The sequence below is a fragment of the Heliconius melpomene genome, chromosome 12 (genome assembly GCF_056956725.1).
Source record: "Heliconius melpomene rosina isolate 202511_hmr_F chromosome 12, ASM5695672v1, whole genome shotgun sequence".
Classification (NCBI taxonomy): domain Eukaryota; kingdom Metazoa; phylum Arthropoda; class Insecta; order Lepidoptera; family Nymphalidae; genus Heliconius; species Heliconius melpomene.
In genome coordinates this window covers 1,480,211-1,544,207 of record NC_140400.1, presented here as the reverse complement: position 1 = coordinate 1,544,207, position 63,997 = coordinate 1,480,211, and the positions used below count along the sequence as shown (strand labels likewise).

General features: G+C 32.4%; 2 protein-coding genes and 1 long non-coding RNA gene across 3 annotated transcripts; all 3 read left to right on the top strand.

The window, feature by feature from the left end:
- Positions 1-10,386: 10,386 nt before the first annotated feature.
- LOC146533357 (orexin/Hypocretin receptor type 1-like) lies at positions 10,387-49,500 on the top strand. The gene is made up of 8 exons (XM_085194958.1): positions 10,387-10,597; positions 34,859-35,431; positions 40,891-41,038; positions 42,393-42,534; positions 43,412-43,524; positions 45,599-45,698; positions 47,157-47,269; positions 48,140-49,500. Exons 2-8 carry the CDS (start codon positions 34,889-34,891, stop codon positions 48,556-48,558), a joined length of 1,578 nt encoding a protein of 525 aa, XP_085051084.1. The 5' UTR covers positions 10,387-10,597; positions 34,859-34,888; the 3' UTR covers positions 48,559-49,500.
- On the top strand, positions 21,373-22,527 carry LOC146533358 (uncharacterized). Its single transcript, XR_014878583.1, has 2 exons — positions 21,373-21,519; positions 21,666-22,527. It is a non-coding gene; the product is annotated as an uncharacterized LOC146533358 (long non-coding RNA).
- A 3,720-nt stretch (positions 49,501-53,220) lies between the features above and the next one.
- Positions 53,221-55,738, top strand: LOC146533356 (chymotrypsin-1-like). Its single transcript, XM_085195305.1, has 5 exons — positions 53,221-53,242; positions 53,712-53,940; positions 54,256-54,511; positions 54,905-55,072; positions 55,577-55,738. The coding sequence occupies exons 1-5, from the start codon at positions 53,221-53,223 to the stop codon at positions 55,736-55,738; spliced, it is 837 nt and encodes a 278-aa protein (XP_085051431.1).
- Positions 55,739-63,997: the final 8,259 nt, after the last annotated feature.

The window sequence follows — 63,997 nt, the reverse complement described above, 5'->3', positions numbered from 1 at the left end:
AACAATTGAAAAAAAAAGTAGATTCGCATCTACAACCATTACATGTAGCTACACTCTGCCACTGAGTCAGAATAGAGTCATTTATACATTTTTACTAGTATACAATCGGTTAAAATTGTTAAATTGAATAAGACTTGTAATCGAACATACACCTGCTGCCCAAATTATGTGCATAATTTGAAACTTTTGTATGTAGACCCTAATGTAACAAGCATTAGGTATTCGTATTGAAAATGTTCTACACGGAGAGAAGGCGGTTGTTAATATTTATAATATTTATTTTACTTTCCCGCTGTTTCCCGTATATAGCAGGTAGGCAGAGGGAATCGAGTTTTAAAAAACAATCCGGTCCCCGTTTTCCGTCCAATATTTTTGATACATTGCGTGATGCGTGACTAAACTCAAGACCGCGCTGCTCTTGTTACCAGAGGTAGAAAATAAAAAAAATCCTTTTCCCGATTACTATAATTGTCGTGCTTACAGTTAGATGCTGTCAGGAGAGAGTTTTCCACGCGGCAAGCAACTGTGATCAATGGCCTTCCTTCCAATACGATTTGAGTACCTACGAAAAGCGCGTCTATCTCCACCCTAAAAGTTGACAACTCACCTGTAGCTCCACTGGTGTTACACGGGTTCGTGGGCGGCGGTGATAACTTTCCATCAGGTCACCCTTACGCTCATTTGGCCCGACTTTTCCATTAATGAATTGACACTATAAAGGCAAGGTACCTAAAATTTACTTAACTGTCAAAGGAAATCTATAATGAAAAGTTATTTAACCGCGTAGTTCCGTCGCTTTGTGGTCAACTTTGTGCCCAGTTATAGATGAATTTATATCGATATAAATATCTTTGATTAAGGTTAAGAGAGTTTTATATAGTATATATCTAACTCTACCTCCCCTATTCCTTAATAGATCCAGTTTACAATATTATACTGATAGTAAAATCGATGGTTGTAGTTCCAATCAGCACTCGAGGTAATCGAATTATTTTTATACCGCGACCTATTAGCAATGCGAGGAAAGTAAAATAATTAATTATCCCCAAAGGGAATCGAATCTACAACTTTCACGTAAAATGCCCTGTACCGCGCCATAACGGCCTTTAAAACATTAATTTTCTCATTAAATTACACTGAGATGACTAATGAATTATATTTTAATAAAGCGTCGTCTTGCGTCGTCTCATCTTGGTTAAATTTTATTTCTTATATTTTCAAGAAGAGCGTAGAGTTCGGTGTCCCATACACCGGACACGACCAACGGAGTGTATTGACACTGAATGTAGACAAGAAGCTATATCTATGTCGAGTCATTAAAAAATAATAAAATATTTTTTATTTGTAACGCCTGTATATATTTAAGAGCAATTAACATGAAATGTAGTAAAGATAGTACCTGACTTAATTTTTTTTCATTTTACGTGAAGTGTTGATATGTAAAAATTTTGTTATTTTTATTGAAAATATTGTAAAAAAATGTAATCAATTTTAAATGTGCAGTTTTATTTTGTCTTAGAAACGCTTTTACTAGCAATAAGTAATCAATTTATTTTTTAAATTCACGATGTATCCTGCCCATAGCAGGAACCTGGAAACTTAGTGGTTAAACAATGCGTTCCTAATAACACTTTCGTTTTCCACTGTTCACAGAATACTAGAGGCATTTCGTTTCCTCGAGTGGAAATCGAACCAACAACCTATCGTGTTAACAGTCTTGTTGCCCTAATTATAATTGTATGTATAAATAACAAGCCAGTAGAGAATTAGTATTCCACAAATTACCCCCGACCTACATATATCAGAAGTTGAGATATCAAAATAAATGACTTCGTAATACGAGCTGACGTCAAGTACTGAAGGGTTATTAATCATCAAGAACATACATGTTAAAGTGTTTTGTTTGGGGGTGACGGTCTTGTGCCTACTGTTGGATTTAAAATTACTAAAATAATTAGAAAAAATGGAGAAATCATACTAATCTACAACAAAAAATTATGTAAATAACCCCAGCATTTTATTAGGACCAGCAGTAGGATCCATTCAAGGTAAAGCTATAAATAAAATATTCAAGATAACCCCGATCGACAACGGCTCATCGTCTGACTGTAACACGACGATTGTGGGTTCGATTCTCACTCTCACTCTTTTTTCTTTTTAATTTCTCTGGCATCAAGACAACATATGTAATATTTTAGCTGTAAGTATACCCGATCCTATATATTTGTCAACCTTGAATTTATATGGATCAATTATTCGAATAAATATTTGTTTTTATATAACTGACATAATCTGGGTATGTGATTATAATAAAAAAAATCCGATTTCCATTTTCCGCCGCATTCTGAAGGCATTGCGTGTTGAGTGGCGGACAGAGTGAAGAAATGAAAATATAAATTAAAATAAATATTTCCTTTTCTCGAGTGGGGATCGTTCCCACAACCAGTCGATTATGCAGCACACTATGGACATACACCGGAAATTGTCAAGACATCCATCCTTGTGAAAAGGAAATAGTATAGATATTATTTCCCAGTACATGTAGGACCCATAAAATATGGTTCACTGGAATCCAACTTTGGTTAAGTCACGTCAGTCTGAGTTCGAACAGCTTTGACCGACGATGCATTCAGTTCGGACTAAAACTCAGTTATAGTTATAGTACTCGTATAAAGGCAAATGTTGAGAATGTAGCGGTAAATTAAAGGAATAGTTGGTTTCAAGTGGGAAGTTACTTAATTTCGTTCTTAAGATTTCTCTCGGTCTCGTTTTATAAGATTTTTTGAATTTTTTGTAGGCCAGTCGTTGGGGGGACTGTAGACGAGACAAGTTGCGGGTAGCCTCCATATTTCAGCGGAAATCCGGGTACGGAAGGGGATTTAATGGAACGAGTGTTTGGGAACGGAGTGTCTTAACGGGTTCCTAGGTTCCCTCGACCTACTAGCTAGTGAATGTATCACATATTTTCACTTGATGCATTGAATTATTATTTACTAATATTTTCATTTCTTCGCTCTAGTTACAAGAGAAACCCCGGCGCTGAGACGCCAAGGAAAAAGTGGAACGGAGTGTCTTAACACTGGGTTCCCTCTGACTACCCCATATAGGTATGCAGGATACAGCGAGAACCTAAAAATAAAAACAATGTATTGCTTAATTTAATATTTCTCAAATCTACCCTTAACGTAATAAAACTATAGTTATTAGTTTAGCCAAGTTTGAAAATTCCTGTTAAAGTTATAATATTGTCAACATTGTTGGAGCACCTGCTAAGCCAATCTTAGCTTGGAGGCAATCAAAATATGTAAATATATTTTGTTTATTAATAGAAATAGTAAAATATTCTTTTAATAATATAGTAGGTGCCATTATCAATTACGAAGGTTCAATAAAATAAACAAAATATCATGTGAAAATGTTAATTTAATAAACGTTAAAATTTTCCTTCTTACAACTACGAATTAGCAATTGTCCGCCTAATTTTCGAATCATTGCGCGTTGAGTGGCGGAACTCAACGCCGCGCCCCGGAATTTACTTGTATCATGTAGTCTAATTCCAACGGTATCACTCAACCACTAAACCTATTGTACACTTAATAAATTAATTATTCCATTAATTGGAATGAAATATTTAATTTAACAAAAGACTTTTGAGTGAGGCATCTTCAATTAAATTACGATTTTGCTATCTCTTATTAGACGCAGAGCTTTTGGTTTAATTAAGTTATATTAACACATCAAGTGATTGTAAAATATTGTGAGGTGCTACACTTGTACTGCTTAAATATCTATATATTAAAATATCTAAAAAATATCTATATATAAAAGTCTATACTTTTAGGGTTTTTAGGGTTCTGTAGCAGAATGGCAAAAAACATAATTCATATATGTGACAGTCTCCTTAATTTTTGTAACGTATATAGGACTGTAGTGGATATATGGTGGAGTTAAGATATCATTAATAGTTGTAGAATCTAATCTGTATAAAGATATTAAGGGTGCAGGTTTGAATTTTTACATATCCTATCCTATATCTTATAAAACAAAGTCGCTTTTCGTGTCTGTCTGAACTTTCTAACTCTTCTTCTTCTAAACCACCCAACGGATATTTATGCGGTTTTCACCAATAGGTCGAGTATTTCTCAGGGAAGGTTTATATATAGTTTATTATTTGTACATTCTTATGTAAATTAACATAAATACGATAAATGTGTATAAAGTCCTACCAGTTGAGACACTTTCGCGCATGCGCTGCTCTAATGGTAAGTACTACATGAAAATAATGTACTGGAGTATTATTCCTCTTAAAAAGATCTACAAAAAAGTCAGCGACAGCATATTTTTATCTTTTAAGGATAACGTGTAGTGATCATATTTCTGTCTAAAAATAGTAATTTCAATATATTTTTTATTGTGAGGGATATTTTTCCATAATGGTATTAATCCTTATCCTTTAAAATACGTTATTAATTTTCTACGTTAAACGAAGATAAAATTTGCTTTTTACACTATTTCGAAATTGCGAATAGTTTTAGAGAAAAACGCATTTAATTGTTGACGCATCAACTGTATCGAGTCAAGTTTCACTTATCCCTTACTCTCAGCATATAAATAAGTATATTAGTTACGTTGGCCATTTAATGTAGATCAAAACTGTCTTTTACTATTTTTTCATTTTAATAAGTACTTTAGAAGTTGTTACAATATCAAAACATCCTTGCTGCGAAACGCGCCCCGCGACGTTTTGCTTATACAAGCGCGTCATGAGCAGTCGGTGGTTCAGTGGTAGAATGCTCGCCTGCCACGCGGGCGTCCCGGGTTCGATTCCCGGCCAATGCATTCTATTTAATTTTCCTCACAGGCAGCCACGTAGTGCTTGCTTTTCATCAGGGACAGAATACCCTCTTCAGCATTAACCACAAGCTCAAAAAAAAACACCCCCCCTATAGAGGCATAGCAACGAAGATTTAGATGCGTTTGCACGTATTGGATAATTGGAGTTGAATGTATTATTTCAGCGCGATATATTTGGTTTCATATTTTTTGCAGTAGTTATTAGTAGGTAGGTTTTTGTTTATAATTTCTTCCGTTTAAAAATAGTCACTTAAATATATTTTAATAAGTACTTGAAAAGATTAGTAGCACGGATTTAAAATTACGGTACCTACTAAAAAATCCTTGCCGTGTAAAACAATTGGAAAATCCTTATTGAAACTACGAAAATGCGGGTTGCATTAGGGTTTAATTAATTTTCACATTATCTTAAGTGCTTTGCAAACATACATTATATGAATAATCCAGTAGTAAAAGCGGGCGAAGCCGCAAGGGGGTCGCTAGTTTTAAATAAAACTCTTTAATCGCCTATATTTGGAATTATAACTAATTATGATTATATATAATTTATTATATACAAAGAGGCTAACTCAAAATTCCTATTTTCGAGCGATTAATATTTTTTTTTTGATCTCTACAGAGAAATTGAACAAAAAATATTAAACTATTTACAACTTGATAAATGATACAAAAAGCAATCGCAACGATAGTTATAAGTCGACAGAGCGGAGGCATACATAGAAAAAAAATACACTTAGAAGTTTCGACGGGAACGGAAAGGAATTTTTAATTTTATTATCTAGGTTAACGCTGTCTATCCTGCTGTACGCGGGATACAGCGTGAAGGTAAAAGAAAAGAATATATAAAATTAAGTAAAATGTAAAGTCCTTATAAACTGTTGCAAACTTTAGCTAAAGTTTGCAGGTAAAATCTTACAACTTCTGAATACTTTAGAACTTTATACATTTCTGAACTTGTTAAGTAGTTATATTTAGATATTTTAACAAACTTTAAATTTTACTGTTATATATTTTCCTGAACTAGCCCACAATCATCCTATCTAAATAAAATTATAAAAATTGAAATTTTGTCTATTTTCACGCTAAAACTAAAATAAAAATATATTACTTTACAATTATATAGCTTATACTCGTACATTATAATAACACGTAGGCTACGATTCAAGAAAAGATTTTTCAAAACTTGGCTATAATAGGTACATTATAACAATAACTAGAAGCGATTTCGCGGGCAGCTATTACTACTATGTTTACAACTAGAAATTTTCCATGAGTTTCATAGAAGTCACTATGTAATATTATGTTCTGTAAATTAGTTTAGTTATAAGCCTTGTATTGCATTAAAATTTTTTAAAATTACAATAACTGTAATATAACTCGTAATAATATAAGTTATGGACGCCTCAGTGGCGCAACGGCACTGCGTTGGGCGTTAAAGGCGACGGTATTGAGTTCGATTCACAGTCAGGGATTCCCCTGAGTTATTTTAATTAATAAATACAAAAGCTCTGTTAATAAGGCGAAGCGCGGCAATGTCTTAAATTCAGTTATATTGTGTATAGATGTGTAGATTATCATTATCATTAATTTCTTCGCTCTGGTGTCAAGGAAAAGCACCGGTCGAGTTCCGCCATTCGTCATGCAATGCCTTCAGAATTCGGCGGAAAATCGGGAACGTAGTGTCTTAACACTAGGTTTATTCCACCTGCTGCGTAGAGGATATAGCGTGAAGTTAAAAAAATATGAGTCCAAAATAACCAACTAGTTTTACATAGTTCAGGCGCGCAAAGCCACCGGGGAGCTACTAGTACAAAATGAGTAACAAGTGGAAAATCTATAAACCTTCATTATGTAAAGGTCAAAGGGCAATCTAATCTGATATTATATTGATAACAATGGAATTATAAATTAGTTTAGTTCGAAAGGTACTTTGCAAGTAATAATTTACACATACAATTTTTAATGACACAAGTAGCCAATTTCGTTTTCCAACCCCAACTCGATTTGCTCGCTGTAATGATAAGCAGCTTTACGTTTTTTTCCCTTAAGGATATATAAGCCTTGGAAACGTAATATTATGACATTCTATTTCCCACTTACTCTCTATTTCCAATTTGTGCTTCTACATAAGCTATATCTCTATTTTTATTATTATATATTATATATTTATTATCTATATATATAAAATCGAAAGGTCACTCACTCATCACGAAATCTCAGAAACTACAAGTGCTAGGAATCTCAAATTTTGCTTAGGAGTTACTTATAGGACGTAGGTGCTCGCTAAGACAGGAATTTGCAATATTCGACTTCTAAGGGATTGTTTTTGGGGTTGAAAGTTTGTATGAGACTCCGTTACTACAAATGCTAGGAGTCTCAAATTTTGCATGGACGTCACTTGTATGACGTAGGTACTCATGGAGACAGAAATTAATAATAACGTATGAAACTGAAAATTTTGATAATCCATTTATCGTGGAAGGGTACATCTCGTTTATAGATTCGACGTAGCCTAGAGTACCATAGGTAACAGACTTACCTCAGGCGCCTAGTGTGTGTCAGGTGTCATTAACACGACTCTTTGTTATTTCCCTTTGACCACGGGGACGAAGCCGCAAAAGCTATTTAATTAATAGGTTAGTTATATATTCTAAAAGAGAAAAACCGGTCAAGCGCTGGTCGACGCTCAGATGGTTCCGTAGCAATTTCAAGAAATATAAAAATTGACCATGTTTTCTATGTACAGACGGCGATGAGTTACAGTCTTATTATATGTTTAGATATAACATAAAGTATAGTCGATGTCAATAACATCTCATAGTTTGTCGTACCTGTGAACTAAATTTCAACACCGTATATTGTAACACGATCCTCCTTCCTCTCCCCATATAAAATTGTATGGAAAAATTTCGGTCAATGTACGATATCCCTTTATAATATACTTATTTGTATTCTTATTGTTATATCTAGTTGAGTGAGCGTGTAATATATTTATCTCACGTTTCTTAATATTTTGTAAGTAAAAGATCAGTGACTTTTCTTTCTCCACGTGGTTTGTTGGTTGGTTGGATTAGATTTTCTTTATGGAATTCGAATCTATCACCTTATTGTAATAGTATCGGGAAATTAATATTTTCATTTAATAGTTAAAAATTAAATTCTTCGATGGATCGAACTCACAAATGTCGCGTTATAGCCACACCCTTTGTGCCGCTGCGCCACGACTGTCTTTTATTGTTGAAATACCTATACTGTAAACGATCAAATATACGAATATAATATATATTTTATATAATTATCATATATATATATATATATATATATATATATATAATATATAGGATTTAGGATTTTTATTTACAAGGTTAATTACAAAATTATTATATATGTAAATAAATAAAAATCCTAAATCCTTTCGTTCTCAATTAAGTAGTACTCGGGGGTATGAGTTATTTTATTTTCCTTACTCCAGTAATAAAAGAAAGCGCGGCGTTTAGTTTCGTCACTCAACAGGTAATGTAAACGTAAGGTTTTCTCTGCCTATCCCGCTCTGTGCAGGATACAGCGTGAAACTGAAAAATAAAATAAACTTAAGACTTATGTATACAATTAAATATATTTTAATATCAATGCTACCATAGAAGGCTACCTCATAATAATCTAATACTAATGTCGTATGTTTGTTTGTTTGCAATTTGTATTAAAGTGTAATTTATCATTTCATGCATATCACGAATTATTTTTTTTGTAATTTTACGTTGTATTCCACACATTGCAGGGTGGGCAGAGGAAAACTTGTGTTAAGACACTCCGTTCCCATTAAAAGATTTTGTCCGCTATATTCCGCCAAATTTTCGAGGCATTGCATGTTAAGGAACGGAACTCAACGCCGCGCTTTACCTTGTTAGAAGTGCGAGGACATAAAAATATAAAACATTTCATTGCCGCGAGTGGGAATCCAACCCACAACCATTGCGTTATAGTCACACGCTTGTGCCAGAGTGGCGGCGCAACACGACGGCTATAATAGTCCCTATCAAAATATCTTTTTCAAAACATTTTTTACTTGTACTTTATTATTTGAAATTGTAGCTTTAAAATAAGAAAATGAAGGTAGGGATTAAAAGTGAATAAAGGAACAACCAGGTAAAACCTCCAAGCCCGAAGGGTCCTGATTCGACTTAGAAAAACACCAGCTTTTATGGGAAAAAAAGGGGAAGTAAAACAATGGAATAAAATTTACATATTGTATATAGTCCTTTAACTTGAAGTGTTTTTATAAAGTATAATAAAATCGTTGGAAAAGTTAATAATTATAAAGATTTCTATCGAGGCCGTCGTGCTATTTTTAATTGCATATGTTTGTGGATTCGATTGCGAGTCGAGTTTACATAACACATAATATCTCGAAAATTACGCGAAATTAGGCTGGATACAGCGTGAAGCTATTGTCATATTTTTTATATTTTTGTGAAATTCTATACGTCCATTTCAGTATTAGTGAAAAGACCGTTAAAGGTTCGGTCAATATAAGGAAGCGCACCTTAAAAGATAAAAGATAGATATAAAAGAATATAGTATTTCATATTTTGCTTGCTTCAGTCCACTAGCAAAAAGGTGCGTAGCTTTTAATCTTTAACTTTATTTTTGGTGGTTTTTATATACAGGCGATTCTTCATATTTATAATGTTACTTAAGGGTTTACGTAATTAAACCGTCCTGGCGCAGCACAAGGGCGTGACTGTAACGCGATGGTTGTGTGTTCGATCCCCACTCGAGAGAAATTAAATATTAATTTACATTTATATTCCCATTTCTTCGCTCTGGTGTCGAGGCAAAGCTCGGCTTTGAGCACTCAACACGCAATGCCTACAAAATTTGGCAGAAAGTGGGGGGTGGAGCGTTTTAACACTAGGTTCCCTCTGGAAATAAAATGGAAAGTTAAAAAAAGTTAAAAGTTAAGAGCTAAATTCTTTTTAAAAAGCTTTTAACAACTTAAAGTCTACGCAAAGAAAGTTGCGGTACGGCAAGTCTAATATAAATAAAAATATAACCATCCCTTGTCACACGGGAGATTGAATGGACACATTGACAATCAGGCAAAAGCTTAACTATAGAAATCTTTTTAACATTATTTTTTTGTTTACGGAATATCAAAAAAGGGACGGAGGTTGACACTATTTTTTTATTCCGCCATAGTTTTTTAATATATAGAAAAATGGAATCAATATATTAATTATCTGTTTTAGACAAATTATGTGTAAATATCCGTTTATTTGTAACCAGCCTACAAATAAACGGATCGAATCTAAATATTTAAATATAATTTTAATTTTATGTTTTCTCCAGATTCATAGCCATCGCGCATTATTATTAATATTTCTCACTCCTCTAATAAATAAGGAAGTATAGTATAAAAATAAATCAAATAATCATTCAGGTTAATTAACTCTTGTGATATTTAATTTTATCTGTACCTTATAGTAGGTACTGTTAGATGTAAGTGAGGCAAACGGTAGTAGGTGTTGGAGCAACGCGCGGTACGCTCGTGCTTGACGTTACTGTAGACAGAATATATACGGACTTTTGCCTTGAATTAAAAAAACTTATTTAAAAAAATAAATGTCACATTCGGCGGGAGGTTATTTAAGTGTCATTTTAGTGTGCTTTCATATGTTTGTTTAATTAGTTTTGTCGATTTTTTTAAAAGTTATTGCAAATTTTTCTCTTATTTTGGATCTTGGTAAGTATTTTTTTTATTGTTAATTATTATAGCTCATTTTTTTAGTAACAGTTATATGATTTTCAAAAAACCTGTTTTTTTTTTAAATGAGACAAATAATAAGTAATAATAGATAAGCAGAAAGAATAAGATGTATCTTAAGGTCAATTATTTATATTGTTCATTTTTTAATTAGAAATCAAATTTTATTAACAGCACAATTAGTATTTTTATTTAATTTTTATTGAGATATATTCTTTATATACAAAATTCTTGCGTAAGTCGCAGTCAACGGACAAACGAAACCCGCAAACTTAGAAAATTTAAATATATCGTATAGGTGCTTCGTGATTAGATCTATGGGAGTACTTCCTTAGGGAAACGGGAAAACTTCTTACGGAAACGGAGAAACCTGTAACGGAATTTTACATTACATTTACAAAAAGTCCACGCAGATTAAAATGTGGGCGACTATACATATTATAAATATACGGCCTTATAGCAATATGAAAATTGTCACAAAAATATAAAAAAAAAGTTACTTGAAAATATTTTTAACAAATTAATCCATCCATGTTCATTCGAGCGTAAGCCATAATTTATAAAGTTTCTAGTTTTTCTAGCTTAGACTCTCTTTTTAATTGTTAAAAAAATATTTTACACATAAAGGAATAAGAAAATGATATATTTTTTTATATTTTATTATTATTGTATATTTTTTAAAATTTTCGCTTAATCTGTACACTTTGTATATACACGAGGATGTATATTAGTGTAATATATAGAATCGAATACAAAACACATAAGCAGAAAAACGCAAACAAAATATATTAAGAAAAAAAAAATAGTTTTTAAAAAACATATAAATTTACATGCTTCTTCGTCCAGTCCTTCGAATGTAAATAAGTATAAGTTGTGCATCTTGTACGTAGAAGCTCTCAAGTTCTCCCGTTTCTAGTACATTTTCCATTGCTACTGCGCTTCTATTGATCGTTGCGTAATGTAATATTGCTTGTAGCTTTCCCTAATAAGTGGACATTATTTTAGCTTTATGCTGTACTCCACACATTAAATTGAAGACAGAGGGAACATGGGAACCTAGTGTTTTAACAGTCCGTTCCCATTAAGACACTGAAATGAAAATAATAAATATTTCATTTCTTCGAGTTGAAATCCTCTCTAAGGTATTTGTAAAAAAATGTATTTAACGGATACGCTTACGCTTAAAAACCAGAGTAAATCAAAGTATCTTAACACTAAATTCGCTCTGCATGAAGAGAGATAGGTTGTAAATAAAATGCAAAATCCCATTACTAAAATAAGAAAGTCTGATGATAAAATTATTATAATTACGGCATTTTGGCTTCTAGATGAGGTTATAATAGTCATTTTGTTGAGCAAGCTATTACATTTAATAACTACAGTACATTGACTGTCTATATTGCTTTTTAAATTGTTAAATTATAGCTGGTGCACTACTGATATATGCTGGTGTACACACAGACATACTCAATAGACATCCTCATTCAACGCCAAATTCTGAAGGCATTACGTGTTGAGTGGCGGAACCCAACGCCGCGCTTTGCCTCAACATTTGAGCGAAGATTCGAACCCACAACCTATTGTGTTTACAGACTCACGCTTGTATCCCTGCCCATGACTGGTCTCATATTATTTATATCTGCATTAAGATAATGTAAGTTCCATAATAAATGAAAACACTTTATAATGCTGAGAATGTGATTGAATTTGATATGAAAATTTGTTTTTATTTGGCTATTAAAATAAACGTTTCAATTTATAAACTTTTAGTCTGAAATCATTACAAAGTGTAAATATTTCGGCGATAGATTACGTATAACGGCTTATTTTATACAACTATGCCACTATAATAAAGCTGAAGAGTTTGTTTGTTTGAACGCGCTAATCTCAGGAACCACTAGACTGAATTGAAAAATATTTCAGTGTTACATATTATATCACACTAAACATTTCGATGTAACTATAGGTTACCTGCAGTCATTTTACCTTAGGTGTCATGTGTCATAGACTTTTATTAGGCACTTTCTATTTAGCCACGCGAGATTTATGCGGTTTTTTTAGCTTTACATTGCATCCCGCACATTGCAGGGTAGGCAAGGGGAACCTGGGAACCTTGTCTTAAAATTAGACATTTCGTTTCCATCAAGTCATTTCCGTACCCTATCAGGTTAAAATTGCTTACTAATATGAGAATTCAATTATTATTTTCATGCTAAAGCCATATTAAGAGTTGATTATAGCCGTTATTAATAAAGTTTCATATGTGGAAAAGCTAAAGTTGCTTCAATTAAGCTTATTATAAAACTTTAAACACACTTAGTAAATCGAGTTTGTTAAAATAAAAGTGTAGAATAAATTGAAAGAGTTTTCTAATTGAATTTTTTAGCTTCACGCTGTATCCCGCACAAAGCAGACCTACCCTGCAGAGGGAACCTCGGAACCTAATATCAAGATAATTCTTTCCATTAAGACACATCCATTCCCCACTTTCCATTAAATTCTGCAGGCATTGTATGCAATGTGTCGATTCCAAAGCTGCGCTTTTCCATGTATCCAGAGTGAGAAAAAGTGGGTTCGAACCTATAACTTGTCGTGCTTATAGTAACGCACGTGTTGTTCTGGGCCACGACGCGACGGGGCCCTAAATGGGTTAAATGTTAAATATTTAAATTTCCTCTCGATCTCTTAAGCTCTCTTAATCTTTGTAATCACTGGTCTAGTTGCCCTTGATTATCCTGTTATATGCGGGATACAGCGTGAAGCTATTATAAAAGTAATCAACGGTCACTTTGTCGCTTGCGGGTAGTGGATTCCACTTCTTAAGTTCCGTCATTTAACACGCAGTATCTCAAATTTCCGAGGACGGTACAGGACTCTTACTTGCTATTGAAGCTGAAAAAATGTTTTTTTTGGAGAAACCTTGTAAAGTTGTATTGTATCCGATCTTTAACCTTAGAGTATCGTGTATATTTAAAATATTTTATTAATATAAGATTTCTGATTTCTTTTCATATTTATTATATTTTCCAAGTAAAAGGAATGTGTTTAGTTTGATTCCTTTGTATCGAGAATAAGTTCAAAACCTACATAATTTTCATTATCATTTTTTTAGCTTCACACACGGGGTAGGCAGAGGGAACCTAGAAGTTAATTGTTAAGATACTCCGTTCCCATTAAGGCATCTCCGTTCCCCATTTGCCGCTGATTTTTGAACGTATTGCGTGTTGAGTGGCGGAATCTAACACTGTACTTTTTAACGCCCGTTACCAGAACGAGACACCTGAAAATTTTTAAATGTTTAATTTCAACGAGTGGGAATCGAACCCACAACTTGCCTCAATGATTTTAATATATTAATAGAGAATAGATCGTTTCATCTACACAGGCCGCCTCTCCCAGTAATTTTATTTGATCAAAATTTCGTTTCTTCAAATCCGTTTGTCGTCAAAATGAAAGGAAATCCTTCTGCTACATGCGGGAAATGCGTGGTTTAAAGAAAAAAGAATAAATGTATATATAATGTAAATTACGAGGGCTGCAGTTATAGAGTTCAAAAAATATGAATATAAATTGTTATTTTAATTTAATTTAAAAGAAAATTTAAAAAAAAGGTAAGAAATGCTTTCCTATCATCACGTTTGTTTGTTACGCTTTCACGGCAAAACTTCTCCACCGCTTATTACAAAAACTTTTTACACATATTCTTAGAGGTATAAGAAAGGATGTAGAGTTATTTTTATAAAGAATATATATAATAATAATATAATAATAAAGCTATAATTTAAAAACAAGTTTAATCTCTAGTAATAAAATATTTTTTCCGCTTGTGACACTGAGAGCTATATAACACGCATACCGGCTGTATGCTATAATTATTTATCTTTACGTAACACTCGCACTCGCATTCTTGCTGGTAGACAGACAGAGTCCAGTGATAAGATTAGATAAACGCCGCACGTTGTCTTCTTAAAAAGAAAGTAACAACAAACAGGTTACTTTTGTTTTTCTGCCTTCACGCTATTTCCCACACATAGCAGGGGAGGTAAAGGGAACCTGGGAACTTAGAGTTAAGTCACTTCTATTCCCCACTTACCAACGATTCAAATCTAATAAGGTATGTTTATATGAAACATTTAGTATACGAGTCTATTTTACACTTGGAAAATTTTATATTTTTTTAATTATTTGTAAACAAAACGTAAATGTTAGGATTTAAATTGTCAGTCAATATCTATCTGTTAAGCTATCTCTTTGTTTTTGATACATCCAATTTTAGAAACGGTTGAATGGATTCCGATAACATTTTTACGTAACAAATTTAAAATCTTTTTGAATATTTTTTATAGATTCTCATTGTTTTCCGCATATGGAAAGATAGACAGAGGGAACCTGGGAAGCAAGTTCTAAAACACTCCGTTCTAATCATGTAATTTCCGTTCCCCACTCACCGTGCTTTTTGTCTCGGTCAAAGAAATTAAAATAATAAATATTTAATTTGCTCGAGTGGGAATCGAACCAACAACCTGTCGCGTCTACAGTCACAGACTTGTGCCCCTGCACTACGATTGAAACGAACTATTTATAATGGACCGTTTATTTTGAAAGTGGTGTAAGTCCATTTTTGAGAAAAATGAGCTATCACGTAATTCATGCTTAATTTAATGTAATTTTTTTAATATATAACTAGTCCGTGTTTAATTTCTCAAAAAAAACCCATGTTTTGAACAACTTAAAATCGGTCGGTAAATGAAATTGCATAATCATCGACATACTAATCTTTAATTTTCTCGAAACAAAAGAAAATGGACTTACACCACTCTCAAAATAAACGGTCCTATTGATTATTTTTACTTGAGTCCTGGTATAAAGTTCATACAATTTATTGTTTGCCCGAGCTGCTTGGGCACTCAAGCAGTGGGATAGACAGTTTTTGTTATTCTCAGCACACATCGTTATTAAAATTGCTTGTTGAAAATGGACAAATGCGTCAATTTATGTATATTATTTGACAAATGGAGGAGAAATTATGGATGAATGAATGGAAATTCCATGTAAAGGGAATTAAAATTCATAGGGTACTTCCGGTTGACCTTTACTTAAGGCCAGTCGTGGTGCAGAGGAACAAAGTGGGATTGCAAAATTGACTGGTTGTGGGTTTGATCCCCACTCGAGGAAATATTTTATATATAGTAATATTAAAAATATATTTCCAAATTTCCCCTCTTTGCATATATTTATTTTACCAATATTAATTTCATAAGCTTATCATTACCTGTAGAATAACCGACAAGGTTATCTTATTAACATGTTCCCTAATTTATATAGATAAGTTTTATATCTGTGACGAAATGAAAGCTGTTTCTATGTACGTCACGTAGTTTAATTTCTTTTTTAGCGTTGTGTCCTGCACGTAGCAAGGTAGGCACAGGAATCCCGGGAACCTAGTGTTAAGACACTCCATTCCTCATTAAGACCTTTCCGTTTTCAACTTTAACTTTACAGCCTACTATGTGCGGGATACAACGTGAAGGTAAAGGTAAAGAAAAGGCAGACAGAAGAAAAAGCATTGTTGGATTCTGGCAAACAAGTAGAGAGCGCCATACGGAAAAAAACGTAAAGCAATAAATATAATTAGATACTAAACTTTAATGAAATTAGTTATTCATTATATTTTAAACCTAAGCTTATTTCAAAAGCTCTCAAAGTTTTAACAAATTAACAACTATTCCAGCAATTTCGCATACATGTTGAAATTGGTTTAACAGAAACTACTTTGTGAAGAATGATAAAGTAGTGTTGGAAAACAAAGTACGTAGGTACAGTGCGGTTGACAAGTCATGGCAGCACTGAAGTTAAGTTTTCTGAAGTTTTGCATATTAATCACTCGGGAGGAATAAAAATCAGCTTCATACAACAGGCTAGGCAGAGGAACCTAGTGTTAAGGCATTTCCATTCCCCACTTTCTGCCGAATTCTGAAATCATTCGGGAAAAAATAAGCAAAAGTAAGAAAAATCCTAAATTTTAAATATGCACAGGCTCTATAGCTATCTTCAGTGCGGCCACGACTCGCCGAGTGTACTGTACCTCGTATATTTTTACCGTGTTGTTTACAAAGGTGTTTTTACTCTTTTCATTTCATTAATCTTGTCCCGCTTGAAAGAGCTTTATCTACTGATTTATATGTCAATTGTACCTTAAGAAAGATTACTTTTAAAAGAAAGATTCATTTATTCCCCCGAGTGGGAATTGAATCTACTACCGTTACGTTCACAGTCATATGCTGCGGTGCCCTCAAGTTAATTTTAATATAATGTATTATACCTATACTATTTATATTTTTAGAGTATGCCTTATCTAATTTTCTGACTGAGTTAGTAATATTTTGTATTCAAAGTTTTATTAGCCTTTTAAGACTATTATTGAGATTCTGGACCCAACCATAAACTTGTCTTGAAATAAATTAGATTCTCAGTAAACTGGTATCAGGATCCTGTCGAATAATAACAAACGTGATCTACTAGGATAAAAGTGATTATTAAAAGCAAACTGGATTTTGGCTGTTCCGGTACGCAAATTTTTTTTTCTTGATACACATAAATAAATTATATATTTTCATCTATTCGCTCTCGTAAGAAAAACGCAGCGTTGAGTCCCGCAATTTCATCTAAAAATGCCATAGAACTGAAAATACTTCACCCGTATACAATAAATGAGTATCATCATATATTATTCGTAATTTCCGTGTGTTTACATAACAAATACATTTCAATACAGAGTTAAATCGGTATTCTGTTTATTTGAATGAAGCCCACGATTTTTACTATTTCAGCATTCCTTACACGTGACTGGAGTGAGAAATGAAGTTTCAATAATCTCCTTTCAAATAAAGTCGTTCGTACTTTTTATTTATTTGGAAAAACATTAACCTGTTGAGTTTTATGTTATTATATTTTTAAGTGTTTCCGGGGTTATAAATATGTTTTCTTTGAGGCCGTCGAGGCGTAATGGTATAGATATTAAGATTATTATTGTTGTTATTTAGATATTGACGACTAATTTCCTTCTGCTTTCACTCAATCTCTTAATATTAACGAAATTGAGAGATGCGTGGGGAACGGAGTGTCTAATGGAAAAAGGAACCAAGCGTTGGTTCCTTTTGCCAGGATATAGCGTGTAGCGAATCCAAAACATACCTTTTTGATTGATAATATTTAGATTTTTTTGCAATTCCATTTTATTTAGTTACGATAACTGTTTTATGTAAACAAAATAGTATTTTAAAAAATATTTATAAATGCACATATGTATGTATGTACATGTCACTTCCAGTAACGTGTATATCTATATCTCAAAAACTACTGAACTGAAATCGGTTCAGTAGTTAGTAGTTTCATTGAAATGAAACTTGGGCTGTTCACTAAGTTGCAATGTATATCAATTAATAGTAAAGGAGCATCTCGATATGACATCTTGTTTCCGAAAAAAATGAGCACAAAACTTAATAACAAGTGGTGGAACTCGAGGAAATGAAAATATTTAATTTCTTCGAGTGGAAATCGAACCCACGACTTGTCATGTTAATAGTCACACACTTGTGGCCCTGCACTATGACTGGCCTCAATGTTAATATATATATTTTTTTTTTTCATCAGCCTATCGCCGTCCACTGCTGAACGTAGGCCTCCCTCATCAAGCGCCAACCATCCCGGTCTTGGGCTTCTCGCATCCATCTGGTGCCAGCCACCATCTTTAAATATAAATGTTTAATGTTTATATTATTATAATTTAATATAAAAAAATCTCTTATATAATGTAAAAAATTGTATAAAATTTTTTGCGAAGTTTGAAAGTATATCGGTGGCAAGTAATATAAAGAAAATTAATATTAAAGTACAAGCAAACGCTCAGTAAAAACAATGAAACTTTCGCTCCTTTTAACTAAAATTTGTCGTGTAGTTGCAAAACTTGTTGTACAATCAATTTGTAATAAACAAAAGTTTAATAATTTATTCGATAGAAAAAATTATAACCAAATTTGATAACTAGTATTAAATGTTCACACTCTCCGTTCGCTACTTTCCTCCTAATTCTGGAGTGTTGAGTGCCTCGACACCGAAGCAATGGAAATATAAATTTAAGTAAATATTTCATTTCGTTGTTCCTTGTGTAAGAATCGAACCCACAACCAGTAGTGTACAGTCACTCTTTATGAGCCTGCGCCACGACTGGCCTCAAGTATAACATATGTCCACTAATCTCTTCATAAAATATATACTTTTTTCATATCACAGTTTTAATCTATGGGCTAATGAGCCTTGTTCACGAGATTTATTACGCAGTTGTATGTTATATTAATATATTATACGAAACGTCCATTATCTCAAAATTTGCGTGGGAAGAAATAACAAAAAGGTGGAACATAACATATTGGATATGAGAAAAATAATGGCTAACATAATACTAATTATACATTTTTTTAAGGTTCACTCATATTCCGCTTATAGCAGGATATGCAAAGAGAACAAAGAGAACAATGTGATTTTTTTTTTATTTTTGGAAAATATTTATTTGCGCTAAATAAAACAAAGCTCTGCGTTTAGTTCCGCCACGAGAAACGCAACGTCTTTCAATCCCGTTGCTTGCGGGACACAGCGTGAAGATAGATAAAAGACACAACCGTCGTGTATTAATTAATATTTTAAATGCATTTTCTTCACATGAATAGCCTAAATTTAGAAAATTATTTATATTTACTAATGTAATATAAAAAATCTTATATTTGAGAGTATTCAACAATACTTTCGTTTCTTGCTCAAGGGATTCAGTAAATATCTTTCAAGAGTATTTCAAGATTTTCAAAGGAATCTAACTTTAGCTTTTCTATATACTGACGTGATAACGTCTTATAGACCAAGGAACACCGACTGCACGCATGAGTCATTGTCACGTGGAAAAAGCAGAATGGCTTAAAAGTTCGGCTTGTGACCTATCTATCCATTTATTGCTACTTACTCGTATAATTGAATAGTATATTATTAAATGTAATTAATCTGTATAATTTAAGTTAAAAATATTTGAATTTACAGCAAATAACACAGACACATATTTATACAAATTTTCTTATTATTGCCCGTAGACCGATTTTACAGACCACTAGTTTTTTATGCAAATTAGTAGGACAATGTTTTAACTCTAGGTTCCCAGGTTTACAGTTTGCATTAGCGTACAGCGTAGCCTCACCTTGTTGCAATTGCGAAAACTACTAGTAAGCATTTGTAAAATGGACGTATATGTATACAAAAGTGCAAAACAATAACAAAAAAAAATATAAATGAAATTTAATGTAGAAAAAAAGCGTAGATATGAAGATATGCGTAGAAAAAAATTTAAAAGATATCTCAATAAATCAAACAGAATAATTAATTTTCAAACGTGTTTTGTATCTGTCAATAATAATATTATGATTAGTGACGTAACTACGTATGTGTATGACGTATGGCGCTTTTTCACGGGATCGGTTAAACAAAATTTAATGTTTGCTAAAAGCTCGAAGGCTATTTACGCGTGTTTGTTTTTTAATTTAGTCATTTTCTGTTTTTGTAAAGGTAATTAGTGTACAGACGCTATTCCGTCGTAGTTCAGTGGAACAGCATTTAAATGACAGCGCCAAGGTTGTGGGTACGATTTCTATTTCAGGGAATGATGATTATGATAAAATTATTTTCGTTTAATCGTTATGTCATACATACGGAGAGTGACTCTCGTACGAGATGGAAATCTTTTAATTATATCTATAAAAGAGGTAAATCTTCATCTTTATCTTTTTTGAACCTGCTGTTTACACACTCTGTTATTAAAAAACTTCTATTTCTAAAGCCGGGACTAAACTGACCTAGGCATAAATAAGTGTAAGCTAAAAATTATTACATTCTTTCGAACGTCTTCTAATAAAGCTATTTATTCTATACAAAAATAACAAGTTGCGCTATTAATCATATTTGTTGGATTTTCGGCGATAAACTACACAAACATCTATTACGAAGTAAACACTAAAGAAAAAGTATCGCAACCCATAATTATGTCAAAATACGACTGATTTAAAACGCCCTGAGTCAGAACAGTATTGTAAATAGATCGAGGGTATTTTTAAATACAACGTGTTGCAACGGTTTTTTTTTCATTGTATATACAATTTCTTCTTGAGGCCAGTCAGGGCGCAGGGTCATAAAGTGTTACTGTACCCGATTGGCTGTGGGTTCGATCCCCATTTGAGGAAATAAAATATTTATTTAAATTTATATTCATTATATTCATTTCATCCCTATGATAACAAGTAAAGCCTGGTTGTGAGTTCTGCACCCAAAACGCAGTGTCCCGAAAATTCAGCGCAAAGTAGGAAACAGAGAGTTTTAACACTTCTCCCTCTGCCTATGTTGTGCTGGATATAGCGTGAAGCTACAAACAAACAAAAGAATATATCTTTCGTCCTGTTTTAGAAGTAGGCAGGGTAGGCAGGGAGAATCTAAGTAATTAATTATATATTTTATTTATTTACAGTAGACAAGTCTATATATAAATAAAATAAGAGACCATTATACTACTTATAAAATGGCGGCTAAGCCAAAGAAACAATTCATTCCAATTAAACTTATTCAGGCTCAATTTCAAGTGTAGGTTTAATCTAAATACCTAAACCTGTAAATTAAGATAACAAACTAATAAATTTAGTTTACCTAAGTAACCGACAATGTATTAACCCTAGATAGATAACCTACGTCGAATCGACGTAATCGATTTTGAAAAATTGATATAACTCGTCTGTTTTTCGCGTCACTAAACTGGCCGTTCCTGTCAACTCATTTGGCCGTCGGAGCTTGCAGGACACACCCTTATCCCTCCGGTAAGTGCAATACTTTCATCAATATTTACCTACCTTACGTCGAAATGACGTATGGTTATCTTTAGTGTTAGTTTTTAGATTTTTAGGAAAATGTGTTATTGCGACTTTTTTCAGAATAAATGTACTTTTTTGATTACTTGTTACAGCTCACGACAAAAAAACATCATATCGTCACATAATCGTATAAACGATGCAAAAATCAGTCGGTTGTTGCATGAAACGAGCGATGCAGAGATTCAGGGGTCGGACAGTGGAACTGAAGACAATTTATTAAAAAATGAAGTACAGAGTGATGCTGTAGACTATGAGGTGAGTGGTCCACCAGTAGTAAACACATTGCATACTGAAGATGTGTCTGAAAATAACCCTGAAACTCCTGAAAGTGCTTCGGCAAGTATGCCGATTGTCATGCCACAGCGTCAAACTCTTCGAGGCAAAACGATCATCGTTGGACAGCCACTAAAGGCAGAACAAGTGGAAGAATATCATCTGCTAATATTATACGGACATCAAAGGGTCCCACTCGGACGAATAAATGCCCTTATGAGCCTTTAGAATGTTTCAGTACATTTATTATTGATGACATTGTGGAGGAGATAAAAAAATGGACCAACGCAGAAATCCAGCTGAAGATTGAAAACCCTGATGTAAAAGCCACCTCCCACAGAACTCGAAGGTGTAACTGAGCTAAAGAAAAGAAAATATTGTGCCTTTTGTCCATCAAAAATTAGACGGATGACAGATACTATGTGCGGCAACTGTAAAAATCCCATTTGTGGAGAGCACAAGTCCAGCGCCTGTCCTAAGTGTCTTTGAGACAAAAATTAATAAAAATATATATTTATGTAGGTTTTTAATATTATATAGTTTATAAAAAAATGATTTTAAAAAGTTTATATCTCAAATTATAAAACTGACGGGGAGATTCCTAAATGTTTAAGTTTTATAAAGTAAAAAGTACCTCCTTTTGTTCTTTTTTTATTTTTTCTAATAAAAATATAAATAAACTCTAATGTTTTTTATTTATTCACAACACAATTACATACGTTAAGATATAATATCATATTCATAAACCTAGGATTTACATAATCCAAAATATGCTCACTCAAACATTCGCACGTTGAATCGACGTATGGTTATCTTTAGTGTAAAATGCAATATGGTTATCTCTCTAGGGTTAAGCAAGATTTTATTATAAACATTTGCCTATCCAGCAATGTTGAGACACTCATGGCGCAGTGGTTTAGTGTTTAACGGTAAAACGCGACGGTTGTGGGTTCAATTTCTATTTGGGGAAATGAATTATTTAATTTCGTCAGTCTGTTAAGAAAACAAAGCGTGGCGTTGAGGTCCACTACTTAACTCACAATGCCTTCAAAACTGACGAGCGCTTGGACGGTTTCCAAAAGGCGCGAGTACAATACATTTTTATGCGTTTTCTAAATAAATAATATTAAATATTCTTTCCCCCAAATGTGAATCAAACCCAAAATCGTTACGTTTACAGTTACGAGCTGTGCCATGACGGCCTCTGTAATACAGAATTGAATTCGCTACAACTGTACGTCTGAATGCACCTGATGAGTCTAAATTGTCGTATTTACTTTACTTGAGTCACGTAGACGGATGCCTGGAGGAGACAAATTAAATAATAGGGGGTAAATACGAATAAATGAGATCTTTAATTGTTATCTAATGTACGGTTTCTATAGAAAATTGTATGTTATTTTGTAGCGGTGAGCCTTATTTTTACTCAAGCTTCTTGAGATGTCTTTAAAAACAGCGTAATAAATATTATTTATATTTTGGGACCGTCGTGTTGGAAGAGGACAGCGTCTGACTGTTAACGCTATGATCGCAGCGTTGGGTTCCACCATTGTACATGAACCTCAAATTCGATTGATCGGAGACGAGAGTATAAAATAATATACGAAATGAGGTCATAATTATTTATAAGCAACACATATCCTAAAAGCCCATTAAGTTGTAAAGCTCAGTCAATAATATTAGTATAAAATTCTACCTTGACACTATAACGTTCTGTTAGGTTTTATGTATTACTTTCATATTGTTTTGTAAGGCTTTGGTTACAGTGAAAGTCAGTGTTCTCTTTTATAGCTTCACGCTGTTTCCTGCAAAAAATAGGATAGGTAAAGATACGATCGAGTGACAAAACACTCCATTTAGCTATCTGTGACAAAATACTTTTTCCCCACTATAAACCTAAAATATCAAATTATTTAATTGCAAATTTTCAAAGGTTCTTTTCAAAGGAAATATCCTTTCTTGAGAGTGAAAGTTGCCTAAAAGGTTTTATGTTCTAAAGACTTACAAAACTTTGAGAAAACTTAATTAAAATAGTTCCATGGATAACGGAGTGTCTTAACATCACGTTTCCTCTGCCTAGCCATCTGTGAGCAGCTGATTTTTTTATTTTATTTTAATTAAAGTTATGTATTTTATAGGACACCTAAAGGGTGTAACAGGAACCTGTTCAAAGGCTCTGCTGTCCGTCCGTGTGTCCGCTTGTAACCAGGCTGTATCTGTAGATAAAAGTTTATTTTCGTTGTAATTTAACTCAGAATTCAATAACTCTAGTTTTCATACGCTAAAACTAATTTTTTTACTGGCACTTGAAAGGAAGAACAAAAATTCGATCTCAATATTCCATTAACGTCATTTAGAAGTCCTTTCGTTGGCCATTGTTCGTTCAAAGTGCGTTGTAAGTCCCACCCTCGTCACTAGTGTCGCCTGAGTGAACGAAATTACTTCCTTTTTACAATTTATATTAGGTTTTAGGAAAATTATTTCCTTATTAAACATGTGAAATTGGGAAATTTAACTAATTCAAATCAAAAATGATAATTCCTATATAAGTTTTAGTTTTCAAGGAAAAACAACCAATATACTAGGTGTATATATATTTGTTGAAAAATTTTGCATACACTTATGAACTTACGAAGCAAATTGATCATCATACTTTATTTTAGCCAAGTCAAACCAGATATGGTAAACTGTTAACCTTCTTATTTATAAGACAGTTAAAAGTGCAGGCAATATAATAAGACTATAGAATTGAGTTAAGCTTTATTTAATTCCATAGCCTTATTGTAAAGTATAAACATGTACAGTATATAATTTAAAAACACGTGTAAAAATGTATAATCTAACATAAACTTTTATAATTACTTTATTTTTATTTGCAAAAGCTGTTCCTAGTTCGTGAGCCCGATATATATATTTCTAACGTAAAGTTCCTCAATGTCGGGGCCAATAGGATTATATGATGTAATCAATTCAATTGATTGAAATCTCAACTCACAATGGCCAAGTTTGTCACGTATCCGAAAAAAAAGTGCGAAAGAAATTTCTTTTAAGATAAAAGGGGATTTGAAGAAATGTCGCGCACAATTTATTACCCAATCTCAGTTCCTTTGCGGCTTCGCCCGCTTACGATTATTTATTTATTAAGCTGTATATATGAAAAATTGACTGATTATTTTAACATGGTTATGTAGGCTGTCATCCACTTAATCTTTCGAAATTTTATTTGATTTTGCGCGCTGAAAAAATGTCATATTCACTAGAAACATGTTTATTTATTTCATAGGTAGGAGGTCGGCATGCGCGCACGGAAAATGTGGTTTTCCTCGTTAATCCGCTAATCCAAATCTCGCGTGATAATCGAGATAACAGCAGCCTGTTGCTCCATAATTTCTTCTATCTTTCACTTAAACTCTCATAAAAATTTCATTGTTTCCCGTGGACATCGAACCCATAACCTGTCAAGCTTACAGTTGCACGTGTTAGAATCATGATAGTAGATAATATAAATAGAGATAAAATACAATAATTGTCTGAATGAATTATAGGATTGTCGTATCGATCAAACATCAGAAGCGGTTGGTAGCTGTAAGTAATGTTATCTACCTTTTAAATGATCTGAAGCTTGGAGCAGTGCCGTGGACTTGTAACCACAATTGTAGGCTTAAGGGATCCCTTTACGTTATAACAACACTCGCCTTTCACTGCTCCAGCTACTGGGCTAATTCATAAACTATTTATACTGATAAATACATATAACTTACCTGTACTATACGTACCACATTTGCAATTACAATAATAGTTGATTCACTGAACATTATAATAATGATAAATCTTGTAACATTTATAATAAAGATCGCCGAGGATATATAATACATTTTCAATAATCCTATAAGTCAAATATTATCGTAACTCCATTGTTTTATATCACCAGCCAGCAAATCATAGGCAGATGTATCAAACTACAAATCCTAGACAAGTGTCCATTATCAATTATAAAATATTATTTATTGTAATTATCATATATGTATTATTTATTATTTAATTACCATTTACTTTATAAATCTATTAAATATAATCATAATTCTATAGTAATCCATTACTTAACTACCAAATCATAGATGGATATTTTAAACGCCAAATCAATGACAAGTGTCAAATGTCAATTACAAACATTATTTATGATAACAATCATATATGTATTATTTATTATTTAATTATCATTAATTCTATAAGCCTAACACGGCCAAACTGACACAACTTCGTCCCCGAAGTTATAGGTACATCTCAACATTTTATCATCAAATCCACTTGTATAGACCTTACAATAATATAAATATGTCAGAGTCATGAGCCACATACATAGACACATCAACCGCAATCACCCGCTGCCAGTGCGACCGACTGATGCCAAATATGCGACCGCCCAGCGGATAGATAAAATATATAATACATAAGTCACATAAATAGACACATCAACTGCAATCACCCGCTGCCAGTGCGACCAGCCGATGCCAAGTATGTGATCGACCAGCGGATAGATAAAATATTTATAATACATAAGTCACATAAATAGACACATCAACTGCATTCACCCGCTGCCAGTGCAACCAGCTGATGCCAAGTATGTGATCGACCAGCGGATAGATAAAATATTTATAATACATAAGTCACATAAATAGACACATCAACTGCATTCACCCGCTGCCAGTGCAACCAGCTGATGCCAAGTATGTGATCGACCAGTGGATAAATAAAATATTTATAATACATAAGTCACATAAATAGACACATCAACTGCAATCACCCGCTGCTAGTGCGACCAGCTGATGCCAAGTATGTGATCGACCAGTGGATAAATAAAATATTTATATATTATATGAAAACATATAATGTATAATATCTTCTTCTTCCTCCTGGCACTAATCCCGGTTATTGCCAGGGTCTGCCCTCCTACTCGACCTACTCCACCTTGCACAGTCTTTTGCGTCCTCGATGGTTAGATCATTGGCTCTCATGTCCTGCATCACGACATCCAACCTTCCTTGGGCGTCCGGAAGGTCTCACTCCAGGAATTGATATAGTTCTTAGACCGGCGCGTAACGTGGCCAAACCATCCAATGTATATATAACCAATACCAATGTATATGAAAACCGGCGGTAGAAGTAAGTCATGGCTAAGGAACATTAAGGAATGGACTTGATTTGATTCATTTGGCTAGGGACAGGACTAAGTATGCGAAGTCAACCTTCACTAGTTGGAGACGCACATTAAGAAGAAGAAGAAGATATATAATATATGAATAACATAATATATGAAATATAATATATAAATAACACAAAATATAAAAATATATTTAATAAAAATTCAGTTCAATGGTGTAATCTTTAAATGTAATATTTTTTATATAACATTTTATATATGGCATTTTCAACAGCAATATTTCAACTACACATTTTCCAGAACATATCATTATACTCAATAGTAATGACACTTTAATTTGTATTTCGAATAGATTCATGAACTTTATATATTTTATAAATTCCGTTAAATCGTACTAGCAACACTGTATAGATCCATTTTATTTCCAATTGCATAACTTTTATTATTTTAATACCTCTAAACAATATGTCATTCTCATCTCAATTCATTTATAGTAATCAATGAACATATTGATTTGTATATAATAAATGGATAAATTCATTTACTTCATATATTGTACCAATATGACATAAAAGTAACTTATTTGGTCTGACCATCAGAATATACAAATGAACAAGCTCCAAAGCTCCGAGCTTCCAAGACGAATGTCCTGTGAATTTAACGACTGTTGTATTTAAAATGAAAAAGCCTAATTTCTCACTATCCGTTCGGCTAACCTGACGGTTCATTACATATGGTACTTAAGTCATGAAAGTAATGCTATATGCCCATGCTTAGATATTCCGGCTAAACAATTGATATGTTTGTTCTATTTACCATTTTTCATCAAGTTACCATTACATGTCTTTAACCACACCTCTCTCAAAGCTCTACTACTAAAATAAGATTTTCGGTTCATTTTCATTAATATACTCAATCTGACAGTTCGCAAAACAAAATCGTGACTTACGAAAGTCCCTTGCTGAACCCTATAAAACGTTTTATTGGTTTAATATTACTAGACATGGAGAGGTTAACTGAAGCAGCATCATTTAAATAAATAAACCTAACACATGTCAAACGAAACACTATTGACAAAAAACATTATTTAAAATTCATGACAAATTCATTGTAAATAAAGGCCAAAATTATTAATTATATTTAAATGTCTATTAGATATCTCGTAAGCAATTTATTTAATAAAATTACCAGAAGTAAATATTTAATAAAATAAAACATTTTTAATTCTGTTTGATAAGAAAACTTTAAAATTACTCAATTTGTTAATTAATCTTCAATAAGAAGAGCTTGGATTTCTGATCTAATATACTTACTATACTGTTATCTTTCCAGAATAAATAAACAAAATATTTTATTTGTCCAACAATATATTCAATAACAATATATTCATATTGTATAGTAATATTAGTAGCAGACATAGAAACAAGAAATAAAGATAAGTTACTAACTTCAATAAATTGCCTCCAAAAAGTTAACAAATCATTGATGAAACTGAGGCATATGTAACATGTCTTTTAATTAAATTCCGCAATTAGTATTGAAACTTTTATTATTCCTTGTGGAATTATATATAAATGAATAAATAATATAATCTAAGTTTGTCACTACAGAAATTCCAAATAACTGACAAACATCCTAACAAGTCATAATTTAAAAAGTTTATATACTTATATAATTTTTATCAGTATTCTTATATAACAAGACCGCTGAAATACTATACACAAACTAACTGATTAAACCTTTTTGTAAGACATAACATAATTTACTTTGTCATAATGTTTTATTGTAATAATAAATAATAACTAAGTAACCTAATAGTACAGTGAACCTACTATATATTTTGGTAATATTTTCAGATTAAAAATGTATAAAATCAATATTAATTAAACTTTATGGAAATTAACTGTCACCAATCAAATAATTCAAATATAATATTAATAATATTCACTTTGAAAAGGGAAATTTATTCTTATTTTTACTTGTAATTCACCATTCTTAATGTTTCTGATTTTAAACAAATATAATGCTAAGTTGTAACAATTTTTCTAAATTGAAATTATATTGATGCAAATTCTAAATAATTTCCAATAAATAAAAATATATATATATATTTTTAAATCTTTCACTATTTCAATATTAGTATTTCATCATTTCTATTCATTAAAATATCATATAAATCTGGTATTAAGTTAATTAAAACTCTTATAATGTCTTTCTTCATAATGAGTTATAATAAAACTATATAATACTTCAGATATAGTTTTAACATTGCTTTTGTAAGATGCCATTTTAAACAATAAAAATAATATAAGATTATTATAATTGTTAACATGTATACTTCAAACTGTAACTAATAATCTTTTCCTGTACCACTTAATGCAGAATCTATCACACATTACTTACCTTTTTTTATTATTGAATTATCAATTAATATTAGTAAATTGTTGTTGTATGATTGTTCCCATCACCTCGAATATGATTTGACTATTTAACTTTAAACATAGAGCCAGACAATTTAGCCACAAACAAAGGCAATCTAACTCCTTTTTTATTATCTTCCTTTTATTATGATTTCATTGTAATTTACATATTACACAATTACAAAACATTAAAACTTTGAAGAGTGTCAGGATATTATTTCTCTTGAAAGTGGGAGTGAGAGTGAGCTGATCCCACTTCTGATGTTAGAATCATGATAGTAGATAATATAAATAGAGATAAAATACAATAATTGTCTGAATGAATTATAGGATTGTCGTATCGATCAAACATCAGAAGCGGTTGGTAGCTGTAAGTAATGTTATCTACCTTTTAAATGATCTGAAGCTTGGAGCAGTGCCGTGGACTTGTAACCACAATTGTAGGCTTAAGGGATCCCTTTACGTTATAACAACACTCGCCTTTCACTGCTCCAGCTACTGGGCTAATTCATAAACTATTTATACTGATAAATACATATAACTTACCTGTACTATACGTACCACATTTGCAATTACAATAATAGTTGATTCACTGAACATTATAATAATGATAAATCTTGTAACATTTATAATAAAGATCGCCGAGGATATATAATACATTTTCAATAATCCTATAAGTCAAATATTATCGTAACTCCATTGTTTTATATCACCAGCCAGCAAATCATAGGCAGATGTATCAAACTACAAATCCTAGACAAGTGTCCATTATCAATTATAAAATATTATTTATTGTAATTATCATATATGTATTATTTATTATTTAATTACCATTTACTTTATAAATCTATTAAATATAATCATAATTCTATAGTAATCCATTACTTAACTACCAAATCATAGATGGATATTTTAAACGCCAAATCAATGACAAGTGTCAAATGTCAATTACAAACATTATTTATGATAACAATCATATATGTATTATTTATTATTTAATTATCATTAATTCTATAAGCCTAACACACGCTTGTGCCCTTGCGCCATGACTGGTCTAAATAATCTTCGACATTATTAAAAGCTTATTATCAAATTGTTGTATGTATATTTTGTTGTTCTTTGTTCTTAAGTAGGTACTGAAATTCCAATAGTCATGTTATCATATGAAAAGTTGAAATTTGTTTAAGGCAATATTTAAATATTGATAAATTGGGTCGACTTTAGGAGAAACTTCTCTTATTAAATATAAGTTTTCATATATTATATAGGTAACTAATTACTTTTTTAACCCTGCATCGAGGTGGTGCATAAGTGTTAAATGGACTGCGGAGTGAGTCTCACTCGTTTTCAGATATTGAAAATTAAATCAAATCACCTTCACGATGTATCCTGCACACAGCAGGGTAAGCAAAAGGAATATAGTGTTAAGACACTCCGTTCTCAATGTTCTCCTGAACTTTTAAACGTCGCCCCTGAGCCACGACAGCCTCTTTAGATGTCGGTTGTTCCAATAGGTACTTTATTTATAAAAATGATAAAATGTATTCTTGTCTATAGAATAGTTAATATAAAGCTAACGCATTATGGATATCGAACTAATTACCACCACCATATTTTCTTACCAAACCGGACCCTATTTCAAGCAAATAATCAATGTAAACAATACTCAGCAGTAATCAAACAAATGGTAGCCACTATGAGAAAAATAACATATATATGTGAAATACAAACTTATTAATTTTATTTACCTTGTCGATGATAGAAGTTTGGTCTCGGAAGTTTAAGTATAACCCATCAAAAACATAAATGTGAGATTAAAGCCACGTCAAATATAAAGTAATACGTGATTCTCGACAAGAGTATGAATGGAGAAGTGATTTACAGAGATAGAGATAGAGATGCCTAAGTGTTATTCTGATGTATAGGCTATATAAATGTAAAGTTTCATCTTAATCCATACAGTAATTCTTGGGGGATAATGGAATAAATATCCACTCCTCACAGCCTTTCATATTTATGATATTAGTGGGATGATTGTCTGTTTTGACTATATTAAATTTGCTCTACATAAGTATTCCTAAATATTGGACAAAAGGAGTATAAAAATTTTAGAGTAGATGATTTTTTTTAGCAGGATAGGCTGAGAGAACCGTGTGTCAAGACCATCCATTCCAAATTTCATTCCAAAAAGGAAAAAAAAACATGTATTAGAAAAGCTCTATAATTTTTATACGCAGTAGCAAATGCGTAATTTATTACAAAATAAAAGTCAGTGGAACAGTAAATGTCTTTAATATTTATATCACCGAATGTAATTAGACTATCAGAATAATCTTACCTATATAAATCACTATTTATTTTATTAGGTCAGTTATGTACAGGCTGTATCTACCTGTTATATACTATGAGTAGTCGTATATTAAAGTCTTGGATATTGGGCGGAGAGCTAGGAATGGAGTGTAACACTATGTCAAGGCCGTCTTTGTTTACCTTGTTGTGCAAGAAAAAAGAGGCCAAAGAGGGGGGGTTAAGCAAGTTATTTTTCCGCATTTCTCCGCGGTTCTCAACCTGAAAAGACACTCACAAGCCTGCACCTTTGAATCCTAAGGAAGAAATGTTTATTAATTCATTTTCATCACATTAATCGTTTCGATGTACCACTGTACCTACCATTTCTCGTACTTCCTGTAATTTCCCCCTAACCTTTAAATAAAAGGAAAAACACACTGAAGCGTAAAACCAATTTATTATATATGCGTTATAATACAGTAAAAGCTTATGTGAATTGTACATAGTAAATAGAAAAGAGAATGTCACATTGAATCTTTTCTAATACTATCGAGTAACTTGTGGTTTTCCATCCACAACGTTCTTATTATATTTATTTGTAAAAATTACAAACAAAAAATATTTTATATATCACAGCCGGAATTGACATCTGCCATATTTAGTTTGTGGGGGTTTTTGCGAGAATTTACGGTTTCAAAGGATGTAATATAGAATGTGAGGCCGTTGTGGCATAGCGTCATAGCGTCTGACTATAAGCACAACGTTTGTCGATTCGATTCCCAGTTGGAGTAAACTTTCATTTTTTTCGCTGTGCTAACAAAGTACAGCGTTGAGCTCCATCATTTAACACGCGAATGTCTCGAAAAAACTGTATGTAGAACACTTCATTTCTAAGACTCCGTTCCTTTAGGTTTCTGTGCCTTCGTGCCCTGTTATGCTGGAAAAAGCGTTAATCTGCTTTTTATAACATACTTTTTATTAATCTTTTTTCACGTACGAGTACTTCCAGTGTAATATATTGATTTTATTTTCTGCTTCCACTTAATGCCATGAATGGAGAGGAGAAATTTAATTATATTATGATCGTACAAGAGCTTAGAAGTTATAATTTTCATCGTGGTTCGTGGTGCAGTGGGGAAGTGTCTGACCCTATAAGCGGTGGTTGTTGGTTCAATCCTAGCACAAATAAATAATTATATGTAAATAATTTTTATTTTCTTTTATACTCTGCCACTCAACATCCAATTTCACCCTATTTTAATAAATATCACGATGAATGATTATTTAAAAATGACGTATTCAGTGATTTGTGAAACAATGTCACTGAAAAGAAACATTTTTAATTGTTAACATTTTCTTTCAATATCCGATTTTACAATAGAAGCTTTTTGTTTATAAGTATTTGTTTTAGCAAAAACACCTCTATCGCAATGTATCATTTATAATTTAAAACAGTATATAGATATATATTATGTAAATTTTAATTAGGTATTTATTTATACATGCCCTTCGAGGGATCCTCACACTTTTTGGGGGACCTTCCACCAGTTTACCGATATAATGTTCTCGAAGATCAACTGAGTTCATGGGAGATAAAAAAAAATATGTTAAAAGCAAAATTAAACGTTTAAAATTTAAAAAAAATGCTCATTTGCTTGAAATCCATCAATCTCCACTAGTTTAAAGTCGAACGACTTTAAAATGTGCTATGGACAGGGTTATATTTGCCTTATATTAGATAAAAAATCAAAGTTCGAGCTAGCCAAAATTATTTGCATATTTGTGATTTTTGAAAATATCTGAAGACAGGGTGAAGGCAGGGTGAGACTGTTGAGAGTATATATATATATAATACTAGTGGACCCGAGCGCGGCTACGCCCGCTTGAACTATATGAATAGTTATTAAATATATTTATGAAATTATTTTCAGTTTTCAATAGAGAGATGCGTTAATCAAGCTCATTTTGGGCGACGTTTTCTAACAACAAACTTGCAAATTGTTGTTTAGTAACGGTCGCTTAGCGACGTTTGTTATAAACATGGCGGAATAAATTGCACGTCAAATTAATAAATATTTTAATATATCCTATTATATATTACTATATAAAAGTATCCTATGTTCATCCCGAGACCCTCAAGTATAGGAATTTAAGAATATTTTATGACAATTAAATTAGCGGTTTGGCCCTGACTGCGTAGAATTTATAATATGGGTATGGATTAATAGTTTAGTTTCGGTAATTACTTAATCAACGTCAACTTAAATAACGCTCATGAAGATTGATTGGGTGAAATAATGTGACCTAAGGAGACTCAGCGTAGAAAAAACAGACACAGTATATTAATTGTATAGTAATATCTTGTTAAAAAGTGTCATTTGAAGAAAAATAAAATATTTATCAAAATACATTTTTAAAAATAAGCTTTCTATATGTTTTTTTATGGTGTATTGTAAAATATTAGATTTTATTTTTTAAATCACTTTTTCCTAACTAATTACCACAATTTATGTCATATAAATATTTTTATCGTTGAAAAAAAATAGCCTTGTAGGGTTAAAACTAAGTTCCCTCTCCTCATCATATTATATAGGAAAAAACGATAAGCTGCTTTTTACTCTTTTATTTTGTTTCTCCATTTTTAATATATTATTAGTACCTACTCAAAAATAAACACTATTTTAATAAGATGTAAACATTGTAGCCCGTTTTGACACGTGCCATAAGTTTTGACGAAGGATGATATTAGGCTTTCTTACGAGATAAAATAAAAAAAATGGAAGCGACTTCTAAGATATCTTCAATATGCTCAATTCCTGCTGTGATGTATACTCCAAGGTCTATATAATCTGAACCTGGCGACGGCTATGGACATAAACATAGTCCTAAATTACAAAAGTATGAAATCATTTTATGAAATCATTCGTATACAGTGTTTTTGTCATCGCCACCTTAAATGAAAGCACAGTTTTAACTGTCCTATACAAGCACAGTAATAAAAAAACAAGAAATTTTGCCAAAAATTAAAAAAAAATGGTTTGAAATATTTTATTTTATATACTGCTCCCGTAAAAGGAGCGCAGACGATTCCATCCTGCATAAAATTTTACTTACATTAATGAATGTTTATCTTTTGTTACAGAGTGAAAATGATTTGAACACAACTTTAAATATGCTGAAACTAATTTTCATCGCAATATGTCTGTCATTAAATATAATATACACTAACGCTGTTAAAGAAGAGGGGATTGAAAAATATATAATAACAAATGAAAAACACATCGATTTATTAAATCATATAAGAAACAGGAGAACTATAAAAGAAGAAATGGAAAATACTAATGAAAAACAACAAAAAGAAGATAAAATGAAAGAGAACATAACAGAATGTATTGGAGATCCAGAATTTTGTAACATGACCAGAGAAGACTATATAGCAATGTTAAATGACTACATATACCCACAAACGTACGAATGGGTCCTTATAGGCACGCACACAGCGGTCTTCGTCATCGGATTGGTCGGTAATATACTAGTGTGCGTAGCTGTGTACAGAAATCACACTATGAGGACTGTAACAAATTATTTCTTAGTAAATTTAGCAGTGGCTGATTTTATGGTATTGTTGTTCTGTTTGCCGGCGACAGTTTTATGGGATGTAACGGAAACATGGTTTTTAGGAGACGCTTTGTGCAAGATATTGCTGTACTTCCAGGTATGTGGTCATATTTCCTATAGTCATAGCGTATGCTTCCATAGTGGCTTGCTTGTGAACAACACATGAGTTTTTTAGCATCACGCTGTATCCCGCATATGACGGGATAGACAGCGGGAACCTAGTTTTAAGACACTCCTTTCCCAATTTTCGAGATTTAACGGCGCGCTTTGTCTAGTTACCACGGCGAGAAAATGAAAATAATTCACTCCGAGTGGAAATCGAATCCATGACCATCGGCGTTAATCAGATACTATGCTACTGCGCCACAACGGCCTCTAGTATAAGAGATGTAATGCTTTTTTAGAATGTTGCACTTTGCACTTTTTATGAAGTTGAATCCTTAAAAGAAAATAACACTGTGAAAAACACACAAAAAATACTATTTTCTTGCAAAGTAAGCGCTTGTCGCAGTTTAAACTTAAATTGTGATTCTTAATTAAAATGTAAATCACAAGCCTAATTATTCTACTGTATGTATTTATTGTATCCTTATATTATTAATTGAAAGTAAATAAAAGTACGACCCAATTTTAATTTTAAAACCTCATTTTTTTTCTTCATAATGAATTATTATTATTTTTTAAAATAAATAATAATTATTATTTTATAAAATAATAAATTTTTTATAATAATATTACGTTGTGTACCGCACACAGCAGAGTAGGCAGAAGGAACCAGGATACGGTGTGAAGCTGATTTTTTTTCAAATCCAGGATCTTAGTCTCAATTTTCTCAATAAAATGATACACTTTCTATTAAATGTCATACAAATGCCAAATAAATTTTAAACAATGACGAAAATATATTTATTAAAATCAATGTTAAAAAATCCTCTTATTTATAAAAGGAGCATTAAGTACATTAGTCAAAGAGCTACGGAATAAAGATTGCTTTCAACGCAGCGACTAATGGACGCGTTCTCTTTTAAGTAATAATTCTAAAGTCAACTGAAAGATCGTTGTTTACTTCAAAGGTTTATTATCCGTAAGAGGTTATCATAGCGCATTGGAGTATAAAATTACTTGCGAGATAGTACTAGGTTCGTCTCATTTCGGATGTGAAGCTTATTTCTGATATCGAAATAGTTTGTTGGATCAAGTAGAAAAATTCTTCATTTTATAGAGATGACATTAGGGAAATATTTTTAAAAAAATACAAATTTCCCCTAGATTCGGATCAAAACTGCTACAAGTTTGCTCTAGCATCCAGACTGTTCAACTACCAGTGTCTAAGATAAGTTACTATAATGCTACGAATAGACTACGACACTACGGTACTCTTAGTTCATACATCGAGTGCTCCATATGAACCTCGTGGCACTAATTGAAAAAGTTTTTCAGACATAAAAATGAGTGTCACATCAACCTGTGTGAATACATTACCACAAGTCTCTAAAAGTAATCATTCCCATACAAAATCAGGAGAACAGGTCATTTCCCATACAACTACGAGTAGCTCTTTAGTTTGTATGTGAACAGTACACTCCTCGGATGCAATTTCCGCACGCTTACAAACAGACACTACTCAAAGTTCAGAGTTCATACAAATGTAAACAGAACATGCATTAATAGACTGAGATCACAGGGCCACCAAACCTACGTCATTTTAGCAAAGCTGAAATTTTGAGTATCAATAGTCTAACATGTAGTTAATACCATATGAGTACTTAATAACTTGAGAGTGAGGCCCTTTAAGAGATAAACTTAAACGCTCGTATTTATATATATTTTTAAGAATAATGTATAAAAAGAATATTTTTTATTACCAGATCCTTTACGTGGGCCTTTACTCCATCTTAAAGATTGTTTAAAATTGGGGCAAACTACGTTATACTAGTGAGCTTTAATATTACATATATTGTTTACGGACTATTTCAAGACCCCTTATAAGTACCCAGATCAATCCGATGGCTTAATCATCCCTTCAGAAAGAGATCTACATTTATTTGGCGCTGGCAAAGGGTTCCACTTTCGAGTTTGTGAGTACGCATAAACTACATATTGCACTAAGTCCTCAAACTAAAATTGTGTAAAATGACGTAGGTCTGGGGGCCCTGGGATCTTGGAATATAATGTTTGACACATATCAGAATTTCTATCGTAGTCTATTCGTAGTGGGTGAGGCAACACGATAATAACACTTCATATACAAATGAGACTCACTCTAATAAACCATTTGTAATAGAGAGATCTTCTTATAGTGAAGGAACACGTATGAAGTCGTCTGTAATCGTCTATATTATTCTGGTACATCAACTGATTCATCTAATTGTAACGTAAGTTTTGGGCCAAAAGGAGACAAAAAGGATTCCCAAAACATTATTTAATTACGAAAATAAATGGTTTTTATGTGTAAAATGAATGCTAATATAATGAAACTGTAATATTATAACTACTGAGTTTCTTGTTAGTTATTCTTAAAAGCATTAACTTCCGAGTCGGTGGAAGCTTAATGTTCATTCGATTCAAAAATGATTGTAAAAAGATTTGAATTTAAAGTAATATTATAAGGTTGAACAGATTGCATGGGTGAATGCACCAATCTCAGAAACTATTTATTTCTAACTGACTACACTAAACGCACGAAAAAACTACTAAAAATAATTTTAATTTGATGCGCACTCAGGGTGAAAAAACGCAGCGTTAAGTTCCGTCATTCAATACGCAATGCCCCGAATACGGACAAATTCTACAATTTTTTTCATAATAAATGACTAATAATGAATGAAAATAATAATTATAGGAGGCGCTTAGCTATTTAAAGATCGTTGTTATTATGTGAATGAACGTTTGAAGTCAATTTTAGAGAATTTTATAATTATATATTTCAGGAAATAAATTAGAAATATAATTATATGTTTCTATTGATTACATTTTCGTCTTAAATTTTGATATCCCTAGAGTTTACATGGAAAAAATGATTTAATTAAATATATAATATTTCCTTTATATATATTCCTAATAAATATTTCTTGCGGGCGCCTTGATATAGCGTCTGTAAACCTAATGGTTGAGTTCGATTCAAAATTAAAATAATTCATAGCGACTAAGGGAATTACTTACTTTTATGTCCCTTGTTTTGCAAGATAAGGAACGATGTTGAGCTCGGTCACTAATATATACACGCAATATACGTGTGTTTGTGTGTTGTTCGAACGAAAGATTCGAACCTACGAACGACTATCGTGTACAACCTGATAAGTTTCTACTCCACCACAATAGCCTAATTATGTTTCAAATATTTTTCATATTAAATAAGATGGCTACGTTGTAATAGTCGTTTGCAAATGAAACTGGCCATGGCCGAGTAGGGCTCGCAATCGAAGGGTTCCGTAACATTATGTATAAAAACAAGCAAAGAAATCACATTTGTTATATGGGAGCTTCCTTAAATATTTATTTATCCTCTTTTCAGTATTTATTATTATAGCGAAAATAGAAATACATAATCTGAAAAAAATTCAAGTGTCAACTACGTACAACTACTACTTAAAACGTGTTTAAGAGTCTGGTGTCAGACGGACAGCGGAATCTTAGTCATAGGGTCTCGATTTACCCTTTCGCCAGGAATCCTTAAAAATTAAATTTTCGGTATCAATTAAAATATATAAATAAATGTTAAATAATATTTTCTTAATTAAAATTATAAAATAAAGTTTGAAGAGTGAAATGAAGGGGCGACTTCATAAAAATATTGGATCAAAAGGACGCCGTTAACGATTTTTATTTATCAACTACTTATCGTCTTAATTGCTTCGAAGCCTTACGAAGAATTATTTTTAAATCTTGATGCGGTGAGTTCAGTAGAGTAACGTACATTTAATCGTTGTAGAGTCGATTAAAACTTGGTGAATCACTATGACTGTCATTCCGCTGGTCTCGTAGACAAGGCTCGGTGTTAAGTTCCACAACTTGCCACACAATCTCTCAAATCTTAGTCGACCAGTAACAAAAAAATGTAAGAATCATGTTCGAACAATTATCTTTACAATGTTGAATATCTAGTGCTTACTCGATATTAATCAAATAATAATAAAAGATATTTCTTAAAGACACGCATGCAGCCTTTGTGGCTGAAATATTAAATATATTGTTCTCAATAATAAACAATATAATATTAGTTTTATGATTAAATTGAGTACTAAAAATAGTTTTATTTTCTAAGAAATTGGATTAGATTGAATTTCTTATGGTTGCTTTTAGCTATATTTGTACACTTCCAGGCATTTTTGTGTACATACTATAGACCCAGTTTCAATATAAAAGACTTATTTCAAATACTTCGTCAATGGATTTTTTTGTAAGAAAATATTAATACTTTCGTCCTATATAGGCCATCGTGGCACATTGATAAAGCCTCTGTCTGTAAACACGTAGGTCTCATTTTTAGTTGATCCCCACTCAGAGAAGAATCAAGAACTGCTTTGAGTCCGCTACTTAATATTTAGAACGCAATGCTCAACGCTCACAGAATAGAGAGTGTTAACATTAAATTTACTCTGCTTACTCTGATATATGCGGGATAAAGCGTTAAACTAATGTTACGTTTCGTTATATTTATGAAATTCACGATAATATCGCGGTCGCGCTTTATATCATAATATTATTATAAATATACAATGGTATCCAAGTTATTTTGCATATTATATACAATGAATTATTATTACGTTATTGAACGAAATTTCTTAAGTTGTTTATTTGAAATAGAATATTCTCATAACTAATATGAATTTAAATTTACTTATTCTAGTAGATAATAAATAAAAAGTTGGAGAATTTATTGGTACTGCGCTTCTTGGAAATCTTATAAGAAATAAATTTAGAAACAAAAGTATTTTTCTGTATATATATATTATTTTATAAATATTTGTGATAGAGTAGTCTTTAACAACATTCTTAAAGTAGAGGCTGGCTGGAGGCCGGAGGCGAGATACACTATTTTTATTTCCTCGCTGCAGTAACAAGACAAATCGCGGCGTTGAGTCCCGCCACTTTCACAGTATTAACACGTTTTAACATACTTGCTATATCCCGTATACAGGGTTAAACTACAAAAGTTCTACTTAATGTCCAACTTTGTTATCATAGAAAAGTATTAAGCAGAACAAGCAAAAAGACAACTAGAAATTCATTATCTCAGTGAAATTGGTAACTTCAAAGGTTATTCTTTAGATTTTATAAATTCAATTTTATGTATTTTTATTAAAATTGTCAACGTCTTCTAAATTAATTCAAATGTTAAGAATTTTTTATAGCTAAAGATCGCTTTAAGACTGCTAAAAAGACTGAAACTATCAAAGATATAAAGATGTTTTGTACAATTTCTTATCGCATATGGCGGCACTGAGCTCTGGCACTCAACACGCAATGCTTCTAGAATTCGGCTTTTATTAAGTTTTCTAGGTTCCCACTGCTAAAAAGAACAATATTTACATACATTTTTATGTTTTGTTACAGTCGGTATCGGTGACGGTGTCGGTGCTGACTCTCACATTTATATCAGTGGACCGCTGGTACGCAATCTGCTTCCCTCTCAAGTTTAAGTCGACGATCAACCGGGCGAAGACCGCTATATTCGTCATTTGGGCTGTGTCGCTACTGTTCAGTAAGTCATTTAGTCTTTTGTGGGAAGTTATATGGGTAGTGCCTGACTATAAGCGTAAAATGTCGATTGTGAAATTATGACTCCAAGATTTTTTAAAATTTATGTTTGTTTGTCGGTTGGTCTTTTTCTGTGAGTTTAGAGTATTAAGCGCATAAAAATATTTCTTTTTCTTTACTATATATATTTTTCTTTATTATAAAAGTAAAATATCTTGGCTAACTAAGCTAAGTATCAAAGGTAGCTAAACAAACTCTTTTAATTTATACCTCAATTATTTAAATGAGTAATAGTGTTTCTATACATGACTGTATCTTAAAGTATTCAGTTAGAAACACCCACGTGTTTGTGGGACTTCTTAAGAAATCGCAATGTTATTTCAAGAACGATTGCCTAAAGCTTTCATTCTTCAGCTTTAAATAGATTTTATGTTTCTATCTTTCTTGTGAACTTGCCTTAAGTAATGACTGAATGACTTTTTATTGATTATTGATTTTAAGTAATGACTATTGTTATACAAATTGAAATAATTCATATATTTGTATAGACCAGGCTGTCATGGCACAAGCTTGTAATTGTACACGCGACGGTTGTGGGTTCGACTCTTACTCGGAGAAATGAATTATTTAATGTTTTCGTTTTCTTGTTCTGGTAACGTAGAGAAGGGGTACCGTTGAATTTCGCAAAGAACGTTTTCTCGTACTGGTAGGCAAAACGCGGCGTTAAGTTCTGCCACTCAATACGCTTTTTCTCGAAAGATGGGCGGAAAGAAGAGAATGGAATGTCTTATCAATAGATTCTTTCAGACTGGATTTTAAAATATTAAATATTTCAATTCCCAATTAGGATTCGAACCAACAAACGTCGCGTTTACCTTCGCATGCAGTCTTAATTATTATATATCTCTATTTTTATTAAATATCTAAATGCAGATACCAAAATACAAAATTATACAACATTAATATTTGTAGATAATTTTAATGGAACAGATTATCATATCAAAAAATGATTCGGTCGAATTGGGTTTCCCTATACACATACTCAAATTTTACTATGTTTGCTAATTATTACTTACTTACTGATAAAGTCATATTTTTTTTACCTGTACGCGATATTTAGTTTTTTTGAAGAATATTCCTTTCAGTTTTCATTTAACAAAAGAGTACTGTAATAATCGCGGCGAAACGTGATTCGACCGACCAAAATTACGTGCCGTCTCGAAATACAGGACATTTGTACGTACCGGTGCCATGTATTGGATACCGGGTCTCGCTCAAAACGGACGTCTAGTCGCGATATCCATACCTCACTTTTCTGAACTTAATTAAGAATATTAATGTTGCCCTTTTAATTACAGATGCTCCAGAGCTAGTAGTTTTGACGACAGTCAAAATGGTACCACTCAGATTTGGACTGGAATACCTCGTCCAATGTACAGCCACGTGGTCGTCGACAAGTGATCTTGTATGGCATATTATAAAAGTCGTTATAATTTATACGTAAGTACACAATGCAACAAAAATATGGGTTAACCAAAAAAATACAAAAGCTAGTTATATTTAAAAAATTGTAAACAGCATACATTGTCTTAATGGAACGGAGTGTTTAAACACTATGTTCCCAGGATTCCTGTGTCACGCTATGTTTCGGATACGACGTAAAGATAAAAAAAAATATACATCTTATAAAGTCAAACCATTTGTCAAACACACGGAAATCCTTAATTTCCTTAATGGTCCAAATTAACATGGATCAAGGAATGCCAAAGAAAAGCAATTATGTGGATTCATTTTTTGTTAATCTGATGCTGTAAGGATCCTCTTCTAACATCTGAGAAGACCTTAATTCCTGAATATATCTTAGTGACAATTTAAAAATAGTACGTTGTGGCATAGTGGCGCAGCGTTGACAGTAAATGTTTGCGTGTAATCATTTTTTTTAATACGTCACTCCAGACGTTCACGCTGTATCCCGTACATAGCAGGATAGGGAACCTAATATCAAGACACTCCGTTCATCATTTTTACCGTATTCTTGAGGTATTGCGAGTTGAGTGGCGGAACTCAATGTCGCGTTTTGGCTCGGCACCACAACGAAAAAATAGTGGGAATCGAACTTACAACATGTCGCGTTTATAGTCACACGTTAGTGCCTCTGCGCCACCACTGGTTTCCGGTCCAGAGCGGTGGCGGAAATAATGTGTCCGGAATGTCTTAACATTATTAGGACTAGGTTGCCTCTGTCAACCTTGAAGTATGTGGGATACTTCGTGATTAAAAAAAAATATCTAGATCAAAGACTGCCAAAGAAAAGTAATTAAGTATGGCATTCCTTTTTTGTTGATCTTAACCTAAAAGAATTCATACGTTTTTTCAGGATACCTCTTCTCCTGATGACGGTTGCGTATCATCAAATAGTAAGAGTCCTGTGGAGTTCCAAGAAGATACCAGGTCAGGCTGAAACTATCAAACTGGCGTCTGCTGAACAAAGTAAGTACTCATTTTAAGAAAGTAAAGAAATATAGTATAGTACAAAGTAAAAGAAATTCTTAAACTTGCGGTTACAGGTTACTTGTATTAACTGGAGGCGCGGGTTCAAATCCCGCTACGTTCAAAATTCTTACATTGTTTCCAAAATATTTGTATTTCTTTAATGGGGAAAAAACAAGTTAAATTATGTATTTACGATTTTTTCTTAGTTTTAAGATATTTTATTTAAAATTTTGAAGCTTTGTATATAAAAAAATAGATAATTTCTCCGCTAGTGTATATATTTTAAGACATAAGAAAAACTATTTTTGTATGACTCAAGTTTCATATAAATTTAAATAAATGTATAATACTTTCACATTGAACGTGATTCATGTGAACATGTTTTTGGAGATGTAGATTATAAAAATAACTATGAAGTAATAAAATATTTGATGGTTATTGATTGGTGCGTGGTTTTCATTATCAGATATTTGTATTTGGTGTAAATTAAGTTTTTAGTTAAGCTTGGTTAAAAATCTGTGCTTAAAATGTTGATTGATATTGAATGCTTTTAAAATGCAGTCATTAAGTTATATTAGTGTTCGTCCTTGTCCGGAAAGTCCCATTTTTTTCCCATTTCCTGAGGAATAGAGGTAATCTGTCTTAGTCTTTCTCTACATTTTTTAATTTACCTACATTCCAAATTAAGTTTTTTGAATACAGTAGTTTCGTCTGTCAATGGCTTAGTAACAAAACTGTTATTATTTAACTGCCAACTACATCAAAATGTGTTTATTCATTTTTTTGTGATTAAGTAGTATTATATTTACGGAGATAGTCTATTTATTAAATCATGGGATTGTTTTAGTTCTACGTTTTAACTCGCATATAGCAGGTTAGGTAGAGAGGACCTATTGCCAAAACACCTCGGTTCTTGGCATTCAGCCTGAATTTGAGACTTTTTGAACTTTTGGACTTTTGAACTCAGGCATGGCAAAGCACTGTGCTTTGCCATGCCTGAGCAGAAAAATAAAAAAAATATATATCCATACTTAGAGCAAGACAAATATATATAATACGTTTTTAAAAAAATATAATGAAACATTATTTTTCTAAGTGTTAAATAACACTTTAAGAATAACACTTTACAGGAAAGGATACATTGAATATTTATATTTTTTGTACGAACATATCCGCTTTGCTCCTAACACTTATTGACTGAATATTTTTATGAATTTTATTGACATGACGTCGATCTCTTTATGCATCGTGGTTAGATGTATTAAAGTTTATTTCCTGATTGTAATTCAAATGCTAAATTATTGTTTTTTATTCGATTCAGCGAGTCGTTTGAGTAATTTTTATGTTATATTATATTTCTCCAGAATCCTTCAGTAAAGGTATGCTAATGTTTACTTCGCCTTTTTAAAAATAAAAAGTAATGTCTCGGTAAAGTGGGAAATGGAGTGTCCTAACACTAAGTTCCGTCTGCCTACTTTGAGATATAACGAGAAGCTAACTGAATTATAAATAAAATAAAAAAAGAAAAATCCCCAAAAAAACTGCTATTGACATTTCTCATCGAGAGATCGAGTTACGTCAATTCTGACGATCCTATTCATTTCGGACTTTTCAATTACCAATTGTCATTTAAAATGAAGAGATAACGTCGTTGCCATAAATAGGAAAAAAGTATAATATATATAATAATTCGTTATTTATTATTATTTATTACTGTGGTCACCGTGACGCAGTAGGAATCATGATATCAATCATATTATGTACGCGCCTCTTATGGGTTCGATTCTCATTCGAGGGAATGATTTAATATATGAGTTATTTTCATTTCTCCACCATGTCGGCGTTTATTTCTGCAAATCTATCTCTGTCTCTGTTGAATTTGGGCGAAAGTAAAGAACAATGTAGGTATCTTGACAATAATTTCTTTCTGCCTACTCTATTATAGGAGATAAAAGAATCAGTTTTATTTTAATAATGCTCACATTATTTATACCCGCCGCTCCATTCATAATATCCTTAAAATAAAGCAGAAAGTTAAAAATAAATAATGAAGTAAAACTATTTGTTATAGCCCAACTCCGGTCGCGTCGCAAGGCGGCTAAGATGCTTGTGGCGGTGGTCGTCATGTTTGCTGTCTGCTATTTCCCAGTTCATCTTCTATCTATGTTACGGTAAGTTATTTAATGTTACGATAAGTTACAGGAAGGTGTTTAAGTGATAAGAAAATTATGAGGAATAGTGATAAGCGTCCAAGGTGGCTCTGATCCAGCGTTGAAGACATAACCGGAAATTTCAAGATACAGGTGTAGATGCTTAGAAAAGAATTATCTTACCCAATTCTTCCATGACCGGTCGCGCGTCGTTTTTACTAATGCTGTCTACTTCTATTCTACTTCTCCTATTATTTAAAATATTTTGGAAATATGATATATTTTTTTATAACTCATTAATTCTCTTTTATTCTACTTCCTACTAATATGTTATGTTTTCGAAGAGATTCTATCACGTTTCCTGTAAACTTATCATCAAACTGAACCTTAATTAAGCTACCCTTATCAAACACAAACATTTTTGTGGGTAATCACATGTAATCAGATAAATATAAAGGATAGTAATGAGATATGTTTAGGAAGCAAAATAATAAGAGGAACCTTGGTATTCAACAAGATGCTTTTGGGTTCAATTTTCATTCTGGGGAGTATAGTATATTGATTTGTCCACTCTAGTAGACGACATACGGCGTTAAATTTCGCCACTCAACACGTCTTAAAATAGGGCGTATAGTAGGGGTAGATGTGATTGACACCGGATTTTCTTTTGAAGCTTAAAAAAATTATAAAACGTGAAAAACTTCTTGACATATTACATAAAAATAAATAATATTCCGAAAGATGTTGTCAGGTAAAACTAAATTGGTTTATACTTGAAGAAAATTGATGGTCGTTAATTTGATGAATATTGGCCAAATATAAATTATCGTTTCTGTGAAACAGGCTTATATAAACTGGAGGCTTGTTTTTATATCTCCTTGTATAATGTGAAGATAGTAGTGTAGTCTGTAAAAAATCATTTTCTATTGAATAAAATATTGTTTATTTAAAATTAAAAACATAAATAAATCAGCTTCTCGCTGTATCCCGCACACAGCATGGTAGACAGAGAGAACCCAGTGGTAAACCACTTCGTTTCCCAGTTTTATATAATAAATTCTTTATATGTATTTTTATTTATTTAATTTTATTTAATTGTCTTATGTCTCTCACTTGTGATATTACAGAAAAATACTAAAGTAGTATACTAGTTGGGGCGTTGTGGCATATTGTTTAAATTTAATCGCAACGAATCAAAGAAAATAGTTAAAATTATTTTCATTTCGTTACTTCGGTAGACAAGGCGTCGGCGTTGAGTTCCGCCTTTCAATACGCAATCTCGAAAATTGGGCAAAGCGTGAGGAACGAAGTTTTAACACTAATAAATGAAATTAAATATTATTTCAGCGAGCGAAGCCACCTTTTTTTTTATGGAAAAAGGACAAGGCAAACGAGCCACCTACTTTAGAGCAGATTTTTTGACCCTATCAAATCGATAAGCTTATCAGTATTAATTATTTTTCCCTGTTTTCATTTAAGATATATTTTGGACATGCAGCAAACAGACGTGATAACGTTCCTGGCTCTGATATCACATGTCCTGTGCTACGCCAATTCTGCGATCAACCCGCTTATTTACAATTTTATGAGTGGTGAGTATATAAGTAGTGAGGCCGGTGGTGGCACAGGGGAGTTCGATTCCCACTCGAGGAAGGAAATTTGATATTAATTTAAATGTAATATAAATTTAATTTTATCGTTCTGGTGTCGAGCAAAAGCGCGGCGTTGAGCTCCGTCACTCAACACGCAATACCTCCAGAATTCGGTGGAGAGTGGGAAGCGGAGTGTCTTAATACTAGGCCTCCTCTACCTACCCTGATATATGCGGGATACAGAATATAATAGAAAATATTAAATCAATAACATTAAAATAATCAATAACACTAACAAAATACATTTATTTCATAAAAACTTCTTTCGCAAATATTTGTTTCTTTGATAACTGACTTAGCCAAATTGATTACTTATTGGAAGCTATTTTTATATAGAAACTTTTTCGATTAACAACGACAGAGCTAGTAGTATATGTAATAAGCTTTCAGGCAATTATCTTAACTATGAATGTACGTAGTTAGTGTCCCTTTTGACCCGACTTGAGTTTTACTTGTTATTAATGTAATATTTCTTTTAATAACTGATGTACCATCATATTGACAGTGGTTAATACATTATTTGCTTGGTAGGTAAAGTTATTTTTACTTTCCCGCTTTGCTTAGGAGGGGCGGCGTAGAGTTTTGTCATTCAAAAAAGGGTACTAAAGGAAAAAGTGCGATTCTCTCGGTCTACCCTGTCACGCTCAACTAAAACTATTTTGGTCTGAAGTTTCCTTGGAGAGTGTAGTTCCGAAAATCCTATGTCGCGTTTTAAAGTTTATATAAATCAACATTTTAAGCGGCTTCCAGTTATACATATAAAATCAATTTTAAAATACTTAATATTAAGATTAAATGTACGTTTTTCAGGTAAATACCGTCGTGAGTTCCGCCGAGCGTTTTGCTGTTCCACGAGTTTGACACACGAGAGGCTCACCACCATGTCTCGACTGACCACTTCAAAGAAAAAGTACGAACAGAACTTCGAAATCGGCCACAAATGCCATGGCACCTTAAACCAAAATAACCAATTCGCTAAAAACGAATACGGTCGATCTTCATTGAAAGTTCAGAAATTCGATAAGATATGCCACAGCTGCGATCGTATGGTAGACATGCCTTTGAAAAGCTATACATATAGTCATAGAGGGAATAAATGCGATTGTTCAGCTAATTTTGGACATTCTATGATTAGGAAGTGCGGAATCGATTCTCATGAGCGGGAGAACCAGGTCTATAATAAACCAGATAGGTGTAAATATATATGTAATGGTAGCTGTAGGTCTTAATTATTTATATAAATTAATAGTTTTTAATACTAAAAATTGACTTTTTCCCCACAAAACTCAAATATAAGAACTAGCTCGGCATGTTTAGTACGTAGTCCAAGGTTCCATGCCTGTTCGATGGTATCATAATATTGTTTTATCATCTAATTTACGTACAATTATATGCGTAGATATCAAAATTACTTTTGAAAAAGCTATTGTATTGTAACATATTATATGTATAAGTATATAAATATATATTAAAGTAGTGATCTCTCTGTCTATATTTTTATATAACAAACTATTAGTTAAGAGTATATACTACTATGAATGTCTAGTCATAATGATAGATCAAAAATATTTTTAAAATGCGAATTTTACCAATTGTCAATTTTCGAGGAAATCTTCCAATGCTAAGTTATTGGAAAGTATCCGATTGGACGCGGTGGTACCGACTTCTTTTTTTTAATAAATATCTGATTTAAATCTATCGGAGTGCCTTAACACTCACGTTCCCAGGTTCTTTTGCCTATCCTGCTATGTGCGGGGAAAAAATCACACTTGGTCCGTACCATATTTCCTAATTTTATGCTGTTTTCCTTCTGCTACTTGAACTAGGCTAAGAACCCGACATAATTATTTGAAGTCGAATAACAAACTTTATCTATGGAAGTGACCGCAAGTACATTGGGTTATATCGAAATAATGAATGTAATGTATACTATGGAGCTTATATAAATAAACTGTCCAATACAAAAGTATTTTTTCATAGCACTTCCTGAGATATGTGCGTTTTGTACTTACAAACAATATAAAAAAAATGATAGTAGCGAAAATATTTTAGCTATTTGTACCTAGATGTCTGCTGTATTTTTGTCTTAACAGGCTAATTATGTAAATATAGTATTGTAAAGATTGTTTTTGTAATAAATATATTTATACAAATATAGTAAGAGTAAAAATGTTTTATTTTAGTCCAGTTCCTTTTTTAACAATTATTTCATCGCTTCGTCTTAATGAGAACGGAGTGTCTTAACACTCTTTAGCTTCAGAGAGAGATTTCGTCGGTTTGGTTTGAAAAAGCGTATGAATGTAAATGCGAAGGTTGTGGGTTCGTTTTCTTCTCAAAAAAACTAATTAATTTTATTTTGCGATTTAGATAAGAATGCTACTTTGAGTTCCGCAAAAAAAATACACAATGTCTTGAAAATTGGGCGATACACGGAGAATGGAGTGCCCTAAAACCATGTTTCTCCTACCTACCCTTCCAAAAAAGTAAGGACATCTATGAGAAATTTCGTAAAAAACATATTTTTTAAGTATAACACAGTACGCTTGGTTCTAGTTCAGTTATGTCATAATAGATGGCGTCCATCTACTTGAAAGAAGGCATCTATGAATGGTAAAATGTTTCGCAATTTTCCCATTAGGAAGCGCTGTAATTAATTTTAAAAATGTTTTGATGAGGAACCTAATGGTGAGGACTCTCTTGTATAATTTTATACCCTATAACGATTTACACCATATATATTCATTTTTTTAAATAATAAACTAATTTTATGAGCTTCACTACTGAAAAAAAAGAAAATATTCTTAACGTCGTCATGGTGCAGTGCGACAGTGGCTATTAAACAAGCTGGCTGTGGATTCGATCCATACATAGTGCAATATTTCGCGGGAGTTTCGCCATTCAACACGCAATGTTTCGAAAGTTGGGGGAAAATAAGGAACGATTGAGGATTCCCTCTGCCTACTCTGCTATGTGCGGAATCTGTATTCCGTGAAGATGATTTATTTATTTATTTTATATTTTATATGTAAGTAGATGGCAGTTAAATATTTTAGTTGTTTTATTATTTAAAGATAGTATTTGTATATATAAGTAATTATTTTCTTAGTTATACCGTTTACGAGCTTTAATATTTAAATTTTTAATAGCCTAAGTGTTAGTGACTGTGATTGTGATACACTCACTAACACTTTATGTCGAGGCGTAATGTGATAGTGCTTAGTGATATAAATTTTATTGAATATTTCATTCAACTACTACCCAGACATTGATTATGTTTATTTCCCCAGTCTGGTAAGTCTAACTAAACTAAACATAATATGTCAAATTCGAGCAGATTTTCATGCAGCTAAAAATAAATATTTTTATGAAATGAAATAAGTATAAGGAAAAAGCTTAATAATAATACTAAATTGCGCTGCTTCTGCTTACTCGCAAACTCAAATAAAAGTAAACTTAGTTTAGACGTTTAAATACAACCGGCGCACTGGAACTACCTTAATTATGAAAATGAAATACATTTCTAGCAAAATTTTATATTGAAAAGAAATTTAGAATCAAGAAAATTTGTCAGATTGTATTATTTTTAAGGTTCATTAGACAAGCAATACGTACGTGAACGTCCGTATATCATAGACTGAATAAAATATTTGGGAACCATTAGAAATATGTAACTTTATATGCAGATTTTTTTAAAGAAAAATAAACATTAAAGAAAGCTTCGTGATGCCTCGAGAATTCGCCAGAAAACGGAGAACGGAAGTTTCAGAATAGGAACCGAGTAGGTATCTAAACACTAGCGTCCCAGGTTCTCTCTGCATACAATGGAATGTACGGGATACAGCATGGAGATAATAAAATTATTTATATTTCTATTCTCCAGTAGAGAAAGCATGGCGGTCAGTTCCACCTTCTGTCTGTCTACCTTTTGCAAATATCGAGAAACTATTTTTTTTTTCTATATAATTTTCAATGTTTGCGACAAGTTTGTAAAATACATATCGACAGTCCACGTGACCAATCAAGCCTCATACAGCCACCACTCACAGGTCACGAGGGAACCAACGTGTGTTCAGTATCATTAAATGTGGAAAACACTACCACTGCTTCTACAATTCATGGCGTATAGATTACGAGTAGGTTGGAGGTACACTGAGTGTAGTTATTTTAATTTATGTTTATCTATTTCGTTATTTCTTTTTACTCATTTTTGTACTAGATTTTTTATTTTCAGTAAGTTAGTGTATTTAGACACTTAACTTGGCTTTACGCTGTATCCTTAGCGAGGTAGTCAGAGGGAACGAAGAGACAAACGCTACGGTCTTAGCGAGCTACGTCAAATTTTTTAAACGCTAACTTTTTATAAATGCTAGTAATTACTAATAATAATTAGTAATTACTAGCATCGCATTTCGCCATCATCGATATTTTCAAACTGACCAATGAACAGCGATTATAGTATTTAAATATGAAATATTTTTTAGTACAGACCCCGGTGTACTCAAAGCTTAATCCTTTTCTCTTAGCTTTAACATATGCAAATATTTGGCTAAAATACGAGTGCACATTGAGAAACACTAAGAATACATTAGGTTATTAAAAACTAGAAGTGTTTACTCTAAAAGATTAAAACGTAGAAGTCCGTTTGCAGTTTTATGTATGACTTAAAAACGTAAAATGGAAGATCTCATTTTTTCCGAATTCCATAAGAATTGCGATGGTGGGCGATCCGGCGACACCTTCACAAGCAGTTCGTGATTACTTAGGGACAGAATACCACACCTGGTATTGATGAAAAAGCCAGTAGTTTTGTTTCTTTAGCGCAAATTTTCTTTCTTTTTTAAACGTTTGTAGCGCAGTTACTTATAAAGACCCCTTAATATAAACTGTGTGCGGGATACAGAGTGAATATGATTTATCTGATGAAAACTACAGGGGACTATGGAGCCACATACATATATTTATCCGCGACGCTGTAACACTGTATGTAACACGACAGCCTCAAAATACATACTTAAAATAATCAAATCTACTACCAAAAGTGTATACCTGCCACTGCACTACTATTGTTATTGATATCGACGTAATGCGTTCCACAAATGATGTTTGCGAACTAAACACCGATATCGGTTTCCAAGTCAATCAAACTTGGTTGCGATATTGATACAACCAGATGCATTTGACGTACTAGTTTTAATTAGTTATTTCTATTTCTGTGTAATATAATATCTTAAAATATTAAACGTAAATACTATAAGTGTGGGAATGAGGTATTTTTTTTTCTCTGGAAACAAGAAGAAAGCCCAATTCTAGAGGCATTGTGTGTTGAGCGGCGGATCTCAACGCCCTGTGTCGTTTTGTTACCAGCGCGAGAAGATGAAAATACATTGATTACTAATACTATTCTGACAAATACTCAATTATTCACTTTCAAATCAAAAGTTACACTAGAAAATGGTACAAAGGACTTGCTCAAAACATTCCGTTTGTTTACAAACTATCGATATCGATGATTGTAGCTCAAACTTTGTGAGGCCTTGCTTGAGTTGAATAGTTGAGACGACTCCGGTTTAAAGTACTTGATAATTCAGATTCCTGTAGAGGAATTTTTCTGTCAATATTGTAAGTGTCTATATTTGTTTAAAATATTGAGAATTTTGTATATTTGTGTATCTTTTACATGTGGCAGAGGCAGAGCCACTCTGTAACTTATCAGTTCATTTTCATTCTAAATAATAAAAATACTTGTTTCATAGCTTTTTGCTGTATCCCGCATGGAAGGACATGGAATTCGCCAATTTCTGACGAATTCTGAAGGCATTGCGTTTTTCTTGATCCCGTAGGAATTTCGGGAAAGCGTCTGTTAGTGCTCCCCTACATTCAAATTAATCACAATGTCAGGGCGAGACATGCACAGTATGTCCTTCCTGATTATATAGTATTAACATTCCCCAAGGAATTAACCTAAGAATATCAGCATTCTAAGACACGTAATTTTAGTAGTGTTAGTGTTAAGTCAACGTTAAATAAAAATTAAAATATATAATTTATAACTTGCATAATATATTACTATGTCAAGATAAGATCTATTTCATCCATCAGTCTTCGCCTGTTCCATTCTGCGCGTTTGTTTAAACAGATACTCTCTTTTACATTTTGTTTGGAGTATAAATTGAAAGTTCTATAAGAAAACTACTTAACGTCCGTGGAATAGCTTTATAAATTGTTGCATTTGATAAATTAACTGTGGTTCGTAGATAGTCCTTTTTTACTGGCGTTTCATATTGATTTTTCGAGGATGTAAATTTTGTTAAGAATAAAAAATAAAAAAATATTTTAGGTATAGAATCATTATTCATAACTAACAGCTTTAATGTTTTTCAAGAATCCTCCAATTTTAGATCAATGAGAACTCTCATAATAATATTTGCATCCACTCTTCTAACAAGAACGATAACAACTTTAAAATCTAATACATCATTTGGAAAATTATACGCAACAACAAGCAATGAATTTCCATACATCGCCGCCATATTACAAAAAACATCGTATTTGAGTTCGGGAGCTTTGATCGATGAGAGTTGGGTGTTGACAGGTGCCGACTCATTGTACACGTGAGTGTTATTATGTGAAATTAGTTTGTAATATTAGATTTTATTATGTAAATTGATATATATTTAATAGTTTTGACATTAAGATAGGAAGAAGAAACAATTCCTGGCTGTAAACGTTGTGATTCGATGACCACTCGGAGATTGACTATGTTAAAATTATTTTGATTTCCCTGCTATTTTTTTTGACAAAGAGAACTTAGTGCTTACTTACTCTGATCTCCGTTTGCCGTCCGATCAAAATAATGCTTATTGATTGATTTGCGGAACTTAACGCCGCGGTTTCCTTATAAACTTTTACCCACATGTGTTTTTCAGCAAACATGAGTCTACAAGGACTCTTCGCGTTCGCCTTGGTTCGACAAAGTATAACAAAGGTGGATATGTACTACCTGTCAAGTTTGTTGCAATCCATCCCTACTTCGACGACAGCAAACCCTTATTTGACGTCGCTCTCATTAAATTGTCACAACCTGTAAAATTGACTGACGGTCTAAATCCAATAAGACTTCAGAAAAAGCCTAGGAAAATGGCAGCTTCACATTTCATTGTTCCTTCATGGTCTAATCCAAAGGTAAAGATTATTTCTATAATTAAGTATTTCTTTTATACATGGGGATTTTTTACTTTACGGTATTTTACATTAAATTACGCGTTGAGTAATAGAACTCTTTGCTGCACTCTATCTTGCCAGTGCGGAAAAAAGAGAACAATTCATTCACCTGAGTACCCTACTCATCCCCATCAGGTTCATGTTCAGAGTTGGCTAATATTACTAAGGCAGTAACAATCTTCTTGCGTGATAACTGGGAGAACTCAATGTTGTGTTTTTTTTAATAATAATCTTTAAGTGGAGGTGGAAACAACAATCATTACGTTTACAGTCAGATATTGCACCCTTACGCTGCATACTACAAAATAAATATGTTTTAAAAAATTTAAACAAGATTAATTATTCATATTTAAGGTAAATCGCGCCATGAACGATTTTTATAATATAGACCGTACTCTTAAAGTAACTCGTATAATTCCAACTGATCAGGAACAATGTGATGAAGAACTGGAAACATTATTTGGAAACAAAAGTACAGCTTTAATGTGTTTGGATCCAGGGATAGACAGGGATCCATGTCTGGTTGGTAAAAAAAAAATACTTTTTAGGTGATAATTTAGATAATTCTAAATACGATAATAACAAGAGAAGGAGTCAATAAAGTAATGGAATTAAAGGTAGAGATAGTAAGTTAAGTAAGAATAACTAAATGATTTTTATCTTCACGATGGATTCCGTACAACAAGGTAAGCTGAAGGAACCTAGAGTTAAGTCTCTCCGACCCCACTTTCCGCCGAATTCTGGAGGCATTGCGGATTGAGTGGCGGACCTCAACGCCACGCTTTGCATTGATACCAGGGCGAAGAAATAGAAATATAAATTCCGTTACCTAAGCACCGCCGCTTTTTGAGATATTGCATGTTGAGTGGAACTCAACGTGGTGTTTTGATTACTATAAACTGAAAAAAAAAAAAATGTAATTCTTCCGATGGTAATCGAATTCATAATTATCTCTGTTTGTACTACTTTGTATTTTCAATTTCTTTTTGAAAATCTAGTTAAACGATTGTTTCCTCACATTTTCAGAGAGATATCGGTGCTCCAGTAGTTTTAAATGGTATACTTTGGGGCATCCTGTCATCTTGGACATCAGAGGACTGTGATATTGAACCAATGTTCGTAACGTTGATCTCGAACAATAATATTAGCTCTTGGATACATTCCACAATACATAAAAAGAAATTGTAAAAAAATATTAAAAATATGTATTTCTCCCATGGGTGGATTATATTCCTGCTTAAATGAAGTATTTTCATTTGCTCGCTTTGGAGATGGTGTAATGTGCAACGTTGAGTTCAGTCACTCAACAATTGACGAAAAAAGTGTCCTAATGGGAACGGACTATCTTGTGTGGAATTCAAGGTGAAGCTCAAAAGTATATTTATATAAAAAAAATGTATATATTATGTGACTAAAAGAAATAAAAAATATATTAGTTTTCTTATTTCAAATACATATTATTGTCAGATTAACAAAAGAATACAGAAAAAAAGCAAAATAAACATGGGAACTAAATTGATAGCAATGAAAATCAGTCGTGTGTAATAATATTCGAATCGAATGATCTACTTATTTGTTATTGAGTTAAGTGATTAGGGAATATGGAAAATATTCTTATTCTGCTTATAATAATATTTACGTGGAATATATAGAAATTGAAATTAAGATAAAGATTTTTCTCAATTTATGTTTGCCGTCGTGACGCAGTAAGAATATAAACACGATGATTAATTATATATTAAGTTAATTGCTAATAAATAACTTAATAGCGGCATTAAGTTCCACTACTCAACACGATTTCCTTAAAAAAATAGCGGAAAGTAAGATATTTCTTAATGGGAGCGTAGTGTCTTAACATTAGATTCCCAAGTTCCCTTTGCCTTCATGGTTATGTAGGGAATACATCATGAAGCTACAAAAACATAGCTTTGCATCGTTTGCCGCAAATTTCGTTCCCTATTTTTTGCCGAATTTTAAGAGATATTGCGAGTTGAGTTTTAGTAAAAGTCGACACCGCGATATCCCTGAGCAGGGAAATTTAAAAAAATAATTTCCTCCTGACGGTGGCTCCAACCTCTTCATCTATGTTTTTTTATAATTTCTAAGCTTATACGTACAATAAAGTATTATTGAAAAGGAAGTAAAAGGATATTTTAAAGACAGAAGAGAAGTAAAAGGATATTTTAAAACTATATTAAAATAGGTAGGTACACTTTAAAACATAAATACAGTATACTTTACACGGTAAGCAAAATTATCGTCGTGGGAAACGCCCAGACGCCATTAACAAGGAGTTATCTGACTAAGCTTCAGCTCGGATTCCTGCTGTATTTGCAACATTTCTTATTAGATATTTGATGTATAAAATAAAAAGGAAAAAAACTAGAAAATATAAAAAAACAAAAGGAAAAAGCAAGCCGTCCCGTCATGGCTCAGCATGCCACTGCCACCATGCAGCAGTTTTGGGTTCCATCCCTCTGGGGAATGAAAATTAATATTTACATTTCCACGTTCTCTTTTCGTCGGACTTCGAGACATATTCTTTTCACACACATCGCAAGCACTGTTGCGAGAAAATTAAAAGTCCCCGAGTGGGAATCGATCCGTTAACCGTCGGAATTACTGTCACTTACTGTGCTGCTGTGCTCAGCCTTATTCAAGATTTCTCAAGAAATGTCTCAATTAACGTACCGAACAATATCATCAAGTAAATCGAAATATTATTGCTTCTGAGAAAGTTAGCTAAATCTTTAATTAACACAAATACTTATTGCTTTACGAATTACGAATTATAATTCTTATTACAAATATTTATGAAATTTTATATACCTGTCATAAATTCTATTCTATTCTTCATAAATTCTTTCCTATGACATTGGCGAAGTGATTAGTGCTCAACTGGCTCGCTCGAAGCGCCATAAATAAAGAACCGAACCGAACCGAAATTCTTTCTTATTATTAAAATTCGAAATTTAGACTCTTATAAATATTTAATTGAACACGTATTTTATGGTTTACTAATATTCACCCCTAAGGGTGCAAATAACCACGCGAAGCTGCGCGCGTCCGCTAGTTACGATTATGTATAGATAACATTTGAAAAGAGCATCTGTTGAATTTCTCGCCGGCATTTTTTCCTTTAGCTGTGTTTATTTTCCTTTAGCTTGATGTTTTAACCCATTTTTCGCCTAATTACTAAAATACTAATATATAAATTACTACAATATGTTTACAACATATTTGCTAAATACCGTATTACAGTAGAGAAGAGAATATCACTTCAAAGCCCAAATACCTTATTTCAGGCCAATAGTTGACTGAAATATCTTATTTATGTACTCTTAGGCCCTAAACTATGGAAGGTTGGCGGACAGGCCGGATGGATGTGTTCAAACTTAATATTAGGTTAACTTCGTTTTAAACTATCTAAACTCAAATAATAAATAAGAAAATTAAATATTTACATTAGTAAATAGATTATTACTAGAAGTCAGTCGTGGTGCAGTGGCACAAGCATGTGTGTGAGCACGACAGGTTGCGAGTTCGATTTCGGAGAAGTAAAATATTTAATATTTTACTTATCTCGCCCTAGTAAAAAGGTGAAGTCATTTTACGTAACAAATATATATATGTATTTCTTATATAAATATAGTTTCTTTTTGTATTAGCAATGTTCAATTTGGAAATTTCACCGAGTAAATCACAAAATCCTATCAATTACTGTAGCCTCGGTGACGACGCTAAGCGTCAAAGCTCAACTAAATGTAATTATAGCGGCAAAGTAACAAGGTCTTAAAATATACTAGTTTAAATTTAACTTGATTATCGACTGGAAAATATATGGTAAATTACTTAATTGGGTTTGTATTCCGCCGTTGAGTGGCGTGAGTGAGTTTCAAACTGTTATTGCTCAAAAATATATCAATCGTAACGAAATTTAATGAAAAGCTATTTTTTTGTAGCTTCATGATGTATTCAGTACATAACCATGAAAGCAAAGGGGACCTGGGAACCTAATGATATCGTTACTTTTTTTTTTTCATCAGCTCCTTAATTTCATCCCTTTTTATAAAGAGACTTTCATGGTGAAATATGACAGCGCCTGACTTGTCGATTCCCATTCAGAGCAATGGTTAAATATTTAAATGATTTTCAATCCCTCTAGTAGAGAAATCGTGAGCTTTGAGTTATGCAACTTAATACGCAATGGCTAGAACATTGCGCGGTAAGTGGTGAACGGAGTGTCTTAGCACTAGGTTCTCTCCGCCAGCTCTCCTCTTTTACAAAAAAATATTTATTCTATGAAAAAACGTACAGGATATTATTGAAAACGGATGGACAGACATATTTATTACATTACAAAAGTTTCCATTCCATCAATTCAGCGCGGATATCTCAAAGTACGTACATTGAAATTCAAATACCGTGTAATGTCATAATAGAAGCTTTTAGTAAAAGATTATATTTTTTGATGGATCGGGCTCCGAGTCCATTGAGCGGCCTAATACGTATTGGAAGTGAAAATTTAATATGTATGAGTATTTGTTCTGTTCTATGTTTTTATAGTAACGATGAAATATCTTATCGGGGCCATCGTTGCCATCGCGACGGATCTAGGTTCGATTTCTACTCAGGGCAAGGAATTATTAAGACTTTTTTTATTTTCTAACTCTGGTAACAAGATAATGCGCGGCGTTGAATACCGCGCGTTGGGTGGCGAAACTCAACGCAGTGATTTATTTTTATTAGCTAAATAATTACTCTATGTAGAAATGGAACCCCACAACCATTGCCTTAAAGTATCAAGGCGACGGTAATATATTAAATAGATACATTTTAACACGTAAGTTAAAATAAGGTCGTATAAATCAATTGACCCATATAAATTTGAAACTACTGAATATACAAAACATTATTATAATAATAAGCTATAGTAAGTTCGCGCGAATGTCAGCATAATTTCCGCTTCGTGCTAAAGTTAGATTGCTATTTACATAATGTTTCAGATTTCTTAGCGAATGATCTGGAATCGAAAAGATGAATGTTTTTAGAGTTCCGTATCTTTTAAGGAAAAAAGGAACCCTTATAAGATCACTTTTGTTCTGCGTCCGTCGGTCTGTCTGTGAAGAGCATTTATCGATTGATTGATTGATTTCTCGATATATGGCGTTTCAAGCGTGCCAAGAGCATTTATCTCGGCAACCCTTGAAGATGTCGAGTTGAAATTCAAAGGAACTATTAAGACACTCTGTCCCCCACTTTCCACCATATGTTCAAGGCATTGCGTGTTGAGTGGCGGAACTCAACGCTGCGCTTTGCCTGGGAACCAGAACGAAGTAATGAAAACATTAATAAATAATAATTAATTTCAACACTTACGCCTGAATTGGGTCGTAAAATATATATATATAAAATTAATAACATGAGTAGGTTTGTATGAACGCTTAATTAGTTAATTAATTCTGCCCTTAACATAGGTATTATTAATTTCTCACGTGAACAATTTAACATCAAAGAAACGATGAATTACTTTAATATAAAAATGAAATATGTTTATATTAATATGTTATATTCTACACCCCGTTCCCCTCTTTCCCACTTATTTTCGTGTTAAATGGCCAACTTTAAGTTTGGTAGGCTTTTGTCTACTAGAATTGGACAGTAATAGAGCCAGACGACGTTTCACGTCAGCTATAGTTCGTAAAATTTCAAATTTTCCATAATCCACCATAAGAACTAACACAAAATACTCTATAAATCTTATAATCCTCAGCTTATAGTGAAAATTAAAAGCTCATCCCAATCCTTGATGTTCTCAATATTACAGATTAGCTGCGAAGATTAAAATATACAGATTATGCAAAGTGTATTAATTGTGTTCAAATTTCCATACCTTTCATCATCGACGTGGTTTTAATAAACCCTTTTGTGGAGTAAATCGTTCACCTTATATAGAAATTTAAAAAAGTGAAAAAGAAACGAAATCTGTTGCTTTATCTTTTATTCGTTTATAATAATGGTATCTATTTCTATGTATTTCTTGGAGAGATACTATGGAATATAGATATGGTGCAGTCCGCGAGGTTGAAAGAAGAAGAAGAAGAAATCAAACACAAAAATGAAATATGAAATATGGAGGTGCAAGATAAACAAAAAGAGATTGCCTTGTCAACAGAGCGAAGTGGAATAGAATATAAACCTACTACCTTTTGGAGTAGCATTGTCGTGATAGTCGACAGTCTCCAATTAAACTCTAATAAAAAGCTCTACGGTATCAAATACATATATTAGTAATTAACCTAAATAAAGAAAGCAGAACATTAATTTCACTAAATTATAGCAGGTATTAAAATTATTAAAATCATACTTCTGCTTAATTAGTGATATTATATATACGTAATTAAAATTAATTTTTGACGTAATTAAAGTTATTTTGATATTCGCTCAAAGTTTCTTTGTCAAAATTTGCTTTAGGTGGATTAAAGATTAAAAAATATTGAATTAATAAACGTCTAGAGGTGACATAGCTGCTAGTTAAGGCTTTAGAGAGATTGTCTGACTTGGATTGTAATATTTTTACTTCTGTAATTACACAAGTAAAAATATAATAAGAGATTTTAAGGATTCCTTACGTCGAAATATAAAAAAAATAGAAGTAATAAAAAAGATCACTTAGTTCTGTTTGTCCTGCTAAATGAGAGAGATTAATATCTCTCTCTGAGATTTATACATCTTTCTCTCTTTCTTTAATAACTAAGAGTAAATAATCTAAAAATATTATTTATAACACAAAAGGAAGTGAAATTGAGCTAATTTCCCCGTATTCGTGTTACAAATAAATATTAATAAATTATATTTATTTCAAGCGTTTTTAAATTAAAGTTTTAATTACGATAAGAATAACGCAATTAACACAACAATAAAGTGAGGTCACGCTTTGTTCTGATGTATAGTCGTTTTACTGAGACCAAGGACATTTTTTATTGGAAAGAAAATAAAAAAGGCTTTAAGACCAGTAAATTTCACGAAGTACCTACCTAAGAAGTCCTTAAAATTAAATATTTTAGAAGTGTTATATAGTGAATTGAATTAAATTTCTGTAATCACCAGCATCATCAGCTGGACATATATTTCCATTAAGGCTTTCGACGTCGTTCGTTTCGTTTGTATCGCGCCCACTAGCTAATAAATAACACCTGGATCTGCATCATCATGCAGCTGTTAAATGTAAGAAAATTAAGAAAGAGATCGGTTTTTAGGATTTTCCTAGGTTCGGGTCAATGCGGTTGAGGAGGACCGTGGCGTTAAATTGTTATTGGAAATTGGAAAACCCTCTCCAAGACTTAGCCATGGAACGCAGTTCTAAGCTTATTTGGTCCAAAGAATTTAATAATAATAATAATAATATACTTTATTGCACATGAAATAAAAAAAAAAGAAATATATATAAAATTTACACAAAAAAGAAAAGAAAAAGAAGGATACTGATAATACTTATTATATTAGAAAATTAAATGTATGTAAGTGGACATAGCATTAGTTAAAAATAAAAATACATTTTCAGTAAGTATATTTTCATCTTTCACAACAAATACTATGGGTTGATGTGGATTAAACTGAGTACATCTATAATGAACTTCAAGAAAGACGCAGAGTGATCGCTTTATCGATAATTACAGGGATAATTTCCGTTTCTGCGTGCGGTTTTATCAGGAGATATTTAGCTTTAAGACCCCTTTAAGGCTCTTTAATTAGTGTTTTCTGTCATGTTACGTACACTAGTCGTTGCCTGTAAAGTTTGTGTATATTTTAAAACATAAAATGCAAAATCTAGGTCGTCGTGGTGTAAGGGGACAAAGGGCACTAAACGCGATTGTATGTGGGTTCAATTCCCACTCGAGGAAATGAAATATTTACTTAAATTTAAGGTTCCGAGGCAAAGCGCGGCGTTAAATTACGCCACTCAACACGCAATGCGACGGTCGGGTGGACGGAAAAAATATCAATAAAAAGAAGATAACAAAAAAATGAAAGGTGTAAGAATCCCGATAGCCAAACATCTTGTTAAAATAACATAAACAAAAACCTATTTGCAAACGTTTATCAAATTACATTATATGTCAAGATGTAAGACTTGCAGAGCCTCCTGCGTGAGGTCACGATTTTTACGTGAGTAGAATGTTTCTGTAATACGTTGTTTATGTGTCTTTTGTTTAAACTCAAACTGTACTCAGGCAGGGTAGGCAAAGGAAACCCAGGAAACTAGGGTTAAGCACACCGTTAACTATTAAGACATTCCGTTCCTCTTTTTTTGCTAAACTCGTGAAAGATTTTTTTAGTTTTATTCATATCCAACTAAGCTTTGTCGTACCTACTTATAGTAAGAATTTTTAAATTCTTGATATAAAAAAGAGCTTCATTTTCCAGAATTATCCTGACCCATTTTATTATTTTTTATAGATCTTCAAAGGATCTTCTAAATGTTCCTAGAAAATATTTCTTTAAAACTAACAAAGTATATAAATTCAATTTTCTTCGAAACGTAAGTTGTCACGTACGATATGATATCTATCACAATCTCTCTTGTAAAATACACAATATATAACACTTTTTGGTGCAACAATGACGCAATTGCACTTCGAGACTATTTATAAACTTTGAGTCTCCTGGAAAATTAAAAAAAATTGCAAATTTGACATTATTGCACCAAATGAGCGATATGTATGTTAGATAAATGGCAAAGTCCGGCTTTGAGTTCCACCACAGTACACGCAATGTCACGAAAGTTACGGCGGAAAGTGGGGAACCAAGGGTAATTACAGGTTCCCTATGCCTATCTGCTGTGCCAATTTTTTTTTAGTTTTACCTATTGCTATCCTATAAAATATCTTTAAAGAAAAAAATATGTAATCTTTATCTTCTATAATATGAAATCAAAATGTATATCGTCGATATGTCTATTCGAATCACGTATAATCCTCTTTTATACAAACTGACGGGTGAGCTATTACATGTCAGTTTATATCTCTATAAATCTCATATTTGTGTATCTTTGAGGCCAGTTGTGTGTCCCAACAGGTTGTGGGTTCGATTCCAATTTTTCAAGTTAAGTTTTCAACCAAACTCAGCAACAGAAATTTAAACATTGAAAATATTGTTTATTGTAATTTTTTGTCTTTTTCATTTTCTGAGACCTTTTTTCTCCAACTTTTTCTTGTATATTTTTTTTCATTTTTCATTCATCACCTATTAACTATTATCAAATTACATATAAGTATAATTTTTTTAACTAAACCCCGTTTAAGTGAAACCCTACCTTATCCCTCACATGAAAGGCTCAAGTGGCGAAACTCAACGCCACATTTAGCCTTGTTATTAGAGCAGGAGGAGGAGGCAAGAAATAAAAACATTAAATATTTCATTCCTATAAGTAAGAATCAAACCAAA

Bases quoted from the DNA above. Each gene is read 5' to 3' on its own strand.
- LOC146533357 (XM_085194958.1), top strand. From the start codon at position 34,889: ATGCTGAAACTAATTTTCATCGCAATATGTCTGTCATTAAATATAATA. The intron at 41,039-42,392 runs GTAAGTCATTTA...TTTTAATTACAG, and splicing joins GGCTGTGTCGCTACTGTTCA to ATGCTCCAGAGCTAGTAGTT. The intron at 43,525-45,598 runs GTAAGTACTCAT...TATTTGTTATAG, and splicing joins ACTGGCGTCTGCTGAACAAA to CCCAACTCCGGTCGCGTCGC.
- LOC146533356 (XM_085195305.1), top strand. From the start codon at position 53,221: ATGTCAGGGCGAGACATGCACA. The intron at 53,243-53,711 runs GTATGTCCTTCC...ATGTTTTTCAAG, and splicing joins GTCAGGGCGAGACATGCACA to AATCCTCCAATTTTAGATCA. The intron at 55,073-55,576 runs GTTGGTAAAAAA...TCACATTTTCAG, and splicing joins TAGACAGGGATCCATGTCTG to AGAGATATCGGTGCTCCAGT.